The 72089-nt window shown below is 43.5% G+C and overlaps 1 protein-coding gene across 9 annotated transcripts; it reads right to left on the bottom strand.

Moving 5' to 3' along the window:
* Positions 1 to 16559: 16559 nt before the first annotated feature.
* Positions 16560 to 39811, bottom strand: KCNJ15 (potassium inwardly rectifying channel subfamily J member 15). 9 transcript variants are annotated; one of them, XM_039729504.1, is made up of 3 exons: positions 39522 to 39720; positions 19067 to 19120; positions 16560 to 18718 (listed from the first exon to the last, which is right to left on the bottom strand). In XM_039729504.1, the coding sequence occupies exon 3, from the start codon at positions 18700 to 18702 to the stop codon at positions 17572 to 17574; it is 1131 nt and encodes a 376-aa protein (XP_039585438.1). In that variant the 5' UTR covers positions 18703 to 18718; positions 19067 to 19120; positions 39522 to 39720; the 3' UTR covers positions 16560 to 17571. The 9 variants fall into 9 exon arrangements, with proteins under 9 accessions (XP_039585438.1, XP_039585439.1, XP_039585437.1 ...); XM_039729505.1 differs by lacking the exons at positions 19067 to 19120; positions 39522 to 39720 and adding an exon at positions 39738 to 39811; XM_039729503.1 differs by lacking the exon at positions 19067 to 19120.
* Positions 39812 to 72089: the final 32278 nt, after the last annotated feature.

The raw sequence follows: 72089 nt of genomic DNA on the forward strand, positions 1-72089 counted from the left end.
ACCCCAATTCTGGTCCTTTCCTAAGGCCTGACCCTTCCCTGATTCTGGGGAGGCCCATCCCATCCTCTTGGCAAAAGCAAGCCCATCTCTTGGCTGTGCTTGCCCATCCTCACCTCCCACCTGAAAGGAGTTTTGGTTCCATAATTTTTTGTTCCCAAACTCCACTGATATCTAACTTTCAAGGTATCGGAAGCAAGACCTCTGAACCCAACAGCACTGCTTATGATACAGCCTTAAATCACCTTATCCAGAAAACTGGAAGGTTACTTCCCTCTTTTTGTTTTCCCCAGAATAATTTAAATGAAAACATGCAATACCTATCCCTGGACCCAGATACAGTTTATACAGTTACTCCTAATAACCTTCATAAAGTCATTATGTACTTTACATAATAATATATAGTTGGGAGTCATAAAGTTTATTTACATTAGATAGTTTTCTAGGTATGTGGAAAGCAGCTCAGTTCTGATAATCAAATACCTTAAAATTCAGGAAGTTGATCAGCACACCAATTTTTATTTTATTTAATGAAGTGATAATCCTGCCAGATCTGGGATGTTTCTCTGTACTTTATTGACTTCCAAGAGCAGTGTACTTTGTTCCTTTGTTCCCTTCACACCACAGTAAGCAAAGCCCTTCACGTTTCCTTTCCTCTTGGGCCAAAAGGAGCCACCTGAGAGCTGGCCATGGTCTCAGAGGGAGCCCTCGGGAGGTTGGGGGTGACTGAGCTCACGTCACATCAGCACTGGTTGTGCTGTCCCATGAGGGTTAGCACAAGTCCTGAAGTCATCCTCAGCTCACAGGTGACGTGCCAGGGGCTGTGCTGCCCTTCAGCACCCAGGGAGACCCAAAAGGGACCTTGTCCTTGTCCTTGTCCTTGTCCTTGTCCCAGCAGGGATCCTGAGCACCCCTGCACTTGGGAAGGCTGAGCTAAAACAGCTCAGAGTTAAAGAATAAAGCAGGGATTTATTAAAAGGATCTCCTCCATGGATCTGCCTTGGGCAGCACCAGAGCCCAGCCAGGGCTGCACCCAAGATGAACCCAAATGGCCCCAAAATGCACGAGCGCTGCCGGGGTCTCTCCCTGGGCTCAGCTCTGCTCCATGTGCACATTGCAGTTCAGTGTCCAATCCCAGCTGCAGCCCCTGCAGTCCCATCCTGCTTGTTTTTCTCTCTGCAGCCCACGGGGTTTGTGCTCTGGGGCTGAGATTTGGATCATTTGTCCTCTGTACAGAGAGGTCACCATCCCCTCATATGAAGCTCAGACCCACACACTAAAGCAGCACAGAATGTGAAAAATAGAAAAGCTCAAACCTGAGGCATCAGGGGGGCAGAGCATGGCCTGACATGGCTCACGTGGTGCTGGGTCACCTCAGGTTGCTGATCTCATTTCTTAGGCTTTGGGTTGATAGGAAGGCTTTGCAAATAAGGCAAACCTGCCTGGAAATAGGCACCAGGGTTCTGAGCTCTGCCATGGACTTCCTGAGACAGCGTGGGAAAGCCACTCCATCTCCTCATGCTGGGATGGGGAGGGAGAGGGAATCTCTCATTTCTTCCTCCCTTTGTTTATCTCATCCTTTAAGACTTAATGGCTACCTCTCAGTGTAGGAGTATCCTGAGCTTGGCCACAGCCTGTAGGTTTTACTTTAAAGTAGACAATGAATAGTAATAAAAGTAGCCATGAAATTGCTATCACCAGATAGGAATCAAAAATAAATTAAATAAATGGCATGGAGCTGAATTTGCTAGTTCCCTAGGTTTTGTGGAGCTCTTATGGCAGGTAAGTGTGGCAGGTTCTTGTAATGGCACTAAAAGTCTCACTAATATTTGGGTTTTTTGGAAAACTTCATATCCCAGAGTCAGGTGGTTATAGCTGAGTCTCACTTCCCACTGAAAACCTAGTTTATTGGCTTTTAATGGTCCAGAAAAAAGCATTAGAATATATTTCTGTAGGAAGGGAGAAAGGTGGAGAATGAGAGGCAAAGAGGAGGAAGGCAGAGAAAGAAAAGAAAGAAAAGAAAGAAAGAAAGAAAGAAAGAAAGAAAGAAAGAAAGAAAGAAAGAAAGAAAGAAAGAAAGAAAGAAAGAAAGAATAGTTTTGTTTTGTTTAAGGTCTCATGATGTTTATGCCAGCCCTAAGAACTTCAGTGGGTTGATTCGTGGTTTCTGAATGGATATCTTTGGCAGCACAAGAATCTTACTTAAGACTCTAAACAATTATGTTCTGAGTCTCCAAATAAAATAGTTGTGCTTTAACAACAGTGGAAAAGTGAAAGGTTTGGCTTCTTTCCCTTTTGGATTAACAATGGCATGAATGGAAAACTGGTGCTGTGGGCTGCACTGATAAAAAAAGCAAACAGATTTGTTTCTTGCAGTTCTGGAGAACATCAGCCAGGAGGACCTGAGGCAGATTTCATCTCACCCTGCTGGCCTGGGGACAGGTTGTGTTGTTCTTGCCAAAAACTGTTTCTTCTTTAAGCTAAGAGATGCCACCCTCATTAGTTTTGAACACCTCCTCTTCTTTTAGAAGATGTAGCAGTGGAAAATCACAGTCCCCCAGCTAGACTGGGACAAATCCCAGCCCAGGGCATAGTTTAGGTATCACAAAGAGGCAAAAAGTCACAACAGCTGTTAAATATCCAGGGCTTTGCTCCCCACAAACAAACCACTCAGTGGATTCTGTTCAGCATAATTAGAAAATCAGAAGCCTCACACAGACTGTTTCTAGGGCTCAATGCAAGGTCTTCTGGTCATCCCATGGAAATCAGTAGGTGTTGAGGGGATACTCCATGTCCTGCTCTGCTTCCCATGTGCCCCAAATCCGCTGGGAGCAGCTCTGTCACTAAGATCCCCCATCAGGCAAATCCGTGAGTTTTCCACTCCTCAGTTATGACCATGAACTCTAGTCCCAGGTCAGCTTCGAGCCACAAACCAAATCTAAACTCAATCTGGATGCAGCCCCAGCCCCTTCCCCCGCTCGGAACACGCAGGAATTCCACAGGCAAATTTTGGAATTTTCCATGGTCTGTGAGAGCCTCTGTGGAGCAGCAGTGTGGGCAGAGCAGGCACGGAATGGGGGCTCTGGAGGGCCTGAGGAGTGGAAGCAATAGTTTGCTTTGTGGGTAATACCTTGGAAGTCCACGAGGCTGCTCTCCTGGGAAAAGATGGGAAATCAGTGGTGGAATCTGTGCCTGTAACATTCTGTAAGGGCAGGGTCCAGCAAATGAGGCAGAGCTAGAAGGGAGCACCAGAGGGGCTGTGCTGAGACCCTGAAGGTTCTGTTTCCTTCAGGTCTGAAACCTGAGGGAGGAAAAAGAAAAGGGAATATCAGCAATTTCTCCCTGATATTTCCATCTTTGGGATTTTCTGCCTCCTAGGGGCGTTTGTCCTGTGAGTATTTTAAGTGGAGAAAAGTATTCCAAGTGTGTGAAAACCCAGCCTTGCTCAGAGCTCACACAAAAGGCTTCGCCCAGCTACTGGAGCTCAGCAAATCTGTGGCTGAGCCCTTCCAGGTGGGCTGAGGGACCAGGAATGCCTCTTTTATCATGAATTCTCAGCTCTTTGTAACCTAAATGCCCCTTGAAGTGGTTTTTTTTTTTTCTGAACATATTTTGCAAAACTGTCAGACTTCAGACGTGCAAGCACATACAAAACCCAGTGCCGGGGTTGGTTTGGGAAGCCCTGGGTGACTTTGCCCAGACATATATTCCAATTAAACAGCACAAATGTTCGAATTCCTTGGCTGCTTTCTGGAGTCCCAGGTCTTTACCTGCCCTGAGATCTGGATCAGACCAGAACTGCTTGGGAGTGATCTTCCTTTATCAGCTCCTTTACAGGTAATTTACCAGCAGTCCAAGCTGCATATTTACTCTGAAGAGCAGAAACTCCATCTTTCAGATAAGATTACTCTCCTTCAAGTAAATATTGGGCAGAACACAAGGAAGGGATGAAAACTGCAGACAAAATGGAAAGGAAATGGCTGATCAGGCTGTTAGAGAGTTATTTCAGGTTGAAGTACCTTTGGAATTGGTCAGAAAGGAGATGAGAAGGGAAAGCAGTTCATGGCTTTGCAGGACCAAGGGCAATGCTCTGCACTGGCCTGTGATCCTTTCAAAGCATTCACCTGCCAAGATTGGTAGATTCAGACACCGAAAGTTAGTTTGGAAAGAGTCTGGACAGCTGATAGAAATACTCTTGAGCTAAATGGGCCTGCACACTGTGGCATCCAAAGCCACCCCAACTCCTGAACAGAAAAATCAAAGCTGTAAAACCCTGTACTCTGTGGAGGGGATGCTGCTCTGCAGTGAGGCAGACACCAGGCTTGCCCAGTGTTCCCACAGAGCAACTTTTGGAGAGGCAAACGTTGGTAACAAGCTCTTTGTTGTTAGAAGAGTGCAGAACCTGGGAGAGAGACAAAAGGATGACAAGCTGCATCAGCTGCAAACCTGGGTGCTGCTTTTCCATGTGGTGTCAGCTCCCATGGTGACAGACACGTTATAAATACCTCAAGACAGACCCATTTCAGAGGGGTGTCTGCAGCTGTGGGGAAGCTGCAGATTGGAAATTCCAACTGACTTGTCACAGGCATGAAAAATATTTCCCAAAGCCACTCTGTGCTTGGGGGGCTTTTCTTGAGCAGAAGCTTCCCTGGTCTCATCACTCTGCTGTTAGAAAGGCTTCTGAGGGCTGCATTCAGCCCAAAAACTAATTACTGCTGGAGTCAAAGCCAGGGTGATGTGATGCTTGCCCTTGGAGCAAAATAATCAGACTGGTGGAGAAGTGATCATGGTTAAAGAGGTGCTTGGTGCTATCATAGGGTTGTGAAATGGGGGGTCAGTAGCAAGAGCCCTCATTGAATCACAGAATGTCCTGAGCTGGAACAGAGCCCCAGGAATCACCCAGTGCCACCCCTGCCCTGCCCAGACCCCCAAAAACCCCACCCTGGGCATCCCTGGCAGCCTCAGGGCCATGGGGAGCCTGGGCAGTGCCAGCACCCTCTGGGGAAGAATCTTTCCCTAAAATCCAGCCTGAACCTCCCCAGACACAGCTCCAGCCTCTCCCTCAGGTCCTGTCACAGGTCACACAGAGGAGAGATCAGTGCCTCCCCTCTAGGGAAGTTGTGGGCTGTGATGAGGTACTGTCAATGCAGGACAACCCCAGCCAGGGGATATCTTGCTCTGACTCCATAATTTCAGAAGGCTGAGCAAGTGCTTTATGAAGCTATACTATATTACACTAATACTAAAGAGATACTAAAGAAAAACCCTTGACTGCCTGAGACAGTCAGGACACAGCTTTGACCCAAGTGGCCAATCAAGCCAAACAACCATCAGCAGAGTCCAATTAACAAATCACTTTGGGTAAACAATCTCCATAACACATTCCACATGAGCCAAACAACAGGCGCAGCAAGTGGAGATAAGCATTGCTTTTCTTTTCTTCTCTGAGGTTTCTCACAGCCTTTTCCTAGGAAAAATCCTTGGGAATGTTGTGCCTGCTGCTCTCTGTGAAGAGAGTGCAGCCACAAGGTACCTGAGCACTTCACCAAATGTGCTTGTGGGGCTTAAATCACCCATGTGACATCAGCCAGCAGAAGAGTGCAGGTAGACACTCCCTGGAAGTGTCCAAGCCAGCTTGGATGTTTCTCTGAGCAGTCTGGCCTATTGGAAGCTGTTCCTACCCGTGACAGGGAGCAGGAACTGTGCTGGTGTGGTTATTTCAGTCACAGAACTGCTGGGGTCCCTTCTTTGAGCTTCATTACATGGTTGAGATAATAGGAAGGTGGTAAAGCTCATGTCCAGCTAGTAGTAGATAAAGATTTTTTTTTGTTGTTACAGAGTACTTTAAAAACTTTCTGGCTGATAGTGTGTTGTTAAAGCTTACAGATGATTGTTTTAACTAAATACTAAAAACACACATACATTTGTTTCACACAATGCTTGCCTTTCTTTTTTCTATTAACAATACACAATACTTCATTTTTAAGCTTAAAACCTTCTACTATCTTACTAAGTATATTTTCTTGCAGTCTTAAAGGCTATCTTAGCTAAGCCTAAGCTCAAGTTATTGTTTAATGTCTTTGTTTACTATATCATTATAACTTTTTTTACTTTCAAACTTGATGGCTACAACTAGTTCTAAGTTTTCTGTTCTTTCTGAGGGCTGTTTTCTCAGCTTTCTAAAAATCTTCTTATTTTTACTATTTCCCAAAGGAGCTAGATTGTCTACAAGGCTCCTTCCAACCACAAGCATTCTGATATATGAAGATTATGTCAGTAATCCTGTCCAAGCCTAAAATCAGGGAGATTTCCACCTTCAATAACAAGACTTAAATTACACCCAGTACCATGTCTGAACCATCTCCGCACATTTTTTTCCCATGCTTTGTGCTCCTTAAGAAGTGACCATCCCACCAAACCTGTCTGTGGTTGTCCATGTAGGTCCCTACCTCGTGCATGACAGAAATGTGATTTTTATCCAGAACTGTGAATCTCCCCAGTCTAAAACCTTTCTGGGAAACACTGACATTACCACAAATGCAATTGTGAAGGCTCTTAAGGGCCTGGAAGCATTTTCATTTTGGAGAGAGAAGGATTTATCACCCTGGAGTTCCAGCAAGCTCAGTTCCAGGCAGTGCAATACCCAGGACACCCTCAGAGGCAGATTGTGCAAACAATGGGAAGAGAGGAAATGATGCTGGAGTTTGTGCCTTCCCCTCCAAGAAGACATGAATGAGAAATTTCAAGGCTGAATCATTTATTTCTGATAAGCCACTCTGTATTAATTAAACCTAATCACTCTAGCTTGGCTCCTGATGCAGCTGGTGAATTGTTACCAGTTTGCTTACGAAAAAGAAATCAGGCCACGTTTTTATTGGGGTTATCAGCTTGTTCCTTCCTCCACCACAGGTCCCTCATGTGCCAAGTGCCACATTAACTGTTTATGGGGTGGCTCTTGCCTGAAGGGGAAGAAATCTCAAAAAAATTTGTATTGCTAGGCATTTACCCTTAAGACAAAATTAGAAGTACTCTGCTTTAAAAATTGTGTTAGGACTTTTGAGGAAGATATCTTATTTACAGAATTTTAAAAAAAACTGTTTACAAAAGAAAAGAGGTTCAATAAGTATTTTTAACAGGGTTTTTCTTCCTAGTTGGGCACTGGTGGTATATAAAACAAGAATGAAATGGTGCAATATTCCTTTGCTTCCATTTTTCTGCACTACCACAGAATTCCTCCTGCCCAGACACACATTACCATAAGGTTTGCAAGTGCTCTTGGGGCCCTGATTACATTCACTGCCTGCTCTTGCCAAAATGTAAAGTAAATTATTTTCATATATATTTCATGTGTTCATAAAAAGCTATACTCTACTTGACATCTGTTATCTGGATTAAGGCTTTTTGTTCAGCTGGCCAAAAAAGAGATGGAAGTCCATGGAGCATTTGATCCACCACAATCCACAGATGATGGTCATTTGTCGGGATGCTAATATGAAAAAAAATCCAATAAAACAAGCAATCAGCCTTTGGACTTAAATGAAACAACAGAAAGGGGAAGAAATACCAGGCCCTCCTCCATAATGCTCTCCCATTTATTATTTTTGCCTGTGTGGTCTTATGATCATAAATGTTGCCATTACAGTCTCCATGACTTTCGTGCATCTATCACCAAAACCTTCTGGAAAAGGGAAAGCAAAATGCAGTTCTTTGGAGGTCCCCTCTGAATTCAGATGCCTGGACTGAAAATGAGCATTGAGCCAGGTCAGAATTGCTGCTGCATTTACTAGAACCAGTAATGTCCAGAGTTATTTCCACCCTGCTCTTTTACAAGTCACATGGTCCCATTTCTCTTCCACCAACACTCTGGATAAATGAAAACCAGACTCATAATCATACATTCAATTTTATTACCTTGCCACTGTGTGAACAAGGAAGGCTTCAGAGATTAAATGCCATTTGAGATAAGGAGAGTGAGCAAACCATAACGGCTTCAACAACAACAGCAAGAAAGAGCTGGGGTTTTTTAAGCATTTAAATAAATGACTGTGGGCAAGAACTATTTCACACAGTCAGAACATAATTGGGCCCACAACATGGCTGATACACTGATGGCCATGAAAATTTAATTACTTATGAGCCACTGAATGAATTATGCAGTCTCTGATCGCTGCAGAATAAAGTTTACAGACCAGATTCACTGCTGGCACAAGAAAATGGAGCTGCCTTGGCTTCCATGGAGCTGCCATCATTTGTTCCAGCAGTGAGCTTGGCTCACCATCACTCCAGCATGGATCCTGAGTCCCTTGAAGTCAATGGAAAGGACCTTTGACTTCAAGGGACTTTGGATTATGTCTGGGGCACTTTGTGTTTTGCCAACAGCTGAATTAGTCACAGATCCCCATGTGCACACACATGCATTGTGGTGACACGTAGTGACTGGGGGTGGGGCTGGAAATGCATCCCTAGCAGCAAACACTCTATTTCTGTAACCCAGACCCACATTTGGAGCTGCTCTCCTCACATTTAGAACATTTCCACTCAGTGCCAGCCCCCCTGTTTGTTTGTAGTTTAAACCCTTGGAGAATGCTGTTCCATCACCCCCTCAAACCTCTCAGTAGCTGCCTGAAAATTGAAACTATTTTGGATGAAGGTTCATCAGAAAAGATGCGGTTATAAATGAACATCTTCTTGCCCTGCACCAGCTGTCTGCTCCCTAGGCCTAACTGTGAACACAATATTCCCAAGAAAGCTCTCTGGCACATGTTAGGCAGGGGAAGGATGATGAAGGACACGATCCCACGTTTTTTATGGCTGGTTGGTAGAAAGAAGTTGCTGAGCTTGCTCTTCTCAAACTGGACATCAAATTTTATCCTCAGATGTTGTCCAGGCTTAGAGAGGATCCACCTGAGCAAGGCAGTGTTGTAATAGGACACAAAATAAAGCAATGCACTGGACTCTAAGGTAGGAAGAATAATAAGAATGAAAGATTATTTTCTGACATCTAATATTTATAGACTTTCAAAAGTGACAGTGGATTGGAGTGCCACCTCTCCAATGACACTGGACAAACCAACAGTCCACCAAATTTCTCCTCTTCCAGAAAAAAATGTAAAACAATAATTATTTATGTAAAAATGTGTGAAAAAGTTCATTACAAGAATGTAGACATCAGAAGGCTTAGAAGAATTTAGAAGAGCAGGACGACAGCGCAGTGGCTTCAGTCACCACTTAACTAAAAAAATTCAAAGGAAGTTCAATAAATTGATAGTGAGGTCCTGGCACAGGATGCCCAGAGCAGTTGTGGCTGCCCCTGGATCCCTGGCAGTGCCCAAGGCCAGGTTGGACACTGGGGCTTGGAGCAGCCTGGCACAGTGGAAGGTGTCCCTGCCCAGGGGGTTGGGAATTAAATGATCTGGAAGGCCCCTGGAAGAGATAAAATATCTCACCCACCACCTCTCAGGTAGCATCAAATGTATTAAAAATGCCTGATTTGACTCAACTGTGATCTCACCAAACTAAAACTCAGCTTTGACACCCCCAGCTTTGATCTGCTGGGTCACCCTTGGTGTTCTGCTCTCTGTGCCACAGCTTCCCAGCTATGAAGAGGAATGGCAGTAAATCACCTGGGCTGCCTTAATGAAGCACTAAAAACCTCCTGTTCCAAAGGGCAGCAAAAGCAAAACCAGGCAGAGCTGCTGTTATTTAGCAGCTGTGTTCAGGTATGAGATGACTCTTTGGTAATGGTGGTGTCACAATGCAGGTTTAAAAATAGACACTTTCAGAATATGAAAGTCTGCAGACAAACTTGTGAAATACTAATTCAGTCTCTAACCATGGATTAGCAGTGAAGTCTAAGTTCAAATTCCAGCTAAAAAGCCAAATTTAGGGCTGTAAAATGTAATGTTTAAACAAACCTGTGTCTGACACCAACTGAACATCACCAAACAGAATTAGAGCTGGCTGAAATTCTTCTGGGTTAGCATGAAACTACTGGAAGTTTAAAGCTTTTACAGTTTTTTGTTGGTTTGGGGGTTTTTTTTGGTTTTGTTTTTTAGGTTTTTTGTCACAATCTTGATAATGGTCTTATTATGGGAGTTGTAAAATTTCATTGCAGCTCATTCGTCTCTTGAACAAAATGAAGCTCATTTTTCCAGTGGAAACAGCCTGGTCTTGATGATCCTTCCCTCTGTGCCAGAGAAAAGGTTCAGCTGGCTTTTTGGATCAGTTTTATGGCCTCTCTGCAAAGCCAGGATGCTGCAGAGAAGGGGAACCGTGGAGCCAAGAATTTGGCCTCTGGATTTCAGTGACATTAACACCCAGAAAGAATTCCTGGGAAGGACCACTTCCATGAGGGAAGCTGGAGCTGTTCCTCACAGTCTGGGGCTTGTCTGCACATGCAAATAAACACATCTGGAATAAGAGGAGCCATAAATTCAGAGTGTGAGAGTGGTAAAATGGAAGGAGCCATGTGGCAATGTGATTATTTCTTTTTTATTTCTGCTGGGATTGCTCAGTGAAGCTGAGACAAGGAAAGACACCCACATTCCAGTCCCCCCAACATCCATAGGCACTGCCACTGTGCACTGAGTTCCTGGGAGCTGCTAAATGATTGTGCTGCAATAACTCCATGTGAATACAAGCTCTCCTTTTGCTCTAGAAGTGGGGAATGGAAGAAGTCTATCAGGGAATAAACTCAGCTTGGTTATTTCCTCTCACAGTGAAAGATTTGCCCGTGTTTGTGAGGTCTGTACAAATAAAATAGCCCAGGTAAAGCAATCAGTGTTTCATTAATGGGCATTTCACAGCTGAGTAAACTTTTTTCCAATGTATGAGAAGGCTCAACCATTTCTGGGTTTCCAAACATTGGTTTGGAGTGGCTGTTCTGGCTTTCAAACACTCTGGTTGCAGGATCAGCTGTCATATTCACCCAGGAATAAGATAGAAAAATAATTTTATTTAGGACAATTCTCTAGAAATGAAGCACAACATTCCCTATAGTTAGGTGCAGTTTATTGGAGTGCAATGCAAGTCTCAGTTCTGAAGTGCTCCACACTGAGGGAAGATATTTATTTCAGCCCCTCTTCCTTGTCTGTCTTTTGGAAAGCATTTTCCTTATTTTTTCAGCCATAAACTCTCATAGTATAAACTCAAATCTGCAGTTTTAGAAATGCTTCATGTTCATGCAGAGCTCATAGGGCTCTCATTTGCTCTTCCCTGATTTTTCAGGGCACTTGGGGTGCAGAACAGCTCTGAATCCATGGAAAAGAGCAGAGGGAGAGAAGAAGAAATTGGGAATCTCATTAGGAATTACACAGCCTCCACTCTGACCTTCTCCAGACACCTGGTGGTGCTGCACTGGAACCAGAGTGGTTCTGTCACACAAATATCAGCTGGACACACGTTGGGAAGCCAGAATTCCCTGAAACTTGCATTCCTTTCAGGACAGCAGCTGTTTGTCTGCAGCTTTCCACTGGAAAACCATCCAGACTCACAGCAAGCACCTTTCAGAGGCACTTATGGTGTACAGTGTTCTTCCTGAACCTTTTCTGCCATCAGGGTAGCATTTAGGAATTTTTTTTTCTGAAAATAACCATCTGGGGTTTTTTTCCAATAACTGTCGAGATCGGTCATTTAGCATGAATCACCTAATTCATCCCAGATTTTGGACTTTGATATTTATTTTGAGATATTTCTTATTTTGGAGCACAGCAAAGGGTACATTTCTCAGACCATTTTACCCATTTCATCCCGTAAAGAATGAATAACAATTACCTAACTTGAAGATTGTTGCTTAACCACAGTTGTTAAGTGAAATCATACTCTGCTCATGGTTCAAGTATACATCTTTGCAGCAAAGGAAAGATAAATAAATTATGATTCTAACCAACATTGGATAATTAGATGCTTAATATGGGCAGGAGAAGGGAAAAAACATTGAAATTGGTCTATAGGAGTGGACAGTTTGTACTGCAAAAGCCAGTAATGAGTCCTGGAGCCATCTGACCTCTGTTGAGTCCTTTTTAATGTATAAAAACTCCACATTTCAGTCTGAGGCTGGTGTGATCCCAAAAGAGTAGCTATCCAGGGAGGGTGGCCAAAGAAAGTTTCATATTGCTGCACCCATTGGACATTTTTTCTGCATGAAAACCATCAGAGCATCTCCACAGTGCAGGATCTCAGCACCAACAAACCTCCACGAGCTGGTTTGGGTTCCCTCAGAGCCTGTCAGACACTTGGATTTCAGCTGGAGTGCCAGGAATTGCTCCATTGTGCACTGCTCCTGAGGATGCTGATTTGGGCAGAGCAGAGCAGACAGGTAGAGCAGGGATGGGTTTTGTCCACAGGGAATAATTGATGGCAAGATGTCTTTTGTACTCACGTTTCCTTAAACACTTTCCTCCTCCCAGTGTAATTAGTGCCAGCCATAACTTCATGGTTTGTGTGGGTAAATGTTCCCAGGGAATGGTAGAGAAGGAATTAAATCATCAATTCTATGATCTGCTGAGGTGCACAGCCAGCACTGAGGAATTTAAAATTTCAGGGTCTAAAGAAGAGTGAAACCCCATTTTCCTGTGTGCACAAGAGCATGAATGTGTCTAAAAAGCAAAATGTTGGGAGGAGATGCAAAAAGCCCCTGCAAGCTGTGCTGCTGGTGGAATTCCCTTCCCTCTGTGCCACGTGCTGACACAGGACAAAGCAGCCTTGAATGGGAACGTGTGACACCCCCTTTCCATGGGAAATGCTCCTGTCAGGCCACAGAGGTACAGGATGTCCAAGCAGCACCTTTGGCACTGAAAGGGCTCTGTTCTGGTAATCTCATAATTTCAGAGAGTTTCTGCTGGAGGCTGAGCAGCCAAGGCAGGGGAAGATCCTATTATTCACATAATCCCAGCACCAGGAATATTCCCATTATTCACATAATTCCAGCACCAGCATTATTCATATTATTCACATAATCCCAGCACCAGGATTATTCACATAACCTCAGCACCAGGATTATTCACATTATTCACATAATCCCAGCACCAGGAATATTCCCATTATTCACATAATTCCAGCACCAGCATTATTCATATTATTCACATAATCCCAGCACCAGGATTATTCCCATTATGCACATAATCCCAGCACCAGGATTATTCACATTATCCACATAATTCCAGCACCAGGATTATTCACATAATCCCAGCACCAGGATTATTCCCATTACTCACATAATTCCAACACTAGGATTATTCACATTATTCACATAATCCTAGCACCAGGATTATTCACATTATTCACATAATCCCAGCACCAGGAGGGCGAGCAGGACACAGCCAAGCAGGACAAAAACAATGGATAAACAAGAGCTGGAGCACACACTGAGCTTTTTGAAACTCCTCCCGTGATGGATTTGTCAGAGCCATCACAGAGTCTTACCTGTTCCCTCAGGAGCTCAGGCTGTCATCAGGCTGACACTGAGCAAACACAGTCTCAAAGCATCAGGAACATTTGCTCAAATACAGTTATTGCATTCACTTTTCCCAGGGCTTTGAGTCATCTCAGCAAATCTGGGAAGTGATTTTTGTTGTTTGTTTTGTTTTGGTTATTTTATATTTTTTTTAACCTGGCATGCTATGGAAGTAGCAAATGTTCAGTCACACATGGATGTGTTTGGGGTTTTTTTCCTCTGTTTTTCCATCCCCTCCCCCAGTATATTTTACACCTAATGGCTATTTTCCCTCCTAATTCCAGTCAGAAAATTAAAGAACCATGTTTTACTGGAGACCACTCTGTTTCCCTGTCAGTCCTTGGCTTCCCACAGGCATTGTCATCCCTTTGGAAGATGAGGTGAAACATCAGTGAGGGATGGTGGATTTGACTCTGGCACACTCATCTTCTGCAAGGAAGCAACAGAAGTGAAACTATGCTCATTCAACCACCTACCTACAGAGAAAAAATAAATACATTAAAAAAATAAAAAAGGAACAATGAATTATTGAAGCCAAAGCCAAAGCAAATAATTCAGAGACAGTCCATGATCAGCAAATCTGGGAACTGATTTTTGTTGTTTGTTTTGTTTTGGTTATTTTATATTTTTTTTTAACCTGGCATGCTATGGAAGTAGCAAATGTTCAGTCACACATGGATGTGTTTGGGGTTTTTTTCCTCTGTTTTTCCATCCCCTCCCCCAGTATATTTTACACCTAATGGCTATTTTCCCTCCTAATTCCAGTCAGAAAATTAAAGAACCATGTTTTACTGGAGACCACTCTGTTTCCCTGTCAGTCCTTGGCTTCCCACAGGCATTGTCATCCCTTTGGAAGATGAGGTGAAACATCAGTGAGGGATGGTGGATTTGACTCTGGCACACTCATCTTCTGCAAGGAAGCAACAGAAGTGAAACTATGCTCATTCAATCATCTACCTACAGAGAAAAAATAAATACATTTAAAAAATAAAAAAGGAACAATGAATTATTGAAGCCAAAGCCAAAGCAAATAATTCAGAGACAGTCCATGAGGTGAAATAAGTTCTCATTCATTTGTGGGCTGTAAAGTCCAAACAATAAAGCTACTCTAAAAATGCTCTGCTCATTGATAGCTCATCAATAAAAGAAATGTAAGTATGTCATATTCCTCAGTAAATTTTTAAAAAGCAAATTACTGTATTTCTAAAAAGTCTGACTTTTAAATGTGTCTGGAATGGAGAATTTACTTTTTACACACATTCATACTCTTGTTCACACAGGGCAGTGGGATTCCACCACTTTCTTTAGGCCCTGAAATTTGAAATTCAGATTCAGAGTCCTTGCTTATGGGTGAGGCAGCTTTGGGATGCTCACCAAAGTTTAACATTTTGGCTCCCCACCTTGCTCCTCCTCAGGCAAGGCAAATCCCCAGAGCTGAGGGTGCCACAAGCAGTGAGAGGTGGTGATTTGCTGCTGGTTCCCTTCCCTTCCCTTCCCTTCCCTTCCCTTCCCTTCCCTTCCCTTCCCTTCCCTTCCCTTCCCTTCCCTCTCTCCTCTCTTCTCTTCTCCTTGTAGAACCAAAAGCCCAGAGAAATCCGTTTTTGTGGTTCTTTTTTTCTTTCTTTTCAAAGATTTTGCTTTAACATGCTTTAAGGATGCTTTTTCCTTCCAGGATAATCTGATGACTGGAACACAGTGACTGAACTTTGGGATTGGTGTACAAAGGGATCAGGTCACCATCAGATGTTTCTGAGAAGAACCAGCTCATTTGCTTTAGGTGAAGCTGTTTTATAGCCAATACCCAGCTGTGACAATTATTTTAGGAATTATCTGAGTCCTTATCTGTATAAAAAATAATAGAAGTCCTTGTTTGATTATCAAAACATGGGTATTAGGGCTTGGCAGATGAACAGTTAAGACACCTGTGCACTTTCATCCCAAAGCATCTTTGAGTTGTGGGACACAAACCTCAGATCGATGAAGTGACTGCAAAAATTCTTGGAGCACACACAATTTATGTGTGTGATGAAACAAGACATCAGGAAAAGTGCTGGAAAATTTGAAATTAATAATCCATCATTTAAACACCTAGATCCTCTACATGGGTCTGCAAACCTGTGTTATCACCCAGCATAAAAGAACCTGGAAATTCTTTCCACAAATGCCAGGCAGACCCTGCCCACAGGTTTGAGAGAACTTGTTCACTCTGTAGGGGTAGAGAAACTCTCTGGATTGAGGTTTATCTTTTCAAACAAGTACCTGGATGTTGCCCAGGCTGCCCACAGAAGCTGTGGCTGCCCCTGGATCCCTGGAAGAGTCCAAGGCCAGCTTGGATGAGGCTTGGAGCAACCTGGAACAGTGGAAGATGATCACTTCCAACCCAAACCATTCCATTATTCTGTGTACATTTTTCCCCACGGGAGAGCTAAAAATTTAGGTAAATGAGCAGTTGTAAGTGCCTCATGCCCCTCCTCACCACCACCATCCTGCCCCACCCACAAACACCCCACAGGCCCCTGCAGTGTGTGCTCCTCTCTTCCTGACATCCACTCCTGGTGCCACCTCTGTGCTCAGCCTGCTGGATTTATTTGCTTTATAGAACATTGTATGGCAGACTGCAGCACTGCATTCCACCAGGCCATGCTGTGCCAGGAAGCTCAGCACACTACTGGTAAAAAAAAAAATAGAGTGATATGGTGCCAAAAGTCACAGAAACACAGAAGGCTTGGGGTTGAAAAGGACCTTAAAGATCATCTGGCTCCAACCCCCCATCTTCTCATCATTGTCAGCCTTGGTGGCTCTCAGGCCAGACCCATTTAAAACAGCTTTTCCTTGCCAAAGCTTCAGAGGAGCAGAATCTCTAGAACTCAGAGAGCTGCCAAAGTGATATGAGTCAGAAATAATTTCAAATTCCCACTAAAAAAGCCTCTATAACAGAGATGCTACGTGGACACCACTGGTTTGTCACCTGTCCTCTGGCTACTGCAGTGACCTGCAGAATTCCCAGGGCTCTGTGCCAGAGCCAAATGCATCCTTCAAGCACTCAGCTCTTTCAACATCTCCAGGGTACTTCACCCTCTCCCCGTGCCACAAAGAGATCAGGAACTGCTCAAATTAAATTCATTTATTAATGGAATGGTTTTAGTAGACCAAAATTGATTTGGATGAAAGGAATGCTTGTCCTTTATGGCTGCCAGAAAAAGTAAATATTGTCTACAGACATTACAGAGCTTTCTTTTAACCAAAATTAAATACGGTCCAGAGCAAAGCAAGCAATCTGTAGAATTGTATTGTTATGCTGCTGTTACAAACTATTTACACTGGATAAAAACCAGGTGTCTCAAAGCCAGCTATAACACTAGGTGATTACTGTTGTGATCATGTGTGTGTCTTGCCCTCATCTCCCCTTTTTGCTATCAGATATAAATCAGGCGTTAGCAAGGTTAAAAAAAGGATTGTTTTAGGAGTGATCCTAAAACAATCACAGAACAAGCTCTGAGCAGCAGAGACAGAGAGCGAGTGTTCATCCCCACCACCCAGCACTGCTCTGTCACATTCCTTCAAGATTTCAGGAGTTTAACCCCTCCCTGGAGCTCTTCCCACATCCAACCATCTGTCTCTTCAATCAACTTACTTTCAGTGCCAGGAATCCCCACGCAGGTGATCCCTGGTAGGAGAATATACATTTTAAAGGTACATATTTCAAAGGAGCACGCTTTCCTCTAGCAGTGCTGTGTGCTGTCCCTGCATGTTCACAGTAAAACCACATCAAATAAATATTTGAGGGAATCAGCACACTGAGTCCAGTTTCACTTTCCAAACGGAAAGTGGCGTGTCTGCTTTCAGTGGTGGCATCAGGCAGAGGTTTAACACAAACCCAATTTTGCTAAGTCACGATCGGGAACAAAGAAATCCTGCCTAATTACAAAGTACTTGATTAACAACTCAGCCAAAGGGGTAGATTTACTGTACACCAAAGCTATTTGCTGAAATAGGACTGAAAAGGAAATAATCCTGAAAAGGGCTTCACTTCTGGTTTCACAGCAGACATACAGCACAGAAAATATGTGGTTTTTTCAGTTTGCAGAAAAAGGATTATTCAGAATAGTTTTTCCATCCAATCAAACATTACTCTGCTGTAACAACATTGTTCTCAATTCCCTCTCTCTTTGGTCCTCCTGCCTGTATTTCTCCTCCAGCTTTTGCTTTTCAGAGTCCATGCTGTAAAAAGTAGAATCTGTGCTTCTCCTGATCTTCTCAAACTGACTGAAATCCGCCACGTACTTTCCATTTGGAGAGAGGGAAACCACAGGCACGAACTCATAGCCCCAGTGGATCTCCTCGGGGACGTAGGAAGTCCTGCTCTGGCAGACAGCACTGGTGGACTCCACCGTGGCATTCAGGAGCACCACGAGCTCAAAGTCCTTCTCCTTGAGGTTTTGAGGTGTGAGGTCTCTCAGAGGGCTGCTTTCATCCAAAATGTGATAGAAGGTTAAAGGCAAAATGAGAAATGGACTCTCCGAAGAGGAGTCAACATTGAATTTGACACTGGCTTGGTTCAGCAGAATCCTCTCCCCTTCTTTGGTTTCGTAGGTCTGAAGAAGCTTCCCAGAGAGCTGACACTGTATCAGGAGGCTCTTCCTCATGTTTGCCACTCTGATGACCAGGCAAAGCTCCCCGTTGTGCTTGGTGATGACAGCACAGTGGCTGAATTTAATCGTCTCTGCCCTTTTCTTCGGCCTGGCGATCTTGGCCAGGAAGGTACCCGTGATGAAGATCTCAATCAGGGTGGTGATGACCAGCTGGGCCACGAGCAAGAAAATGGCATGGGGACACTCCTCGGTGATGAAACGAAATCCATAGCCAATGGTTGTCTGGGACTCCAGGGAGAAGAGGAACGCCCCAGTCAGGGAATCCACATTCTTCACGCACGGCTCCCGCTTCGGGGAGAACTTGTTCATCTCCAAGTCGCCATGAAGGAAGGCGATGGCGTAGTAGATCACCCCAAAGAGGAACCAGGTCATGACAAAGGTAGCAGCAAACAGGGTGAGTTTGTACCTCCACTTCATGTCTATGACTGTGGTCCACAGATCCTGCAGGTAGAGCAGGTAGATGCCGTCGACTTTGTCTATCCTGACGTTGCTGTGGCCGCTCTTGGACATCACGCGGGGTTTGTGCGCCTTGAGCATGGCGCTGTCGAGGCCGCCGCCGACCAGGGGCACGCGGGACATGTTGATCTTGGTGGGCTCCATCCTCACTGCTTCAGTCCTGGGGAGAGAAGGAAAGAAAGCTGCTGCTTAATGAAGCCAGAGACGACCCCGAGGAGTATTTGAAAATGTTGATGGAGAGAAGCACAAGCAGCATCTAAACACAGCAGCAGTGAATAAAAACAGCTGGAATATAAAGTTACCACCGTACAGTATCTGACATCACAAATAATTTGATAATTTTTTTTTTCCAGGAAAAAAAAAAAAATCATTCTTTGATTCTGGTTCCTGCCAAGTACGGAGAAGTAGGTTTCTTTTATGGTAGCCTGCAAAATAAATTTGTCAAAGCTGAAATTTGATATCAGTACTTTATTTCTGTAAAAGGCATTAAATATATTTTTTTCCTTACTTTTCTCTAGAGAAGAGGCTCTTTTTGATTAGTGAGCAGGTTTTCTTTAATGCCCTGAAGAGAGACATCTGATCAGAATTAAAGTCGCTGGGTTCAGAACGCGGATCCAGCTCACCACCTCTGTCCCTTCCTGCGACAGAGGCAGAATGAGCCAGACAAGCTTTCACTGGGAACAATTAACTTCCACAAGTGATTTACTCAGTCGGATCTGGCTCTTTGTGACGGACCTACAACCAACCTAGAGGGAAACAAAGCAGACCTGAGCACATCAAAGGCGAGGTCTGGAATATTTACACCTGGGTGCAACACTCTGAAGCTGCCTGCACTGGACAGCACTCCCACATTTTAAGCTGAGGGAAGGAAAAAAAATATATATAAAAAAAGAAAGTAATTCACAAAGTCAGCATTCTAAATGTGGGCCCTGACCTGCACAACCCCAGCAATCACTGGAGCACCCGACTCCTGGGTTTGTTTACTGGGCATCAGTCAGGATGGAGAGGGAGAGTGCGGGCACCAGGGCTGGGCAGAGCCCCCGGGGTGAGGCAGAGCCCTGCCCGTGCCAGCTGGAGGAGGCACAGAGCAGGACCCGGCTCACAGCACCAGACAGAGATTACGTAGAGCAAGGACAGTGCATGTTATAGTCGTTCCCAACAACAAAACTTCCTGCTGACAAAAGCAACAAAGAAAAAAAACATCCCATGCATCCTTTGTGCTTTGGCAGGTCTCACAAAAAGGCATTGTTTTGTCCCATTGTTTTCCTCAAAAAGAGCCTCCAAGTCAGTGATTAGTTTTCGCCAACTGCTGGAAAAAAAAATGAAAAGAAAAAAAAATAATGTCTTCCTTATAGCTACTTAAAAGAAGTTTGCAGGAAGTACAAGATATATTTGTGGGACACACATGTGCCAGCCCAGGACATCAGCATAATTGCTCACTGAAGTACTTTTCCTGTTATGTCAATTAAGGAGAATTTTTGTTTGTGACTGTACTCATCACACTGTTGCAGGTTTTCTGGGAAAGGGTAATTAAACTTAGCCCTCATTAACAACTGTAGCTCATTACAGCTTTGGTTTAATCACCAACATTTCTCTTCCACAGCCCTGAACCATTGCCACAGATATGTATTTATGTAAGAAAGGAGTGCATCCATGATCCCAGTAGGAGATTCCTTATGTGACAGTCAAATCAACACACAGAGCGCAGCATGTCCGGATAATAAACAGGAAAAAACCTTCAAGTGATCTGAAAAAGAACAACGGGAGGAAATGTGGGGGCTGGGAGGGGTAGGGCTGGGAAGGACTGTACATGCAACTGCTCTTCAGGCCAGCCCAAACCCAGCACTGCTGTCAGGGGAGGTAAATGTGAGCAGCCTCCAAAGGGAAACCCTTCAGCAAGTGCATGCTCCTTAGGGAAGAGGCTCCATTCCCCACACCAAGCCTCTCCCTGGATAAGACATGGATTTAAAACATGGCCAAAGTCTGTTCTGAAATCAGTACACCTCTCCCTCTCAAGCACACCTCCCCTTAGATTTCACCTGCACGCTGTCAGAATGAGTTTCCCTGCCACAAATTGCTGTGCCAGAGGTATTTGGGATCTCTGCTCCAGAGTTGGAGACACGTCCCCATCCCACCCCCTGCTCAGCTTACCTGGACAGCTCCTCCTGCTCCTGGGAGCAATTCCCAGGGCTGACAGCTCCTCCTCCCCTGGAGGTCACAAGGATGGGGACAGCCAGGGCTCCACCATCCCTCCTTGGAGCTCCAGCGGGTGGGTTTGGGCTGGAGGAGCAGGGCCAGGACTTCCAGGGTGTCTGAAGGTCAGAGTTACCTGTCCAAGGGCAGAAATGGCCCAAGGCACTCAGCTCTCCACACTCACCATGGCTCTGCCATGCCCAGGAGACCCCAGATCCTGCACAGGGGCTGGTTTATGTGTGGGATGCAGTGGGAATAACAACTGTGACAGAATCATGGAATGGTTTGGGTTGGAATGGAACTTAAAACCATCCAGTGTCACCCCTACCATGGCAGGGACACCTTCCACTGTGCCAGGCTGCTCCAAGCCCCAGTGTCCAACCTGGCCTTGGACACTTTCAGGGATCCAGGGCACTGCCAGGGATCCTGGAAAACCTTTACCAGGGCCTGCCCACCCTCCCAGGGAAGGCAAAGATTCATCCCTCACAAGGGCCTGGAAGGCAAAGATTCATCCCTCACAAGGGCCTGGTAATATTCCTTGTCCTCTCTCTGCTGTGCCCTGGAATAGGTTGTTCCCTGTCCAAGAGCCCCAAATTAAAAGAATCCTGAAACTGCAGCAGCCTCCCACATTTCCAGACCTGCTAAAGGACAGCTCCACAGACACAACACCAAAATGCCACAGCAGAAGAGTTCCCCCGAAAGAGATGGGAGGTAGGAAGGAAATTTCAAGGCACAGTCTCTTCCCTGGGCTGCACCAACAGACCGAAAATTTGCCAGTTCAGGTTTTAAGCTGAGAAGTGAAGTTTTGGTGCAGCCCTGGACAAGTCAGGAACACTCCAGGCTGCTCCAAGGCTGTTCCTCACTGCCCATCTTCCCTGTCCCATGTGTAACATTGATCCCACATGTGGCAGAGAGGGAAATTTTGGAGCCTGCCATAGGTGAATGAGGCTTTTCAGAGCTCCCTCATCATCTTTTGTGTCCTCCCTTGATTTGTGACAAAGTTACTCAGCTTTACAGCCACTTCCTGAAATGGATCCCAGCCAAATCCTGGTGCTTTTTTTGGTGGCAGGGTATTTTTTGTGTTGATTTGCTTCCTATTTTCTTTTTTTTTTCTCTCACATCACTCTTTCCTGCATGATCCTGAATTCCTCTAGTGCTCTTTTCCTCCCCAGGGAAATTCCTCTTGGTTTCCTTTCCCTGCAGAAATACTTCCCTTCTCTGCCACAGTGACATGGAAAGAGAGGATCTGTCACGCTGCCTCCCTTATCACTGGCAGCAGCCAGCAGCAATCACTTGGGGGAAGAAACTCTGATGAAACCATCAGTAGAAAAAAGAAAAAAAGGACTTCAGATGAGGATTCTCTCCTGCCCCCACTTGCCCACTGCTTCCTGAGTGAAGTGACCACTATAATATCCCAAAATAAATTATTTATGGGTGTCTGTATGTGTAAAAAAACCACATTATAGCACCTGCATTGCTATTTCCCATCTTACAGAGGTACCTCACACTCTCTGCCCTGAGAATCAACCCCAGCCAAAACACTTTGGCTTGCTTGGTTTATGCTCACTCTAAATCACAAAGCACATCTACCACAGTAAGTTAATATGAGCAAACAAGCTTAAATAATAAGAGTAATAAACATTTTTAAATTAAAAGAACAACTTCTGTCTGTTCCCTAACTGATTTTACACTGATAAATTACTTTTTATTGCTATAAATCAAAGTGGAGCTGCAAATAAAACTGAGCTGAAGCAGAGTTAAGGAAACACACTTCAAGAGGGAAGAAAATGAAATTGTCTCAGGCTTGTTTAGCATTCTAAAATCTTCTGAATTACCTCTTCTCCTCACAGCCCTTTTGGAGCAGCCAAAGGAGCCTCCAAGTTCAGCAGTTCAGCGCAGACAAAGTCAATAAAACACAGAGCTACATACCAAGCCACCAAGCATGAACACCTTGACCTTAAGGTAATTCCAGCAGCCAGGGGTCTAACCAGCACACTGCCACTGCTTCCAGGGAGCACATTATCAGGGAGCCAGCCTGCACACACGCAAAAATGTTCCTCTTGCATGGAGCCAGCTTTGCTTGTGCAAGATCTCTCTTGGCAGACACAAGTGATTAAAAGCCTACAGGAGCATGACTTGTTCGAAGGGCCTCAGCTGTTTTCCTTTTTTTTTTTCCCCCTCAATCAGATGTGGCTTTGCCACTGGAGCAAATCCTCACGCATGCTTCGCTGCCACTCCGATACGGGGGCAGAACTTGAGCTGTTTTTTCAAGCAGCACAAAAAAACCATTAGCAGGCTTGGCAAGGAAAAAAAATGACAAGCCAGGGGTGAGGAAAGAAAACATTGAGGAGGGCTGCATAATCTTCAGATCTTTCCTAGGTCTGATGTGGTTCAGTAGGTTACAAAAGTGCCTCCTGAATTCTCAGTGCTCTGCGTAGCATGAACATCCTCCTCCCTCTGGGCTGTGCACCAGGTTATGCTGTACAACTGTCAACCAGCAAAATCCTCCCCATGGCTCAGCTGTGGAATTCACAGGAGTGGAGGGAGGGGAGGAGAGGCTGGAAAAGGGTGCTTTGCCTCTGGCACAGCCACACAGCTGGACGCTGCTAGCCTGGGTTCCAAAAGGAGCCCTTCAGTGCTAGGACACACCAGGGAGTGGTGACAGGCAAGCTTGAAAAGCTGAACTTACATATTTTTGGCTTTTATCACAAAAAGACTGAGGCGAGAGAACCGTAAATGCACTCTCAAGTCAAAATCAGCTCCCAAAGTTTGCCTTCAGCTGCCACCATCAGCACAGGGCAGCCCTGGGAGTGGTCACTCTTCCCAGTTTGGGTACCAGGAGCAGCTGAAAGCAGGGACACGTCCTGGGCCAGCACAGGGAGGGCTCAGAGGTGCACTGCTAAAGCCAGAGATGGGTTTTACATCACTCACAGCAGGGCCAGGGCAACAACCATTCACAGAGCAGTGTAAGGAAGCAAAAACCCAAACCCATCTGTCTCTACCTGCTGGGCATGGAAGAGGGAGTAAAGCTGGAGAAGTCTCATGTGTGTTGTTTCTGAGGGAGATTTGTCCAGGAATGTTGTTGTTCCCCAGGACAGGGTGCAAGGCTTTGCAGTAATTGTGGATTAACACAGAGGAGCCTTTGGGACTACAATGATGCAAAGAAATAGGAAAACAACCAAGAAGGCAGAATGGAGGCAAAAGATTACTCAAAGCTTATTAAATTAATGGAGAAGCTCCCAGTGATTCCCAAGGCCTCCAAGGAGAGAAAAAGCACATCCTGCAAGGGTGTGAGCAGTTAATACACTGCAAGTGAGCATCCACCCTCCCAAAATCCTGCCCTCCAGCCTCTGCCCTGGGCTCTGGGGATGAGCAGGGTCTTGGCCATGCACATCATTCAAGTACACAAAAGTGTTCTTTCAGGAAGAAATTAATAAACTCCTCACATTACAAAACTCTCCTTTTTGTGCTCAATTGGAAAAAAAAAAACAACTCTATGGTTATGCACAGCTGGGAAAAAAAAAAGAAAAGAAAAAGTTCCCCAGAAACCTGTCCTGCTTTTCCTCTATGGTTATGCACATCAGGAAAAAAAAAAAAAAGAAAAGAAAAAGTTCCCCAGAAACCTGTCCTGCTTTTTAAATTCTTTTATGAATTGTTTTTCTTCAGCAGGGCAGTACAAAATACTTTAAAATGTCTCCCTGGCTGGCACATTGTTGCTCCAAAGTCTTTTCAAACACTGGGAGAGCACAGCTAGGCATTTAGAACCTGCCTGTGCTGTGATGCTCTTCCCACCCACAAACCCTTTCCTCATTCTTGCTGTGCAAACCATCCCTGGCTCTTTCTACACAGACAAGTCTGAACAGACTCCTGGGATCTTGCCCTCTCTGTTTCTGGGAAGTTGGGTGCCAGAGCTGCTCTGCAAGGCTGAAAGGGACATTTATTGTTGTATTTTGCTTATTGAGTTCATACCCTGCACTTCCACTTCCAGTTACATCTCGGGCTGCTGTGGGAACATCAAACATCTCAGCACAGAGAAGGAACTAATACAGATGTTATTCCCTATCCCAGTTGAGCTTAGCAGCCACTACAAAGCCAGGACTAAACTTTCAGAGAGTTTAATACCAACTGTTGTCCTGTTTTGCAGTCACTGCCACTATTTCTTCACTCTCCCCTTCCAGGATGACCTTGGGGACTTCCAACAGCTAAATCCTGCCATTCTTTCTCCCTGGAGGTATTTCTCTTTACCCCAAGGGTATCACTCACTATCCTGCTTTCCCTCATTTTGTTTTGTATCTCATTCTTCTCCCCACTCTATGTGAATCCAAAGATCCAAACCAGGAGTGCTTATCCCACCCCAAGAGAAGAGTGTAGCTGACTGCATAATGCTTTATTTTCAGCAAAAAGCTCCCTGTAGGTTCACACCACTTGTTCCTGACCTCTCCATCACATCAGAGAATCACAGAAGGGTTTGGGTTGGAAGGGACCTTAAAGTTCATCTCGTTCCAACCCCCTGCCACAGGCAGCAACATCTCTGTTTTCAGTGGTTTCAAACTTTGCAAAGCTTCATTTAGTGTCAGGTCTCCATTCCTCATCTTCCCAGCTCCTTATCAGTCAGAAATGTGGGAACAAAGCCTCACACTCAAGGAGGAGTCTCACTTCACCTCCAAGGATCAGATTTGGGAACACAAGTGGCAGCAGCCACAGGGTTTGAGGAGCAGGAGGGAGGTGCAGAAGGAGAGTAGGGGATGTGCTGGGAGAAGGTTGAAAACAAGCCAAAGAATGCCTCATTTTTTGGCTCTTCCTGCTTAGACACAAGATCAATTAATCCATGAGGTGTTTTGTGGCATGCCTGAACACAGAGCTCCTGGGCATCCAGCAGGGTGAGGGTCAGGGATGAAGACACCTGTACACATTCCAGCACCAAACAGGAGCTGGGCAGGGATTTTCTGCAGAATAGTTTTTCACTTAGTCAACTCAGGCCTACCTAAGTCCTTCCTAAGTACTTAATTCCTTTTTTTGGAACAGGCCCTTGGCCAGCTAGCTGCTCTGGCTGCTGGGAGAGTGTTTTCACACAGCTCCTGCTGCCTTCCCCATCCCAGAGTGGGGACAGGCCACCTCTCTGGAGCACAGCTCCCAGGGAAAAAGCACCCAGAGGCTGATGCTGCCTTTTTTTGGCTGATTCCAGAGCTGGGGGTCAACATGGGTGAGGTTTTTGCCCCACAGATGTTGTTTTCCCTTCATTTCTGCCTCTTTGGATACTGCCTGGTATAAATTACCTGGCTGAAATATGCCTGCAGGAGTTCATGTGCCAAGAGTTCCATGGCTTTGTACCCAAATCAGGGGTGTCTGTGTTTCCTTTCAGTATTCTGGTCACAGGGTGGCAGCTTCATTAGGCAACGAGATAGAAAATAATTAGTCTGAAGCCATTTACTGCTGAGGTTATGTTGGAAAAAGTTCAAGGGGAAGGGAATTCCCTCCCGGGTCAGCAGGAGAACAAAGGGATTGGACTGGACTGCTGCAAGGGAAACCCTATAGGAGCCTGCCAGTTCCTAAAGGGGGCTGGAGAGGGACTTTTCACAAGGACAGGGAGTGACAGGACAAGGGGGAATGGCCTTAAGCTGAAGGAGGGCAGGGGCAGATGTAAGGAAAGAGCTGCCCCTGGGAGGGTGGGGAGTGCCCAGAGCAGCTGTGGCTGCCCCTGGATCCCTGGCAGTGCCCAAGGCCAGGTTGGACACTGGGGCTGGAGCAGCCTGGCACAGTGGAAGGTGTCCCTGCCATGGCAGGGCTGGCACTGGGTGATTTTGAAGTCCCTTCCAACCCAAATTCCATGAACAGCCATGATTCCATGAACAGCTTGCTGGGACTGTCATTCCCTGCTCACCACAGGTTGGCTGGGTCTTTGCTTTCCTTCTTTCACAGCAGATGAAGGACAGCACCTTGTTTTTAACCTCCCCAGTACTCACCCATCACTTCATCACTTTGAATAATAGCAATAATAATAATAAAGTCAGAGCAACTGGTTTGCCAGTCTGCAGCTGGTTTGAAATTTGCTGCATCTGTTTCAGAGCTGAAGAGGGGTTAGTGGAACAGAAAAGTGCTCTGCTTTCTTTTCTTGTTTGCTTGCCTTTTTCCTCTAAATTCATTTCTTGGTCTAATAAAAATCTGGTTTTGTTTAAAAACAAGCAAGCAAACAAACCCCAAACCAGACACTTCCTCTGGATTTTTAATTTCAATTGTCAGCAGGTGGTTGAAAACGAAGAGGAGCGTGCCAAGTCATGGCAGGGAGAAAAGTTAGCGCTTTGCTGGTCGTTCAAAAATTTGGATAAAACAGCTGCAGGCTGCCTTCCCCAGGGCTGCTGCTTGTCCCTGACTGTCAGCCGAGACAGGAGAGACATTTATCAGGCAGCAGTGGGGCATTTCAGACCAGTTAGAGCAGAAAGTTTACAGTGGTTTGTGCCCTTCTTTATTTTTTTCATGCCAGATCCCCTGGAGCCCCAAACCCAACATCGGACACCAGGGTCCAGCACCCCCAGAGCATCATCTCCTACCTGTATCCCACCCCCACCAGGACAGGAACACATCCTGGGGCTCAGCAGCTCTCTTTTTAATGGCAATTTGTGGTGCCAGTTGGTTGCTCTGTGTCCCAGTCAAGCTGGGGTTTGTTTTTAATTAGTCACTGCACACCAGGGCTCTCTCAGAGCAGGGTGGAGGTGTGGCCACGGGGGTGAGGCTCCCTGCAGGGTGCTGGGGCAGAGCTTTTGCTCTGCTTTCTCCCCATAAATCACATTTCCAGTAAATCACAGCCCTCCTTTACCCCACGCCACGAGCTCATTAAGAATTTCTTTAATACCCCACAAGTACCCCACAAATATTAAGTACACATTCTCTGCAGAGATAAACCTGCTCATAATTTTACATCTCTGTACAGCCTAAGCTAAATCTCAACACTGAAATGTCAGGCTATGAGAAGGGTTTTCCACCAAAAAAATATTAAAATTCCTTTGCTTTTTAAATATCTAAAAACCTTAATAGTATTGAAAGTAATGGTAGGGTGCAAAAGGCCATGAAGCTTGTAAGGGGGAAAAAATTATTTAAAATATACTGTTAACCTTTTTTTAATTTGTTCCTAATGTGGACAAAATCAAATCTAACAGCACACCTTGACCCAGCAGGAAGGTGGATGCTGTTACTGGAGTAAAATTTTTCCTGTAAAAGAATTCCTGGATACTTTTAACCTGTTTGTTGTGTGCTGCCTTATGTAGGCAGAGCAATGATAAATATAGAGTAACACAATAAATAATCCAAATTTTTGTCATCTCTGCACGGCCAGGGCACAGCAGTGAATTTGGAGGGATGTTTGCCATCACACAAAGCACGTTGCCAAGAAAGAAGGATGGGTTTGTCAGGGGTTCATCTTAAAACTTGTTGCAAGCTGATTTTCTCAGGAAGTTATTTGGTTATGAAGAATTGCCCTGCCTGTGTGAACAAGTTCACACTGTGGAAAGTGTTTTCAAAAAGAGACTCTTCTCTCATGCTGACAAAATGCAGCCTGTGAGACAAAGTACCCACTTCTTTCACCCAAACCTAAATTATTTTTACACTGGGTGAGTTTCTTTCCTAGGCAAAGCACAGATGATGTTACTGGCACATATAACTGACTTATTTTTTGATAATTAATTGCTTTACAGTGAATTACAGCAATTGTGGACAATATTCTCTTTGAGGGGCACAACATCTTCAACAATGTTCATTCCTACTCCATTTTCTCTGCACTACAAAGATTTCAAATTGCATAAAGCACCTATTTCCCTTGATTGTCAAGGTCTGATAAATGGAGAGCAAGTTCTGCTTCATTTCAAACAAATGTTTGGAAGCTACTTCACCTAAACAAAACTTACAAATTTTTAAATTCTGGAAAGAAAATTCAATAGTATCCAATAGATTCAGGATGTGGTATTTCACAGGCAAATGCTTTTGTGCACTTACATGGACGTCACAGGTTTATTAAAATACTTTATTAAAATACTTTTATAAAAAAGTATTTATTAAATATTAGTAATTTTTATTTAAAAGTATTTATTAAAGTACTTTTTTATGAAAATATCATTCCATGGTGCGTGAGCTCAGCTGGTTGGAGTCTGGTGCTAAAAACACCAAGGATGGGGGTTCAATCCCTGCATGGGTCACTCCCTTAAAAATTGGGTTTGATGGTCCTTGTGGGACCCTTCCAACCCAGAAGATTTTGTGATTCTGTGATTCCCAGTTCTGTAAAGCACAAGCAGTTGCAAACCTAAAACATTGATGTGGGAGATTTTGCTCCATCTAAATTCAGTTGTGGATGCATCTTCTTTCACACACGTCCCCCTCTGGGCAATTATTACCCTGAATAAAGTCTCTAGATCTTGAAATAAAATAATTTCCTCAAATATCCAGTCCTGGACACTTCCACAAGGACCAGGAACCACCTCCTGGGGCTGTGCTCTCAGAGCAAAGCCCTTTGCTAAAACACCTCCCAAAGGTGTGCTGGGGTCACCCTGGGGCTCACACACCCTGTCCCCAACCCTGTCCCCACTCCTGTGCCACCCCTGCTGCTCCTCACCAGCTCCCAGAGGGGACAGAAGTGGTCATGGGGGTCCTCTAAACCATCAGAATTCTGGGCTGATTTACAAACCAGGGCCTTTCACCTGCTTCCCTGAGGTGGTCAGGCAAGAATTAAAGATATCAATGACACTTCCCCATTGGTGTAGGGTTGTTTATCCTCAAGCTGCCCAAAAGTTTTGTTTCAGGGCAGCTGTCTCTCTCTTTTTTTTTTTTAAATTTAATTTTGTTCCTGACCAATCCATGGATGTGGTTAATTTAAGGTTTAAAAGGCTTTTGCTCACACATACACACACACCCATATATGTTTTCCACTGAAGTCTGTGCTTTTTCCTAGACCCACCCAAATTCCAGTACATAGCTCACTCGTGTGCCAAGCTTCCCTACTCTCCTTGCAGTGAGAGGAAAAATGCCCTTTTTTCCACTCCTGCACATTTTAGGGAGGAACCATGCAGAAAAGAAGGAAGATTTCAGTTATACCTGTGTTTTCAAAGCAGAAATAGGAAAGAACCTCGGTGTTGTCCATGGGAATGTTTTCTTCCTATAGTTTATGAGGTTCTGAGCCCCAGTGCTTGCTTGGGACTCTGAGCTGGAGTTGTGGAGTGCCAAGGAGATTGAAAAGTTAATAAATGTGAAGCAAAAGTAGCTGCTGGTTGGTAAATCCCCATTCTGTTTATATGAAGTGCCTAACACTCCTGAATGTGCTGGTATTTTAGGTGAGGGCTGAGAGAAAATCAGAGATTAATGGTGAGAAACACTGGGGAGTTTCAAGTGGAAATGGCTTCAGCCATGTCCTTTAACAGGGTATTTTGGGCTGTCAGGAAATTCAGGGAATCCCAGAATTATTTGGAAGGGACCTTGAAGATCATCCATGCCATGGGCAGGGACACCTTCCACTACCCCAGGTTGCTCCAAACCCTGTCCAACTTGGGTTTGAATTTGGGGAAAGCTGGTGGAACAAGGGCTGTAACAACACACAAGCTCCATCCGAAGCCTTTCCCATTTCTCTGGCCTCCATGGGGATTCTCATGAGGTTAAGGTTGGTCCCCCTTGATTTCCTCCTCTCAGGAAAGGCATCAATAAATCCTCTCTGGCTTACAGAGCTCCCTGTTTTCCTGGAGCTTGTTGGAACATAATTTCTGAAGCCTCTGTTCACCTGCCAAGACAAGCTGAAATTAGCCCATGGATTTAAAGACGTGGGCTGGTTTGTATCCCTTCACTCTTAGGTGATGGAAATTAAAATAGGCCAGGTTAATTATTTATCCTTTCCATCAGCAACATGCTAACATTGTACAGGAGCTTGTTGTCACTCATATATCAGCAAAAATTGGAATAAAAATAGGTACCTTTTTAAGAAGAAGCTGTTTTTTGAGTTTCTTGACTGGGAGGTTACAGAGCCCTGCTCTGTTGTGTCTTCCAGATAAACTCCCAAGGAATCAGAGGGAAAAGAATCTTTGTTTTCCTCATTGCTTTCCCAAATTGCTTGATCCCTGCCAATTTCCATGACACAGACCCCTCAGTCTGCTGCAGAGACTGTGGCTTCGGAAAGGGAGGAAATAGCAAGAAAGTACTGGTGCACATCAATGGTTTTGGATTTTCTCGCCAAACCAGAAATATCAAAACAAAATTAAAAAAAAAAAAGAGGAAAAAAAAAAAGAAAAAAAACAAGTTTCAACTTTTCTGGCAAAATAAAAAAAATAACCAACAAAACAACAAAACAGAAAAAGGTCATTCTGGCTGTTTGTTCAAACCAAAACGAAGCCTTTCCTTTTAAATATGCCTCATTTAAATCAGGTGAGGAACAAAACATTCCTTGGAGTGACAGATTGTGACACCTTGCTTCCACAAAGCCAAAACCCAATTTTTTTACTGTTCAAAATCGTGGGGGTTTTGGTCTTTTTTTCCATCTAAACCTGCATTTTCAGCCCATAAGGCTTCTGGTTGAAAAGTCTCAGCCAACTGTAAGGACCACGTGGGTTGGTTTGGTGAAAAGTGACACTTGGAGGGACACAGCCTGTCCTGGCTGTTTGGATCTGGGAACACAACTACAATTCCCTCCTCCTTTTTCTTTTCCTCACAGTTTCTTAGGAACCTCCATAAAAGCAGTGATAATGTGCCCAAACAAGAGAAAAATCTCACGCTGCTTTTCAAAGCCCCTGCGTTTCCTTACCCTCAAAGGAGCCTGATTTCCTCATTTATTTACACATCCCTTATCTTTATGGCTGCTCCTTTATGATCCCATGTCATCTCCAAAGCTCCTGCAATCTTTTACAGTTGGGAAGGTCCAGCTTTGATCACTGGAGCCATCAGGCTGAATAGAACATTGTTCCTGCTCCGCCGAGAATTTTTTCCGACTGCGCTCAGGACACCGCAAACTTATTTTTACAACGCTCAGCAGCTCCTCTACCTTGTTTTTCTGTGAGTTTTACAGATGCCGTGGGTTTCAGGAGGCACTTTGATGTTTTCCAAGCTGCCTGATTTATGAGAACAAAAAATACCACCGTTCCCCAATTATTTTCTGTCGCCTTGTAATAAGGCTCGATGCATCAATGGAAATTTAGTTTAGGCACAAAGAATAACTGGGGAATGAGGAAATCAACTGCATGTCCCACAAGAGATCATTCTTCCAGTGGAAAAATCAACCTTTTTGATCTCTAAGCCTCTGTACTTTCCCTGTAATATTTAATAAAGCCTCCATTTTCACTGGAAAACACACTTGATGGGAAATGTGTAACTGGTAGACCTTTCTGTGTTATTTTAGTGCTGTTTATATTCTATTTTAGTGCTGTTTGAACAGAATTAATATTTTGTAGGTAAGTGCTGAAGATAGGTGGTTCCAAAAAGCAGTTGAGCAGGGCTGTGAACATCTCCAATTGCAGCAGATTTCAGAAGGGGTTAAGACCATGGCATTGCTGAAAGTCCAGGGACTGTCACTCCACCAGCCAGGTGGCAGCTCAGTGGCAGAGCAGAAAACTCCTCCATTCCCTATTCTGGTGACACCCTGTCAAAACCAGCCTTTCCCAAAGTAAAAACTCTTTCTGAAAAGCTGCTCCCTTGCTCCATTTGCTGCACAGCTCAGACTTCTGGTCTGCAGGCAGCTTAGTGCCACAGCATCTCCAAAATCCACCTTTTCTTCCAGAGTTTCAGTTCATTCATTAACATTTCCCAACACTCCTCCTGCTCACAGTCCTTCTCATCCGACCCACTCAAAAATTCTGGGATAAAAAAAATCTTATTTCTTTTCTCCTCTTTTGACCATTTTAATTTCTTCTTCATTCATTCAAACACATCTTTCACTTCTTTATACTCCTAAAGGTCACAGTGTAACCTTTCCAGCTGCTGCCCTGACCCCCATAGCTCTGCTTTCTTCTGCTCTTTGTTGGCATCTCATTCCTCTTTGTCCTCAAATCAATCCCTGGGATTTTTTTTTTTTTTTTGCTCCTTTCCTGGTTTAGACTTCTCCCATTCCACAATAGTTTCCCATGTGACATAAATAAAATTCCCACATCCTGAAAATCCACCTGTGTGAGATACAGCTTCCACAAGCTTCTCCCCATCATTGTGTTCACCAGCAAAGCTCCTCCTGTGTGTCCTTCACTGTTAGATCTGAAATAATTCACAGCAGATCCAAAGTTTTCCTCTTTGTTCATCTGACTGCAAAGTGTGTTGAGAACCTGCAGTGCTGTGAGAAATAATTTGCTCTGACTGTAGGCTATGTTCAGCATCCGCATGGATAATAAGTGATTTATTTCCTTGGAAGCAGGCATTTTTCCAGGATGGAAACCTGGGATTCCTTGAGGGATGGATGTACCCATCTCCCTGAAGTGCCTGATGACCTGAGACCAGATCTTGAACTTTCAGACAGCTGAAATTGTCTTTTCCTTGCCCCTCTACAGCAAGGCCAGAGTTTTGAAAGCTGCCAAGTTTATTTATTCCATGAAAATCCAGTGTTGCAGTGCATGTGAAGGTCCCCCCTCCTCCTGGAAGGATGAGAATCACATGTTAATTACCTGGTACAGGTGTGCATTTGAAATTGGAATATCTTAAATAAGTACAGGTCAGTCTGAGTTGTGCTGCTGAAGCCTTCTAGGTGAAATCCCATGGGAAGTGCTGAGCTGTGTGGGATCCCAGGTGAGGTCACACATCATGATGTGCCCTGTCCATCACACACACAGTTTAATTGTTGTAAAAAATGCAAATTATGCCCTGAAGATTATGAACAAGTTTCTAAAATAAAAGCAACCCATCTAGGAATTTAAATTAGGGTGGAGGATATGTCTGCTCTGTTTTAAAGGTTTTTGCCTGTGACATTCCCTGTCACAGGACAGCTTGGTTATCCCTGTCAACACGGAAACTGTCACAACCACCCTCACCAAAATATGGATTCATCAAGCCTGAAGGTTTAAAAGGCTCCCTCATCTGTGATCAGAGAATGCCAGAATTATCAAGGTGGGAAGAGCCCTCCAGGATCACCCGTTTTTATCTGTGCAATTCCAAAATCCTAAGGTGGGGCTGGGCTCTTTCTCCAGCAGCACTGACACAACCAGAGCACACAGCCTCCAGCTGCACCAATGGAATATAGGTTATATAGGATATATAGGATATCAGGAAATAGAGGATATCAGGAAAAAGTTTATTCCAGGAAGGGTGATAAAGTTCTGGAATGGCTGCCCGGGGAGGTGGTGCAGTCCCCATCCCTGGGGGTGTTTAACAAAACCTGGATGTGGCACTGGGGGCCAGGGTTTAGTTGAGGTGTTGGAGCTGGGTTGGACTCGATGGTCTTGGAGGTCTCTTCCAACCCAATGATTCTGGGATTCTGTAAAAATATGAACAACCCACATCCTACACCTCTGGCACTGCTGCTGCTTCTTTCAAAGCTTCCCCTTTTAATGGTGGGATTTCAAATCCTCCTCTCCTTTTCACCATGGTTCACCTGCCATTTATTAGCAAGATAGGAGATATCAGTTGATAAAGAGAAAAAAAAGCTAAACCAGAACTATTTGATGGCAAAATATATAATTATATAATAATATATTATATATAATAATCATATATATGTTATTATTGTACTGCCTCAAGCTGAGCAAAGATGAAGATCAGGAGCAATTTATGTTAATTTCTGTTAAGCAACTGGAGTTTTACGAACTCAAATAAGCAAATTCTTGTCCAGTGTTTCATTTTGAGGCTGGGGAATTAAGATCTAGTCATTCTTCCAGCTTTTTTTTTTTTTTGCAGATTTCACTGTAAAAATTTCAGCTTATTTAGAAAAGTGCTTAAAATCAGTTTATTGTGAGAACAGAAAGGTTGTTATTGATTTCTAAGGCATTTTCAGTCTTGTATTTCTCTGTATTTCTTGTGATTGTAAAGCAATCACAAAAGCTTTTCTTTGATGATATAATCATTATTTATAAAATCTAAACAAGCACTGGAGCATTGAAAGGCATGGTGTCCTCTCAAACATTTTTACTGTTTATCAACCAAAAGTACACCTGCAAAGCCAGAACCCTACACTAAGGTAGAGTAGGAGGATAAATCACTGGGGTTGCCCCACTGAAATGTGTCTTTTTGCATTTCTGCACAAAAAAAAACCCCAAAAAATTTTCTTAAAGTAAGATTTTATGTTCCCAGGCTGACACCTTAAAAAAGAGCTGGAGATTTATTACGAATAAGTATTATTTTGGGTCATGATCAAGTCACAGCTTTGGACATTTTATTCTGACAAGAAGTCAATGCTAAATTTTGTACATTTTTATTCAAAAATGTAGTGAACTTTTATCCATTTTTGTTTCAAAATTATATATTTAAGGTTCAGTGCCTTTTTTTTTTTGATGGTTTGGAGTTTCTTTGCATAATTTTTTAGGATTTTTTAGACTGCAACAACAGAACAGAGTAGGAAAGTACTTCAAGGACCAGGAACCCCAACAGACTCCCTTACAACAATTAATTTTCTGCCTATTAGGGAAAAAGGAGTTTTAATCAAAAGATATTAAGCTGGGAACAGTCTAGAGATCAACTACCAAGTGCCACTAATTGTGCCAGTCAACAAAACTCAGTGTGGGGGTAAAATAAAATGTTGCTTTGAAAGGTTTTCTGATTTTCATCCTATTTTTGTGAGAAAGTTTTGCCATTTGCATAAGGAAATGAATCAGGATTGCAATTCCAACACTTCCTCCCAGATGCTGATACACTTTTGGTCTTCTCTGAAAATCAAAGCCTGTTTGCCGGGGTGAGAGGGTTCAGGAAAAAACAGCTGGCATGGAAGTGTCCAGGGTGGGCAGCTTGGGGTGGATTATTGCTGGGCAGAAAACAAGGGGAAACTTTGGGAAAATGTCACAAACAAGGTCAGAAAAATCACAAAAACATTTGTCTAGTTGCTATTTTCCTTGGGAAATTAAAAATGTAATTAAAATCATTTAACTAGCAAAATTTATTCTCTGGTTAAAATGTAAACCTCGATTTTATCCTATTTATTCTGGTTGTTTTATTTTATTTTATCTGTATCTATTTTATTATATGTTTTTGTCAGGCTGTGTAATTCTAGAGAGGAAAAGGGGAAATTTTGAAATTTTTCTTCATCAGTTCATGCTAAGAATATATCCTTTAGAGTCATCTAAGTAGGTGCATTATTATATATATTCCTTCCCTACAGATTTATGATAATATATTGAACAGATAACCATTTTTATAATGTATTCTCTGTGCAAAAGTGCTAATTTTAGATAAGGAAAAGTTCATGATGTGAAACCAGATTGAATAAACAGTGAAGCCCCTCAGTTAAAACAATGGAGATTAAATTAATCTGATCAGGTTGTACTATTGTCCCAGTCAAAATTTATTTTATTTTATGATTTTTGAGTCATGACAAAGAGAAAATTACTCTCTGAGCACAGACCAATCCAGCTGAGAATCTCCATGAGAAAAATCAACCAGAAAGGAACTAAATATGATTTTAGATGGGACCAGCCCTTGTCCCAACACTTTTACCAGAGGCAGCAGGTTTGCAGAAGGCTCTGCTGGAAGATGAAATTTGCCAAACCCCTTTTCCCCCAGTGGGTTTAAAGAACTTCAGAGGTCCCAAAACTCTGCAGATTTATCCCAGAACTGCAGGATTACCCCAAAAATCCCTCTTCATGTCCAAGCAATATTGGTCCAGTGAAGGGTGACAACAAATAAAGCTTCACTGCTGTCACATCTCTTTCCCTTTCTGCCTGGCCACGACCTCTGCCTTGCTGTGAGCCCGAGGGTGTGCTGGCCACACAAAGACAATTCCCTGGTCATGCAGGACATTTTCCTGCTCTTGGGAGGAGGCAGAGATGCTCTGGTTAGTGATGGATCCATGTGCATTTCACAGCACGGGCAGGCAGAGTGAGCAGGAGTTTCAGTTCATGCACAGCCAGTCCTTGGGAGCTGCTTCTTCCCTGCTGACTCCAGGAACATGCACATGATTTTTGCCAAATTCTTTCTACATTTACACCAAACTCTTTACCCTATTAACACCAAGTTCTTTGCCATATTAACACCAAGCTCTTTGTCATATTAACACCGAACTCTTTACCATAATAACACCAAGCCCTTTACCACATTAACATCAAGTTATTTGCCATAATAACACCAAGCCCTTTACCACATTAACACCAAGTTCTTTACCATATTAACACCAAGTTCTTTGCCATATTAACTCCAAGCCCTTTGCCATATTAACATCAAGTTCCTTGCTGTAACACCAGACTTTTTGCCACATTAACACCAATCTCCTTGCCATATTAACACCAAGCTTTTTACCATATTACCACCAAGTTCTTTTCCATATTAACATCAAGTTCTTTACCATATTAACACCAAGCTCTTTGCCACATTAACTCCAAACTCTTTGTCATATTAACACCAAACTCTTTACCATATTAACTCCAAGTTCTTTGCATATTAACAGCAAAATCTTTACCCTATTAACTCCAAGGTCTTTGTCATATTAACACCAAACTCTTTACCATAATACCACCAAGCCCGTTGCCACATTAGCACCAAGTTGTTTTCCATTTTAACATTAAGTTCTTTACCACATTAACATCAAGTTCTGTACTATATTAACACCAAACTCTTTACCATATTAACACCAAGGTCTTTACCATATTAACACCAAGTTCTTTGCCATATTAAGACCAAGATCTTTGCCATATTAATATCAAGTTCCTTGCCATATTAACACCAAACTCTTTACCACAGTAACATCAAGTTCTTTACCATATTAACACCAAACTCTTTGCCATATTAACTCCAAGCCCTTTGCCGTGCTAACAAATACATCCAGACACACTGAATGCTGAAAAGATGCTCAAGCCTGTAATAACTCACTCAAGTCATTCATGATTTCTCTCATCCCAAGGGGTTAAGGTCAGCTCAGTTTTCAGATATTTAGCATTTAGAAAATTCCTTCCTAGTAAATTGACAAAGTTGACTGTAACTGTTTCATGCAATAATCAATTATTTTTATAATTTTCACATATAAGGTGCCTCTAAAGATAAAGGCTTTTCCCTCTGCCAAGCAAACAAACCAAAAAACCATCACCTCAAAACCTGCCTTGTTTTTCCTTGAGGAAAAGTGAATCAAAATCTATTTCAAAATGCTCTGAAGTTCAGCATGTAAAACAGTGACATTTCTGTTTTTCTTGGTCCTTCCCAGCACTGGTCTCCACCTGTTCCCAAAGAACACAGCCTGTCTCTGTGCACTGTGTGTCTGAGGAGAAGGAAACAGGACAGGAGGCAGAAATAATATTCCAGACAGCTTAAATGAAATCTGGATAAATCAATAAAAAATTCAGCTGCAATTAGCAGCATTAGCTGTGTGCTAATGGCTTGTTTGCTTCATTGCATGAGGAGCCAGGATAAAAAAGAACTATTTGCTTTCATTTGAAATTCTATAAAAAGTAACAGACTGAATTATTGTATGTATGTTGGAAGACTGAAGCCCAAGTCATCTGCTGCTGTTTTTGTCTCTAGGCCATGCCCCATTTACTGGGATGAAATTCCTGGGGAAGTTTTTGGTCTGGTCTACAACTCTGCTTTATAAAAGTGATGCCAGTTTGTTCTGTACAAGCAGCACCGTGTTACACTCCAGGCTTGCTTCCTCCCTCCTGTTAGCTGGTTATTAGGGAGGGCAGGGAGCATTGTGACATTTTACAACCAGGGAAATAAAGAAGACTTTTCTTTAGCAGCAAGTCTTCTCCTTCCTTCTCAATTAAAAAAAAATCACAAGAAAACACGGACTTGGTAGGGAACTGTACAGGCACTGTGATCAGAAAGACCCTGGAAATGCCTCTAGATACAATATGGGAGGGAACAAGGTGAGTTAAAAAGTGCTGTGGGTACTCCTGGTTCACAAAGGAAAGCCAGCTTTGTTCCTCTTCACAACCAGCACCTCATGGAGAAAAGGAGATTTTATCTGTAACTCTCACTGCAGCCCAATCCCAGTGTGAAAATAAAAAGGGAGGCAGAAGAAAAGCAGAGGGGGATTTGCACCAGGACTTTGATTGAGATTATGAGGAGAAGCCAGAGCTGTCGTAAACAAGTTGTGTGAAGACACAGGCAAAAGTTGGAAGACAATGCCTGAAGTTTTCCAACTCAGACATGTTTACATTCTTTACACCTTCCACAGAAAACTGACATTCTCTTTTCCTATACACAAAGGTAACAGGGACAGGAGAAAGTTCCAGGCAGGCTTTCCCACCATGCCAATGAAAACTGATTTCTGCACTGGAAAAAAGAGCAAGAGCTGGCTGAAAGTTCTGATTCCAACACTCTAAACAGCACTCTAGATTTCTACAGGGAAAAAATCCTGGCAGGCAAAATCCTGGCAGGCAAACAATGACATCTGTCCCCCTCCCCAACATATAAAAATCTCAGCCCCATGCATTACCAACCCCACATTCAGTGCTTTACATCAGTGGAAAGACCAAACCGTGACAGCTTTTGCTTAATTGCTGAGCTGCCTCTATGTCAAAATCCAGGAAAAGGCACAATTTTATAAACATTTTTTCTCTTACGTACAGTTTCTAAATCCTTAAACTACCAAACTATAGAAAAAATAGGAAAAGCACCTACTCCTTAGCTTCCAGCTCCACACAGCTCCCAAAGCACTGCTAAGCATGTATGGATTTTTGACAAATACCTCTTACCTGTAAAAGAGCAATGTTCAGATTCCTTACTAGATGTTATCGTCATGACAAGTCAAACAATCTTTTTTATAGAAGGTTGGGTTGCTTTTCAATAAAGCATGTGTGCATTAAAAAAAAAAAGCCAGAAAATATCCAGCACAAAACAAACCCTCAGAGAGTCTCCCTTCCCTCAGTGTCAGTCAAAAACAAGTTGAAATAAGCCTGAGTTGGAATTACCTGAATAAAGAAACTGGAGACAGGGAGGGAGGAGAGGGAGGGAGGGAGAAAGAGAGGAAAAAAAAAAAAGAAAAAAAAAGAAAAAGAGTCCGAGAGGAGACTCAGTGATGTCAGCAGTGTGTGTTAAGGAAATCTACAGCTGAGCCCAGCAAACTTTATAACTGCACAGCTCTCAACACCCAGCTACGTGGTAAGCAAATACCTGCTTCAGAGGAAACTAATTTACTTCTAAAGAAGTCAGTTAATCTTTGAAGAAACTTCAGCCAGGCTGATCAAAGTCCCTGAAAGGCCTTATTTCCTAAATAAATAAGGTTATGAGTGGTTGTATAAAGCTAAGAAAAGAGGAAGAAGGCTAAAAAGTCAACGTTATTGATTACCCCTTTCCTGCTGGCAAAAGGGACATTGAAACTCATCTGAAATCAATTCAGGTTATGGTTGTCACACACTGAGCTGCAGCAGCTGAAATCCCTGACCAGCAAATTTTCCAATGTGTTTATCCACAACACTCCTTTCCTTTGATGGCTTTTGCTGGGTTTGCCTGGGTGCTTTTGTCTCCCAGCTGCAGAGAGCACAGGCAGGAATGATTTGAGCAGGATGGAGTCAGGTACTGGAATTTGATGGGATTCCCTGGGAATGCAAACAGCAGCAGGGAGAGGGAAGATGCTGCAGCACTAGAAAGGCTCGTGTGATTCCCTTGGATCTGTAATTCTAATGCCCTTACACTGTAATTCCTGGGAATTCCAAATCCCAGCAAGCTACTCCAGGACAGGAGAGCTCAGCATCACCTGCAGGCACATCCCACAGTGCCTGGATAACTCCCTTCCCCTTCCCTTGGGAGAAGGAGCACATCAAACATCGGGATGAGTCCTTCACCAACCAAACCCATCCCACCGCAAATTCCCAGGGAACACACCAGCAGAGCCAAATCCCTGCTAAACAGGGATCTAAATGCCATTAACAGATATTAATAATGCCATGATATGAGACCAGAGGAAAGCAGGAGCTGGAATTCTGCTGTCAAGTGCAGCATTCAGGCAGTGCCAGTAGGCAGCAGCTGTTTTGCATTTAAAAGGGCAACACTTAGAGGTGATTTTTTTTTTTCCACTTTGCCAGAGACTAAAGAATTTCACACGACTTGGATTGTTCCCCGAATCCATGAACCTGTTGCACTGGTGTCTCTCTATATTTACCATGAGAGAGATGGCAACAGCTATAAATATATTTATATTTATATATAAAAATGTCTGTGAAGGTCTTTTCCTGCTTTCAGATGAGCTGTTCTGTTTGCAGAGCTTTGTCATGGTATGAAGCACCTACACCAGGATTTCTTTTTCACAATCCAGTTAAATTATATTTTGCTGGGATTATACATTATTAAAAATACCCAATTAAACTTTTCCCCTTCTTTCTTCTGGATAAAGTTCAACAAACTGCCCTCATCATAAATGAATAATGTGCTGTTCCCACAGATCCCCCAAATCAGGATTTTTGGAACATAGTGACCATTAAATCCACTGTGAGGGGCCTTTGGAAGATCATAAGATGAGGATATGCTCTGAAAGATGCACAACAGTTCAGATTTCAAGCTTTGTGTGTGTGATTTAAAAATGTAAATACCTTTCTTTGCAGAGTTTTCCACCTTAAACAAGTGTCACTTATGCCCACAAGCTCTGGGGCTGTACCCACACTGCTGCTGAGGTAGGCCAGAAGGAGAAGTTGATTTGTCAGTTTGAACCCTCCAAAATGCATAAATTATTTTTCTTTTTTTTTTTTTTTTTTTTTCAAACACCCTCCAAAATGCATAAATTCTCTTTTTTTTTTTTGTCTTCAGATTTACCAGGGCTAATAATTCCCTTTCCTTGCAGCAACCAAAGGTGAGTTCAAAAGTGTGGGCCAGAGATGTTGAAATACTGATCCAAACTTCAGCATTCAATAAATCTGAGCAGGAAAACCCATGGTGATAAGAGGCTTGCTCAGGGCATTTTCAGATTTTATGTTGGCTCTGGATGAAGTTAAGTAAGGAAAAGAAACAATAAAACTGGATCCCTGGCAGGAAAGTTAGCCCTACTCATCAAATCTGCACCTGCAACTTGATCTAAAAATCAGCTATTTTACTGAAAAAGTGCTTTGGGCTTCTCATGTGGAACATGGTCCAGCTCAGAAGGATATGTGCAGTGTGCATGGGGAAAAGCCACAGCCACTCTTCAAGCCTTATCTCTTTTTTTCCAGTTCCTGGGAATCCCCAAATTATGAGTTAAAAATCAGACACAGCATATAAAGAAACTGGCATTGTTGTAAAAACCAGAGAAAAGGTTCTTGCCCAACACAAGTTCAGGATGTCCTGAGCAGGCAGAGGTGTCATCTGAGAACTGCTAAACACCTATTTGTGCTTTTACGCAACTAAATCCATGTGTAAAGCTGAGCCTTGTCTTGGTAAACACAGATATTTGTGCTTTATGTACTCTGTGTTTTCTTCAATTATTTGAAGACGGCCCGCTAGTTTATGTATTTTTCCCATGTGCTTTAGAGTATTCATCTCTTCATCAAACCACTCACCTGATTCTTACTGATGAAGTTCTTGATAAAAACAGAATTGAAAGGGTTAAAATTCATTATGGAGATTCCCATGAAATAAAGGTAAAACATTAGACCTGGAGGAGCTGCAGGAAATGCAATTCAGGGAATTGTAGAATGGTTTGGGTTGGAAGGGACTTCAAAGTCATCCAGGCCTGTGGACACTAACGGGACAGGAATCTTCACACTCCAAAACACAAGACACCACACTCTCCCCTCTTACATGTGCTCTCAGCATGCTCAACACACATTTTTCCACCTTTTTTCGTCACAACTCTGTTGACATTGCAGCAGTGGCCACCCCGAGGAATTCCCAGCCCATTTTCCAGCCTGCTCCAGGTTAACACCATGGTTTGAGTCCGAGCCCTCCACAATATGCTCTTTTCATTATGAGAGGTTGTGGCTGACACTGCTGCTCCTGGGGGAGGTTTGTGCACATGGAAAGCACATAATTGGAAAAGGATTTTATTCTGCTTGATGAGCTTCACACAGAAGGATCTGGCTGAGGAGAGCCCAGCTCTGTTCTCAATGAAGCGAGTGGTGACCTCTGTGGAAACCCTGTTACCACAGCTTTCCAAAACTTCATCCCGAGTTTGGATGTGAGAAGGCTGCAGTTGCTGAGATGTATCTTATCTGCTCACATTAGATGGTTGTTCTTCATCCAGCTGGCTCAGGGTTTCAGACCCCCAGCTCCACTGCTGTCCGGTGAGGGATGGAAGGACTTTGACAGCTTCCAAATTTAAGTTTCTGCTCAGAATTTTTGCTTCTTGATGACAGAAATACTGACATGTTGCCACCCAAGATAGCAAAAGGATTTCCAGGTAGCAGAAAGCTCTGGAGGAAAAACAAGCTCCTGGGAAAAGTCACTCATTCCCAGGCACATTTGGCTGCCTTCTCCCTGGCTGTGGAAATGAGCATCTTCTTGGTTTGGTTCTTGCCCAGAGACAGGGAAGATTCACAAGCAGGAATTCAAATCCAAGCTGGCTTTCCACACCAGAGTGAAAATGACAGCGGGCTTCAGATCCAAGAGGGATTTTAATTTCCCCTCCCCTGCCAATCTGGTCAAAATGTCCAAAGCAGCAAAAATTCACCTCAGACTCCTGGAACTGGTCCTCATATCTTTGCTTTGTGATACTCTGTGGTGGGTGCATGCTTGGTTTGCCACACCATGAGCCAGCAGGATGCATGAACATCCCCAAGGGGAAGTTCTGCTCACATCACTGGGAGCTTCCCAGCAGACAAAGCTGCTTCCTGCAGCACTTCCAAGAGCAGACAAGTCTCCTGTTCCCGCAGGTCATAGTTGTAACATGAGGTTGGAGTTGTTGCCGTGGGATTGGATCCACGGTCACAGAAAACTCCGCTCTGCAAGACATAATCCTGAGTATTGTTCTCAGCTGCAAGCAGGATGTCTGGCCCAAGCAATGACCCAGGGTTATGCTCTAGAAGAGCTGCTCCAGGGGATGATGGAGAGGCAGGGCTGGAAGCAGCCAGCTGTCAGAGCCACTGACCACAAGAAACAGAGGCAGCTTTGCTTGGTCTGTCATTTTCCTCCCCTCGACCCATGGTGGTCTCTCTCTTGGGTGTTCTGTGGTTTCTCCTCAAGTGTGAATTTCCCTACTTAATAGCTGCCCTGATCACCAGGAATCCTTCTGGGAACTGCTGGAAAACCCCAGCTCCTCAACCACTGGATCCCTCCTGTTGATGTGACACAAGGAGCAATCCTCAGTCAAAGAGAAACTTTCATCTTCAATTTCATGTATCCTCAGAAGCACCCTTTGGAGGACAGCAGTGGGAAGGGAAATCTCTCCTAATCAGATTTCAGTTGTTTGGATCACTAAATCTGCAAAGTCCACTCTGCATTGTCCAACCATGGAGTCACAATTTCTAATTCTCTAATTCTCTAATTCCAAACCCATTTCTCAGCAGTGTCCAGCAAGTAGATCAGGTTTTTTCCTTACCTTTAAAACTTCAGGGATATTTTAATGGAGCTTTGCTTCAGGATAACTTGAGAAATAATGGTTTATTTTACTTGGAAACTTCTTTTCATGAGCACCAATAAAAGGCCTGCAAAAATACCTTTTTAGAACTTTCTTTACTGAATTTCTTTGAGCTGTGACTATTTGGGACAAAAATGTGGCATTATTGCTACTGGTTTCAGATAGCCAGACTAGATGGACTCTCAGGAAGCAGCAGTAAAAAAGCAGAGCAAATTAAATGAGTACCTTCGTGCATTTTTAAACATGTCTTCCTGGAAAAATAACTTCTGGCTTGAATGAAAGGAACTGCAGTGTGTACTTTTGCCAAACTTTATCCAAGAGGATTAAGAAGTGAGCCTACAGACAACTCCTGAGGTTGACAGAGCATGGAACACTACAGAAAGTGCACAAAAAGAGGGTGATAAAGGGAAGGGCAGAGTTTTCAGTACAAGGTGTGTGTACAAAGACTGTCCTGAAGTTTGCTATCACCAACAGAGATCATGGCACAAGAGATATGGAAAGTGATCTTCCAAACACCAAAGGCAAACATTTGTCCAGACAGGGCTGAAAAAGCTCAACTTCAAGATCAAATTTTTGTAGAAAGCAGAGTTTTCATCGTTGATGTGCAGAACTCAGCTTTGAGAGGAAGTAAAATCCAATCCATGATATGAGAGGGGAATCAAGTGATGGCTCCATGACAGAAAGGTGGACAGGGGTGCTGGCTGCACCCACTGTCACCAGGATTGCACCACAGTTTCCATCACAACCTCCTATTTTCATGTACCACGAGCATTGCAAAATGCTGACCTTTGGGGCTGCATTTTTCCATGCTTGCTCCCTGCCCCAAAGGTGAATTCTTTCAGAAATTCTAAGCAGAATCTTTTCAGGGACCATGGCTATTATTTTTGGCTGTTGCCAGGGCAGCTTGCCTGGGGCAGATCAAATAACAACTGGTTTGTTCCTCTGAGCTACAATAAATCCCACCATCCATCATGTGAAGGAGAAAATTAAAGGCATGAAAAACACATCAGAACTCTCCCGATTTTAATGTTTGCAAGGACTGTTTAGGCTTGCAAATGGCAGCAGGTGAAGAAAAGAGAGATTTAACTGGGAGATACTGCCTGACCAAGAGTCTCCTTTCATGATAATTAACTCCAAAGTGTTTATATCAGGAGCTGGTTTCAGGGACAACTATTGAAAAGTGGTGTTAAATACAATCTTCAAGATACCAGGAGAGGAGGCTGGGTCTGTTTTGTCCCTCTGAGTGCCTCTAACACGGGACACTTGCTTTTCTCAAGCAGTTAATTAAGAAGTGAAGGGTTGCACATTCCCATCCATTGCCACAGGCTGGGTCAGTCAGTGTCAAGGGCATTAAATATTCTCCATTTCTCAAAAGCAGAGCCTTAAAACATGGATATAGATGCTGAACTACAGGTACCCATGGCTGAAAAAGCTCTCTTGGGGCTTTACAGACCACAGCCAATGCATTAGGATTAAGATGCTGAGCAGAACTCAAAGCCACAAACAACACCAGAACAAAACCCCACGTCTGCTATTAGGAAATTGCACCCAGGTGGCCTCATATACCCCCACACATTCTCCTGATTTTATCATCCACAGAAAATATGTCTGAAAGTTACTGTACAGACAGGAAAAGCCAGTCTCCCTACAGGCCCCAATAAAGACTAGAGCTGTCCAAAGGTCTCTGGGAGTACAAATGTATTTGTTCCAGTATGTCTGGTCTGTGAGGCTGCACACCCTCCAGACTACAGCTTCATCTGGGGACATGTGCTGGAGCAGGGTCATCCCAGAGCACAGGGCACAGGGCTGTGTCCAGATGGCTCTGGAGTGCCCCCAGGGAGGAGCCCCCAGAGCCCCTCTGGGCTCTGCTCAGGGCTGGGCACTGCCCAGGGCAGAAGTTGTGCCTCCTGGGAGGGGAATTGCTGGGCTCAGGCCCTGCCCGTGGCTCTGGGGCCATTGCTGGGCCTGGAGCAGAGCCTGGGCCTGCTCTGACCTCTGCACCAGGGACAGACACAGGGACAGACACAGGGACAGACACAGGGATAGACAGGGACAGACACAGGGACAGACACAGGGACAGACACAGGGACAGACACAGGGACAGACACAGGGCCAGGCAGGGCTGAGGCCCCTCTCCCTGGGGCTCCTCTCCAGGCTGAGCAGCCCCAGCTCCCTCAGCCTTTCCTGGGCACGGAGCTGCTCCAGGCCCTTGCTCAGCTCCAGGAGCTCCTGTCCCTGCTGTGCTGAGGAGCCAGAGCTGGGCACAGCACCCAGAGGTGTCCCCAGGGCTGGGCACAGGGGCAGGATCAGCCCTGACCTGCTGGCAATGCCCATCCCGGTGCACCCCAGGCCTTCTGCGCTCTGCTGGCTCATGGACAGTTCATTGACCCTCAGGACCCCAGATCCTTCTCCTCAGAGTTCCTTTCCAGCATTTTCCTTTCCAAATTATTGTTATTTTACACCCAATATTGTTCCAACTTCAGCATTTAAGTGCCTAATTATCTACGTGTATTGACTATGTTGTTCAGTCCACCAAAACACTGTTCATGCTCTGTCCTAATACATTCATATTTGACATGAAAACAACACTTTAATGCCACACTTTTAACCTCAAGCACCACAAAATGCCTGGCTAACATGAAGCTTACAGGGTTCACATAACAATCTTCTTGTTTTATAACTTCCTTTTTCTAGCTGCACCTAATGCATCCCTATGCCAATTATTGCTAAATAATTCCTCCAGGTTTGTTTGCAACCTAAGAATGTCTGGCAGATCTGCAATTGCACCTGCATGTGAACTTTAACATCAGAGTTGCAGTGACTTTGCTCTGTAATACATCCAGCTTTTATAGAAACCAAAAGGATGATGGTGAAATCAGACTGGTTTGTCATTCACTAAATTTAGGCATTTTTGTATATGTGAAGCAATTGCTTAACCCCATAAATCCTCACGGCTCTGTGGTGTAAGAGTTCAAGCAGAACTTTCATCAGTGCTTTAAACAGCTTCAAACTGAAAGACAGTGGGTTTAGATGGGATCTTGGGAATGAGGAATTGTTCCCTGGCAGGGTGGGCAGGGGCTGGGATGGAATTGCCAGAGCAGCTGTGGCTGCCCCTGGATCCCTGGCAGTGCCCAAGGCCAGGCTGGACACTGGGGCTGGGAGCAGCCTGGGACAGGGGAAGGTGTCCCTGCCATGGCAGGGGTGGTACTGGATGATTTTGAAGTCCTTTCCAACCCAAACCATTCTACAGTTCCATGTTTTTCCCTGTGTTTCTTCTGCTTCCCACAGCATATCTCAACTGAATCACTGACAATGCACTCACAGGGAGTGCCTGCCCTCTCCACACTTTTCCATGTATTCCCTGGCTTCTGAAACCTTGGCCATTGCAACATTCCCTGATTTGAACCACTCTGTCTCTTCCCCCTGTTCTTGAGTGCAGCCTGTTGACAACTGATTTCATCAGGACAATGAATTATACCTCTGGATTGCTTGGAATGAAAGGAACTCTTTTCCTCAGGGTTCATTCCACTGTTTTCTTTACTCAGCTACCTCCAACCTCCACTTGCTCCAATACACCTTTTCAGATGTTTGTGTCCCTCAAAGGCCAGCTGTGCTATTTATCCCTTCTTGGAGGACCTCTCCTTTTAACTCCTTCTTGGAGCAGAGTTTTCTGCTGGAGGAACTGAGCCTGTCCACAGTGTTTGCATTGCAGGGAGGAACTGTAATCTCCTAAAGCTGGCTAAGGCAGGCTTCAAAATATTTCTTCCACATTTACTTCACCTTTGGGCTATGTGGTTCACCACTTCCCCCCCCCCCTCTAATTGTTGGTATTATTGGCCCAACTACATTTCCAGCGAAGTTAACCCTTAGGACAGTGCTCTGCACTTTGCTTTCCTGACCTTCTCTCAGATTTCTCCCTGCTTATCCAGTCTCAGAGTGATTTTCTCAGTGCTCTGCAAGATACTTTTACTTCTTTTGTTTCCCTTCAGCCCTGACTTGTTTACATTTTCCCCATATTGCCTTGTTTTATTGCTCATCTAGACCATCATTAACTATGTGTACTTTTCAATAACTTCCTTCACTTGGTTTTTTATCACTTCCTTGAATATTTCCCAGCAGATCAGCAGGGAGATTTCTTCATCCTTGCCAATCAGCAGCCTGAAAATCACCCAAAGCCACCTTAGAGGACTGGCAGGAGCTATCCCTCCAAGCTAAACCCTGCTTGGAGGTTTGAGGTGCTTTCACAGGTGAATAAAGCAGGAAAAACCTCTACTGTGACCAAAGCCAAAAGGTTTCCAGTGAATATCATGGATAAGATTCCACTGAGCCAGCTGAGGTGGGGGATGGCAACTCAGAGAGCCACACAGGTGAGTCTGTCTCAATAACACCCAAAATTCCCACCTGGATGGTGGAGATAAGCTGGTTTTGGACAGCAAGAGGGCAACACCTAGTCCTGGCCACACTGTGGGCCCTGATGTGACTGTTCCTCCCTGCTGCCCAAAAAGGCACCCCCAGTCCAGAAGAACTCACTGAGCCACACTGATTTTTTATTTTTTTTTCTGGAGCCTGGCCATCAGGCCCAGGCCATGGAAAGGGCTCTGGATTTCCAATAAGTTGAACCTCCAAGAATCTGGAGCTATCAAAACTGAACGAGACAATTTCGTTCCAGCTTTGGCAAGACAGTGTTTGGACACAGCACATTACAAGATGTCCTGCCAGTTCTGGGTCTGGGAGCAGACTCCAAAGCAGGTGAATCCTTCCTTAACTGGAGTTCCACAGCAAGGAAAACGTTTCACAGAACTCAACCAAAGATGAAACCAGCTGGCTGATGGAGAGGGCTAAGAGAAGTGCTCCTCTCTGAAGAGCTGCCAGCAGTTTCTGAAATGAAGGTCAATTAAATTAAAATAATTGCAGTTTATATCTGCATTGAGATGGGCACCTGTGTGTAAATACAACCTGAATTTGTACCCCCACACTGGTACTTGATGGCAAATGTGTGCACACAGAACAGAGGCACTTCTAGAAGGCAGCTTTTCACACATTCCTTGGCAGACTGGATCACTTTCACCTCCTGTGATCCCAGACATCCCAGTGGTGTTGGAGAAGGAAAAGGTCCTTCGCTTCTCTTGGGTTTCTGGAACAGCCTCACACAGATTCCCATTTTTGTATCTCTGTTCCTGACACATTTGCCAATCAAAGTACCTCTCTATCTCCCTCACTCTTCTTATCTCAAGAGCTTTGTTATAAAGTAAAGGAAGATGGGCTGGATGGTGTTGCCAAGCTTTGAAAAGCTTCTGTAAAACTCGACATTTTCCTATAGTGCTGCAAAGCCCATATTTACCTAATAGACTGTCCAGAGTCCAAAGGAGCTTCTACAAAATTTCTGGTAAAGAGTATTTGTTTTAAGAATTGATATGCATGCCAAAAACAATGTACTGCATTTATCAGCCTGGAACTGTTACAATCTTTTCAGCAAATAATATCCCCGTTTCTGAAAAAGCCTAAAAAGTGTAGCTAATCCAATTGTGTCACCTCTCATTTCCTTCAAAGAAGGGGGGAAAAGGCAAAGCTAAGCCTGAAATTCTGGTTTGAATTAACTGCCACTTTATCTCTAAGTGACCTCTTTGTGCAAAGCTATTACTGCAAACACAGTCTCTGAATCATTCAGTCCTCTCCAACGCCTCAAACACAGAGCTACAAGGTAGTTAATTCTATCAGCACTATCATCTTGCATTTGTGTAGGGCTTCTCATCCAAAATATTCCAGCTCTTGGCAGGCTGATCCTTTCCCTGGGTGGGCTCCTCATGTGGGTGTTGCATTCAGCATTGTAAAGGGGAAGGGGGCAGGAGGGGGATTTTACACTTTAATTCCAGTGCCACTGTTAAAGAAAATAACCTTCCATGAGGTGCAAACCAGCAACCAGAGCTCTGCAGTGCCACACAGCCATGGAGAGAAGAAAATGAAGAATATTCCAGGTATTATTCTCAAATCCACTCAGCTCTCTCTGGTAGTATGGAGGGACCTGTGTTAGAAATGTTCAGACCCTCTCAGAGAAAACAGACATTTCAAGAGAGAATCTTGGTTATTCAAGTTATGATGGAGCCCTGCTTCTAACCAGGACAATCTATTGTGGTAAAAGCTTTAATCGGAATGATTAAAAATCCAGTTAATTTTCTTCACTGAAATAAAGGCAATTTAAACTCATCACACTATTCCTTGTGGCCAGTCATGCCAGCCCTTCACTGTCTTCCCACTCTGCCATGCACCCACCCAAAATACCTTTGTTTTTCCATTTATTCCTGGTCCTTCCTCAGCAGCCAGGAGCTCCTCTTCCCGATGGCACCTCCTGAGGGTGTTGGCAGGCAGCTGCTGAGGGTTGGGAAGTTCATCTCACCCCTGTCCTGCCCTGCTGCTTCCTGGGGCTCTGTCCTTCCTTCCAGCCCTGCCTGCTCCTGCAGCTCCCTCACTCCCAGCTGCTGCAGCAGGTTGAGGTGGTGAGCCCAAGGGCTGGAGAGCAAAAGAAGAAAGAAGAGAATTTATACTTTGGTATTTTGGAAGCTGGAATCCAGGAAGAAGCTTAAGAACGTGACTTGAGGCCAAAATGTTTGGCTCTCCAGTTACAGAGCAGAGAGGGGCAGGTTTATTCCTATTGCAACACTGTGGCCCGTGTCCTGCAGGAATTTTCCAACATCATGGAAGTGTGGTGGGTTCAGAGCAACCTCTCCTTCACTCCTCTGCTTCCTGCAGCTCTGCGGGAGGAAAGTGATAACAGAGGAATCAGCAGCACTGCAAGAAACCTGTCTGAGATGGAGCTGGGTATGGAAGGCCTGGGAGTTATTCCTGGGACATCCCGAGCTTACAACTCCTCCTGCCACTGTTCTCCTCAATTGTCCTTCCATGCCCTCATTCCAGCAGAATCATTCCCTCCAACTGCTAATTTGGCTGCTATTTCATTTATTCCAGCTGCTGAGTTCGAGAAAGAAAATTTTTAAAAAGCAGCATCTCACTGAAAACAGATGCTGCCTCTGTACTGAGCAGATAAATTAAATACATAAAGCATGGCTCATTTACAGTGCTGATTCTTTGTAAAGTTTTACTGGTTTTATCCTTGATATTAAAATTCCAAGTATATTATATCACTTTATTTTTGATGTATCTGGATTAGGGAAATAACCCATTGGCATTTTCAGGAATACTGTAAATGAAATGGACTAAAAATTTACCACAGAAATGTCATCACACAGAAAAAAAAACAATAAACCTGAGCTCAGCTTTTACTCCTATAGAAAAAGCACAACTTTTCTGGCCTCCATTTCTCCACAGGTCACTTACAATTCTGTGTCATTTTTCTCTATATCCAACATGCACAAATTAAATATATTGGAGTAAATCACAGACTTCCAGCACAGATCTGCATGTGCACAACTGCAAGTAGAGATCACAGAATCCCAGAATCATCAAGGTGGGAAGAACCCTTCAGGATCATCCAGTGCCACCTCAGCAGCACCAGCATCGCCCCAAACCCTGTCCCCAAGGGCCCCATCCAGACTCCTCCTGAGCACTCGCACAGACAGTGATTCCAAACCTCCCTGGGCAGTGCATTTCAATGCCTGACTACTCTTGTAGAGATTTTTTTTTTTTCTCGTATCTAATCTGAACCTCCCCTGGTGCATTTTGAGGCCATTTCCTCTCATTCTTTCACTTGGGACAGGCAGAAGAGCCTGACCCCCCCCAGCTGTCCCCTCCTGCCAGGGACTTGTGCAGAGCCACAAGGGCCCCCTGAGCCTCCTTTGCTCCAGCCTCAGCCCCTTCCCAGCTCCCTCAGCCCCTGCTGGGGCTCCAGCCCCTTCCCAGCTCCGTTCCCTGCCCTGGACACGCTCCAGCCCCTCCAGGTCTCTCCTGCAGGAGCAGAACTGGGCACAGCCCTGGAGGGGCCTCTCAGAGCCAGCACAGAGGGACAATCCCTGCCCTGCTCCTGCTGGACACACAATTCCTCATCCAGCCCAGCTGCCAGTGGCCTCCTTGGCCACATGGACTAAAGCTGAGCCAGCTCTCTCTCTGTATCAGAGCTCACTGGCTCCAGAGATGTTTTTGCTCTTTGGTTGGAAGAATTCAAACAAACACATTTGTTTTAGTACAGTACAACAGGCAAATTTGAGCCCACATCCTCTGAGGTGAAAAGTGATCTTTTGTTGAAATCACCTTATCAGTGTTTATGGTTCACGGAAAATACAACAATGCACATAGTCCAATAACCTTGAAAACGCAAATGAGAAGTGCCTGTGATTTTCAGGTGTCAAAGTTAACCAAGGGATGGTCTTTTCAACTTCTTAGACATATTGAAGCAGTCTTCTCTTAAGAAAGACAGGCAGAGAGTTTGTGGTCTGCCAGGGCCAGCAGGATTTAGAATTTCTTAGAGTTTCTTTGTGCCTCAAATTATATTAAACAATAATTGTATATGGAGGAGTATCAATGTCTGTGTTGATGCATGCTGATTTTCAGCTCAGGAATATAAAAAAAAAGGATTTTGTGCCTCAAATTATATTAAACAATAGTTGTATATGGAGGAGTATCAATGTCTGTGTTGATGCATGCTGATTTTCAGCTCAGGAATATAAAAAAAATAATTACAGCAAAATGGTTTGGCAGCAAATCCATCTTCAAACATCTTTACGGAGATGTGATGAGGAAAGAGCTATGGTCAAAGTCATAGCATGACAACTGCAGAATTTCATGTTCTGTGTGTTTATAGAGATTTTCATCTCGTTCTCCAGATATCCTGGCAATCACTCCATCTGGGGGTCACTCCAGTTTGGGCTGGTGCTGGCGTTTGGGGATGGGGTGGTGGCAGATGCTCACAGCACAGCCCAGCCCCAACACTGCTCCTCATGGTCTGTTTTGTTTCTCTGCACAGCACTGAGATGGCTCAGTCATTTTGCCTGATTTCTGTGCAAACTGAGATGTGAAAAGGAAAGTCTCTCACTTTTCTCACCCCACAAGATGGGGCAAGATTTACCTTTGCAGTGTTCTCCTTGGAAAACTTGCAAAAGTGTTCCCCAAGCAGGACATTTGGCAGGTTTCAATTTAAATGTGGGCACCTGGTTTCCTGTGTGCTGCACAGCTCTGAGATCATGATTTCTACTGATGTTAAAGAATTCAGGAAAGCCCCCACAAACACACTCTTGCCTGTTCTTTGGTAATCTAGGGGTAAAGAAACAGGGAAAAGTAGAAAGCCCTGATCTTTTGGGTTCCTCTATGGCAAATCACCAAAAATCTGGAAGTAGATCTTTTACTGCAGCCTCACAAATTGCTGTGGCCTGATTGCAGATGTCAGGGCTTCCTACTCAGTCCTGTTGCTCTCCCCTGGTTTATGGACAACTTGCAAGGATGTGTTTGTGGGGGGCATCCAAAAATTATCCCTTGGGAGCACAGGAACTCAGGAGAATTCCTCAGCAGATTCCTTTCACCACATACTCTGTTTATGGGAACTAGGCCAGGCTTTTGCAGTGGTACCCATGGTTTATATCAGCTCTCAGCTGATTTATATTCTCCCCCAGAAAATGAGATCCTGAATGGTTGTCTCAGCCACAGAAGGATCTCTCGAGGAGTAACCCCAGCCCAGGCAGAAGCAGAGCTGTGAGGCTGAGCTGTTCCAAACTGATTGGAATTACAAGCCCAGCTGAGATTATGGATCACCAAACCAGTGTTTGTTTCACTTCAAAAATTACTTCTCTGCTTGATTCACACTGAGGAAGGGAAATGAATTGCCACAAAAATGATTTCCTGAAGTCTACTTTCAATGGTCTGACTTGTGAGTGGTTAATGCGTCTCGGCTGATCAATACAGATTTTCCTTGTGGAGAAATTAATTCTTTCCTATTTGTATTGGAACAACTGGCATTGCATTTCCCATAGATCACTTGGATATAAAATCAATTATTTAGTCCACTCCTGTAGGAAATAAAACTTTTTATTTGCTAGTGTTCTCCTTGTCAGTGTCACAGGACAATTGTTTTCAGCTAAAAGTGCACTTAATGAGGCTGTAGTGTAAAGACTCTGACAGATCCATTAACTGCAGGGATAGTTATAAAGTCCCTTTTTCTGCTTCTTGTGAAAGCCAAAACTCAGTCCCAGTGTGGCATCCCAGCAGGCAAACTCAAGAATCCAAAGAAGACTTCAGTAAAACAATGAAATCTTGTATTTTTACTGTTCAAACCACACCACGCGTTCCAAAGAGAAAAAATACTACTCTGATTTTCTATAAAACATCATGCCAGTGGTAAACCTTGTGACTGAAAGCACATGACAAAGCACTGCTGATATCACAAGGGTCAGGATTCAGCACTCATTTGTCAGCAAATCTTCAATCTTCAAGCACAAAGTTGTCTGTGATGTGAAGGGAACCACTTTGGAATTAAATCCTTGGTTCAAATACCTCATCTTCCACAATGTTTAACACCTCATTACAACTCTGATTATGTATGAACTGTATTCTAGCTACTTTTTAACCATTCCTGGTGAGAAAAAAATCTTGAAAATGTACACAGGGTCACTTGTTTTGTAATCACAGGGCAAATTCCTACCCTTGAGTAATTGCCCTCAGAGTTCCTGCATCCTCCTGCAGCAACTGGAATTCCAGAGGTTAACTGAGGGTCCAAGCAGCTCCTCAGAGTTGCAAGGGGACAATTCCTGCTTGGTGGCCCTGGCCCTTTCTCTCAGGATAAGCAAGCACCAGGCAAGGGAGGTTGGGGATTCCATTACCAGTTTTCTTGGTTTGAAAAGCCAGGTGTCTGCTGAGGAAGGCAGGAGACTCCCTTGAAATGGAAAATGTAAACCCCCTCCCTCCAAATTATTATAATTTTGAAATTAAGGGGCTCTCAGGCAAAGATATGGGAGCAGGAATAACAGTTCTTTACTAGGAAAATTTAAAACACCACTGTCAGAACATGCGCTGTCCCCCTGAGGGTCAGGGTGGTGGCACAGTCCCATCCCATGGGGGCTCAGCCCTCCTGCCCCATGAACAGCAGAGAACTGCCCCAGCTCTGACAGATGGAAATTGAACTCACACCCCCATTTCCAACCTGAGGCACTGACTTAAAATCATGGAATGATGGAATAGTTTGGGTTGGAAGGGACCTTAAAGCCCATTCACTGCCAGCCCCCTGCCATGGCAGGGACACCTTCCACTGTGCCAGGCTGCTCCAAGCCCCAATGTCCAACCTGGTCTTGGACACTTCCAGGGATCCAGGGGCAGCCCCAGCTGCTCTGGGCACCCTGTGCCAGGTCCTGCCCCCCTGCCACGGAACAATTCCTGCCCAATATCCCATCTAAACCTACTCTCTTGCCATTTTAAGCCATTCCTCCATGTTCTATCACTCCATCCCTTATCCCTAGTCCCTCTCCAGCTCTCTTGGAGCCCCTTCAGGCACTGGAGAAGTCTCCGTGGAGACTTCTCCAGGCTGAACAATCCCAGCTCTCCCAGCCTGGCTCCAGCACAGAGGTGTTCCAGCCCTCTGATCCTATTAGTGGCCCTCCTGTAACTGCAGTGATTATTTAATTTGACAGTTTTCAAACTGTACATCCTGTAACCTTTAGCAAAAAACCCCAAGACCTGTCTGTCATGCTGAGGTCCTGGAAATGTCTCTCAAATAACATCAGAAATAATTGGAAAGTGCAGAATTATAGTTTGCACAAAGAAAAAAAATAAAATTAGGGTATAGTGATCAGATTTTCTCAGTGTCAACATGAAGATCAAGGTCAGAAAACTGAGCCAAACATCCTCAGCTATCTTTTAATACAAGGGCCTTTTTTTTTGTAGTGCTGCCACAGCAAAACAGATGCTAGAAATTCTCACTCCAAAACTCTTTGCTTTTCATCCAGTTTTAAAGCTGTGGTGAGGTTCCAAGTTAAACTCACAAAGGAGAAAGAAATATGCTTGTGTTTGCATTGTAATATGAATTTTCCATTGAAGATGTGGTTGAATTAGCAGTTCATTTTTTAACTATTGCTTTAATTTGCTCCTTGTGGTTCAACTCTTTTTTTTTTCCACTCTATAAAAGTCATGCCTCAGTCCTGTGTGCCTTTTGAGACAACTCGATGTAAAATTTTTAAAGGGAAAGGAATTGTCTAATTAAACCTCTGTAAAGTGGCTGTTGAGCTTCAGTTGTGTGGAGTAAAAACAAATAGGAGAAAATGTGGAGAAATGTGCTGCTGATTGAAAGTGGACATGCCCACCTTGCTCTCACCCATGGGCAGGAATATTAAGGTGTTGGAAGTGACTCCAAGTCTAGACATCCATTACAGGTTTTATATTTTCATTACAGACATTTATAGGTTTTGTATTTTCAGCCCCTCTTTTAATTCATGTCTGGAGTGACTGCTGTAGGTTCACACACTGGGACATCGAAAGGAAAGCAGAAGGAAACATTTTTTGCTCCCTTTTTTCCTCCTTAGCACATGGAAAATAAAGAGAAATGTGTGTTTTTTCATTATAAACTTGCCTGTGTTTTAGTTACCTCCCAGGGGCTGTGTTTTGGGGCTTCTGCTGTGGGCTTTCAAATCCTGGGAAGCATGAACCCATTTGGACATTTTGAATTGTGGATCTTTTTCCGGGAGCTAATTCATAAGAAACTCAAGGCTGGTGAGTCTTTTTTAGCTGGACAATTACTGCTGAGTTTTAATCTTAATTCCAGTGCTGGCCACTTGGAATTTGTGAGAGGGACAAATGCAACCCATGATCTCTTTTTTTAGTGGAAAACAAGAGAGGTTTAAGCATCCTGGAAAGAGGGAAAGCTGGCAGGAGGAAACACAGAGAGGAGGTAGCAGGCTGAGACTCTTGAAGCTGAGCAGAAAAGATGGATTTAAGCAAGGCTGTGGATTTAGAAAAACTGGGAGCAAAGCTGGCTTTCCCTTCTGCTTGCAATAGTAGTTTTCTGCCTCTACAGAACAGGAGAGAAACTTCCAACCTGCCCATGAAAAGCTGCCATGGACATCCTGAGTGCCAAGGAAACTGCAGAAACCTCAGGTGCTCTGTGCAGACCCTGGGGAAATGAAATTTCAGCTGCATTTAGGGAGGATGAGGCTCTTTAGAAACAGAAGCAGGTGTTGGAGACTCAGTGAAAGCTTCAGCAAACCTTTAGAAATCCCAAAACATCCAGAGGATGCTTTCCCTGGCTGTGGGAATGGTGCTAGACAGGAACTCACCGAACAAGACTCTTTACTGATGCCTGGATAAAGTTGCCTGGGGGTTCTGTTTTTCTTGCCTCAGGCAGCACCAGAGGGAGCCCAGATGAAGTTGTCTGGGTGGTTTGACTGGGTGTTTTCACAGGTTTGGGTTCTTTTCAGCTCCACTTACAGTCTGCATTTCACAGATGTTTAAGTTTCCTGCAATCTGCAATGCTGCTTCTTCTGGGAGCTTTCTTCCCAAAGAAATAGCTGTGCACGCTCAGGAAGCTTTCCTTAACTCCATTGCACAGGAGATTTTAAAGGATTCTTGAATTCAGAATTTGCTTTATCCCCTTTCTCTGTGTGCAGTTTCCCAAAAGGAGTGTGAAGGAAGAGCCAGACTGACTGTATACCATGAGCACAGAAGTTAACAAACTTTTAACGCTCTTTAACTTGTTTTTAACAACACTTTTCCAGCCACTCCTGCCACAACATCTAACCTAGAAAGAAGCAAGACAATCCTTAAAAAATGCATGAAAGCAGAACACAGTGCAGCAACTTGTGAGGTGAAAAATATCATTGCCAGGTTAAAAGTAAGTTTTTCAAAAGAAACATCTGCTGCCTTTTCTATCATCTGTTCTAAGGGATGAAAGTTTCTGCATTTACAACTGTATAAACAGGTGAACATGGTCCTAACAAAATACAGCCTCTTTTGCTTTTAAAACTTAATCCATATTTCTGATACATGTGAATACTATCTAAATCCATTACATCTCAATTTAAATTGGGTCAATTATACTTCCCTAACCAAAATAAAAATTGGTATAAAAATGTCAAGTAACCTTGGCCCCTGAATGCCACTCAGAACCACCTCAGAAACCTCTGATTCTGCTTCCCCCTTTTAAGTGTCTGTCCATTCCTTCTCAAGAATAAGAAAGGAGATTTTCAAAAGCTTTTCCTGGTGGATATCCCTGATTTCTGGAACTGGAGAAGTGTTGAAGACTGGCCAATCTCCTGGCAGTGCCTCTTCAGCTGCACTTCCTATCCAGGAATCTTCCTCTGGCCTTTGCAGTCCATAGGTTCAGCTCCCAGACTTTCCATATTTCATTTTTTCCCCTTAAAAAGCTGAACTCGATTACGTTTTGTTCTAGTGCAACTCTGAACACGAATGATCACAAACTGTTCCTGCTTTCACCAGGAGCAAACTGTGCCTTCATGCCTGGTGATTTTGACATCATTGGATTGCAAATGAGCAGAGCTGCTCTCAGGAACTCCAGCCAAAGTGGAGAGAAAAGCTCAAGACAGAGCTGTAGATTTTCAACCAATTAAGCTCCTGATTCAGCATCCAGTCTGAGCGGGTATGTCGTGTGCACTTCATGCATCTCCTTGTTGAACAAGAGGAAAAGCTTGTGACCCTTTCCACTGAGGGTCCACTAAAAGTCACACAGATATCAATTTCAATTCAACCGCTATTTTCTTTTTTTCTGTAACTATTAGATCTGGACTAGTCATGATTATGTTCTTAAGATTTTAGTGAATCCATGGCTTTATTGCTACATGAGGTGCACTTTCCCTTTGCCATAAACAGGATTTTAAGAGAAACTTTGTCAGCTTTGCAGATCTCAGTCTTTTACAGCCAGCATTTACATCAAGAGAAATGAGAGCTGTGAATTTAAATTAGTATTTCAAGTTTAATGGAAACCAAATGGACCTAAATATATATAAATATATAAAAATACATGTTTGGGGATAAATATTACCCTTGAAACGTCAGGTTAGAGGTCCAATGGTGCATGAGGTGGGGCAGGGTTCATCTCCTGAATGGTTCTCTGTGCACTGAACCCACTCACAGGGACTTGTTTTGATCAGATTTTCCTCCCCACATCTTTTATGTAATTGAAAACTTGCTCTTTCTAAACTCAATCTTATTTTCCATGACACAAACACATAATTCACACCAATTCTTCCTCATTTTTATCTCCCTGATATTTTTAAGCGCTGTTTGACTGGTCCTATCCTTCCTGAAGGTGCAGTACCCCAAGTAGAAAGGAATAGGTTGGTTATTCCTGGTGGTCTTAGAGGAATTTTCCAGGTAATGACAAAATAAGGGCAAAATGAAACTTGGTACTAGAGTTTGAATTTTATATACATATATAATTAACATGTGACCTATTAATTAAATAAATAAATTAATATCCCAATTATGAATGAGAAAAGAAAGACATGCAGTCTCTGACAATGCAGTCAGTTAGTTTTATTCCAAACCATCATACCACTATCTCCCAGGGTAGTTGCTTTGCTGTTCCAACCCTTCCTGTTGAAAAGGCTGAATTTTGGTGATTCCTCCTCTGTTTAGAAATGGAGAGTCAGCAGTTTGATTTACAACAATAAATTACTTCAGAGGGTGAGCAGCATTCCACTTGCTGTGGAGTATGTGCAGCATTCTGGCAAGCAGTAAACACAAAATTTTTACGTTTTGCCAAAATTTAAAACACATCAAGAGTGGAGTGATTGGAAAGATGTTTGTGTTTTAAAACTCTGTGTCAAGTTACTGTTTTAATCTTACAGGCTGCTTGAGGAGGAGGAGGTGGTGTTTAAATTCCAGGGAGGTTAAAATTCCTATGTTTGAGGAGAAATCAGCATTAAAATTTTTGTATAGGTTGCTCACTGGTTAAATCTGACAAGAAATGGGAAACTTAAAACACAAGCCAAAAGAAGAGAAAATGGGAAATTTAAAACACGAGCCAAAAGAAGAGACTTATGAGACAAGGGACCTCTCAAAGTGCCACTTCAGACAGAGCAGCCGAGTCTCCACAAAGGCAGAAAGCCAAAATTAGGAGCTTTGTTAATGTTAATAAAACAATCAGTCTGATTTGTGATTAACTAACTGAGCGCTGAGGCCTCTGAGTTCAGCAAGGAGAGATGTGCTTACGAAACAGTTATCTTTTGGCACAGCTCTTTTTGATTTCACAAGGCTGGTGGAGAGGTGGGATAATGACGTGCCTCACAAAGTGCTGGCTAAGCTTCTGCAAGTTCACCCTGACAGCTCCAAGAGCCAGCACGGAGCAGGCAATTAATGCCTGGAAAATTGAACCTCGTTTGTGCCACAGTGAGACCACAGAGGGACATGGGACTGGGACCAGGAGCTCTCAGCTCCCTGCTTGTGCCAAAGGGAACTGGAACAAATTTCCGAGAGCAGCTGTTGCTGCCCCTGGATCCCTGGCAGTGCCCAAGGCCAGGAAGTGTCCATTGGGGCTTGGAGTAGCCTGAGACAGTGGCAGGTGTCCCTACCCATGGAATTGGATGATTTTGCATGTCCTTTTGTCTTGGGTTGCAAATGAAAGATGTAATTGAGGATGTGTGTTCTATTTCCACCTGTCAGAGCTGGGGCAGTTCTCTGCTGTTCATGGGACAGTTTTTCCTTTCTCTCTCCCACTGCCAATCCTCCCTCCAGGAGATCTCTGCTGTCCATGGCCACTGAGTGTCCCTGCAGGGCTGATCCAATTCCAGCATCCCATGGGGAGATGCTCCGCCCAGGGCAGGAGCCAAGCATTCCTACCTGGATCCAATCTGAGCCTGGAACAGCACAGCAGCCTTTGCCCCCTGCATTCCCAGAGGAGCAGCTTTCTCCTGCCCTGCATTCCCAGAGGGAGAGCAGGCCCATCTCCAGCAGCCCTGGAGCTGCAGAGGAAAACTGCAGCCTTGTGCAGGATCCCTGCTCCAGCAGAAGCACAGCTGGCACTGCAGGAGGGCTGAGCCCCCATGGGATGGGACTGTGCCACCACCCTGACCCTCAGGAGGACAGGGCATGCTCTGACTCTGGCCATGTTTTGTTGCATTACTGCATTGTTTAATTTTATTTTTATTTTCTTCCCTAATAAAGAACTGTTATTCCTGCTCCCATATCTTTGCCTGAGAGCCTTGTAAGTTCAAAATTATAATAACTTGGAGGGAGGGTGTTTACATTTCCATTCCACGGGAGTCTCCTGCCTTCCTTAGCAGACCCCTGGCTTTTCAAACAAGACATCCTTCCAGCCCAAATTATTCCATGGTTCCATGAGGGAGAACTGTTCCCCTCCCAAACAATCTCTGAAGACCAAAGTGAACACACAGCACTTGCTCTAAACCAGAAGGTTCCAAGGAAAGTTGTAGATAAGCCTGAGATTTTTATAAGGCCAGATACATTTACATGGAACAAACTATGGTTTTTCTGGAACACGGCCATTCATTTTTATTTCATAATTATATTTTTAAACAAACTAATTGGCATTTCTTTTTCTGCTAGCTCCAGGATAATAGATAGAAGATTCCTTTATACATAAGAATTCTGAACAAAGCAAGAATTTCAATATAATCTCAGAATTAGGATTTTTTTCCATAGCTCATGGTTAAATATCTCCAGCACTGCCAACTCCATACCCGTCAGACAAAGAAGGTGAAATTTATTTCCTCTTCCATGAAAAAAAAATGACATTTTTGTCTCCTTAATAGAAAAACATGTTCTACAGCCCTAATTATTACCAATTCTTTATCCTCACAATCTCACAATCCAGAACATGTTCAATAACAAAAATAGACAGATCCTATACTGAAAGCTTACATCTTCATGTAAATGGTGGATCAGGACAGTTGGATATTTGGCAGGGGAGTCTGGTATCCTACCCTGAAAATGGAACTGTGCTTTGTGGAAGACACTTCTATTGTCATTCTTTAAGATGATGTAGAAACCACCAAGCAGGAAATTGTATTTTAGAGCAATAGGTTTGCTACTGAAATAGGAGAAGACGCTGTCTGCTTTCTTCTTTTTTTCTTAATTCTTCACAGAAATTGTGGTTTTCACCTTAAACGAGACTGGCTCCTCTTCCACCAAAGAGTATATTTAATTATTTACTATAGAAAATGTCATAGGTCAATCAAAGATGGTGGTCTAAGTGTCTTTGACACTGTGTACCAGGAGATGTGGCCGGGAATTGTCTACTGACATCATATTTTATGGGGAAAGCTTAATTTGCCCAGCATTTTCTGATTTCTCAAATGACCATCCCAAATAAAATATTTCATTGTGGTTGACCATGAGCTATTGGCTACAATAATTTTTAAAGTAGTGTTTAAATCATTATATTTATGTTATTAACATTATATTATGTTAACATATTTATGTTATATTATATATATTTAGGTTTTCTATTATTTATATTGATATAATTTAAATTATTATATTTATATTATTTAATTAATAAAATAGTATTTTAATTATTTTTGTAGTAACAGAGACTACAAACACTAAAACCATACTTGTTCCGCCTCTTTGCCAATCCAAGGCAGATAATAGCATACTTATTAATATCAATTTAATAATACCCATTATTAACATCTAATAAAAACACTATTACAATAATCCACATTCATAACATATCAATAAAATCCAGAGAAATGGCCTTCCCTTTCCAAGACCATCAGTAGCTTTTCCCACTGTGTTTTCCTTACAGATATCCTAAATTTTGGTTCTTCCCCTCCATTCCTGCAGCCTCTCCCAGCCTCCTCACTGCCCCTGGTTTTTTGTAGGTTCCAGCCTCTCCAAGACGCTCCATCCCCTCTATGCCCCTGCCTGCAACTCTGCAAGTCCAGATCCTCACACTTTTCTTCAAAAATTTGTTACTCCATCCTTTTTGTCCATGTATTGATACTTCCTGGAGTAGCCCAATATAGATTTGTGACCCTTTTTCCTTTCCTTTTCTTCCTTTCCTTCCTTTCCTTTCCTTTCCTTTCCTTTCCTTTCCTTTCCTTTCCTTTCCTTTCCTTTCCTTTCCTTTCCTTTCCTTTCCTTTCCTTTCCTTTCCTTTTCCCCTCTTTCCCCACACCAGCCTTGCTGCATCTGTGCCATCTTCTGGATGTTCCGTGAATCTTTCTTACCCCCGAGCACGTTCTGAGTAATGTGCAAATCTCTTTAGCAAACGTTCCCATTTCCTGATTGCTGATACCGAGAGAGGGACAAGGTTTTGGGGCCAGGGTCACAGCTTCAGATGCGTTTCCTTTGTTTACTGCCTGCACACCAGGAAAAGGGTTTGCTCTCTTGCTCTGTGAACTGTCCATTCTCTGCTAAGAATAGTTATGGAATGTGGCAAAAAAAATCCCCTTCAACAGGGAAGTGACTTTCACTCGTTAAGAATTTTTTAAATGCACTTATTTTTATGCACTGAAGATCTGTTTACAATTTTTCCCCCCCTTTTTTTTCTTGTTGCAAAACATAGAAGTGATAATTTTCTTTCCAATATTTTCTCACTTTTTTGCCTGGGTTTCATGCCACTGTTTCATCAAGATCTACAAATAACTTTCTTTCAGCTGTTGCACAACAATTGTCGCTGAATGATGCACAGTCTATGATTTCTCTGGGTGATAAAGAAACATAGACATTTTTAGCCATTTTTCTACCATTATTTACACATAAATTCGAATTCAAATAATATATCAGGGTTTTTTGAGGAAAGCTAGAGTTCTTCAACAGTCCCCCTTGTATGGAACCCAAAATTAGTGAGGACTTCCATCACAAAATTAATGCTTTCTTGCATATTTAAATGTTAGCAAACATGCTTAAATGACTTGTGAAATCACAGTCTGGATAGCAAAGACTCAGGGAGATAATCTCAGCTTTAATCAGAGAGACAAGGGAGAATACTCATTACTGAATGTTTTCAGCTAATCTCCTCCATTGTCAAAAGAAGTGCAAATAATTCATTGGAAAAACAGAGAAACAGTAGGATGATTCATTATTTTAAATGCTGATTTAACCAGGTAATTCTGGACTAATCAGTGAGGCTGGGCTGCTGGGAAATAATTGCTTGATTTTAAAGGCAAACTCTAAACAATTTGTTCTTAGAAATCAGTATCACAATTACCACAAGGCAAGATTTCTTATGAAAGTCAGAGATCTCAGATATCCAAGAATAAACATATTAAGAATTCAAGCTTTCATTGCCTGAAAGCAATTACAGTAATTTACTGTTCAATGCTACTTCCACAGACTGATAGTTCATACAGTCAATTGAAAAATAATCATTTTTGCTCCATCATTGATTCAATTATGGCCAGGAATGAAAATGTTGAAATTCCTTACTGAGAGTTGTGCTTTCCCACAGATTGGTGAAAATGGGAAGCACTGAGATATTACATTTCCATCCCTCTTTTGTAGGTGAAGGATTGCAACCCTCAGAGAGCATAAACTTCTGAACAGCCAGAACAAACTCTCCCTGCAAGGAGCAGTGACCTCTCACACATTGTGCTAATTCCTTGTAATGAGGGCCTTGGCCAGGCTGAGAGAAATCAGGAGGGGAAAAATTCAGATATTCTGGCTGCTCTTTCCAACGTGCACAGCTCCAGCCACACCAAATCCCTCCCTGAGCAGCTCCTGATTGCATCTCGTGGTATTAGGAGCAGAAAAATGTGTTTTGCATGAGGTACATCACCTGTAAACAAGAGAGATTGCCAAGTCTGTTCCATGGCTTGACCACCTTTCCATGGGCAAATTCCTGCTGCTGGCCCAGCTGAGCCTGCCCTGGCCCAGCCTGGGACTGTTCCCTCTGCTCCTGTCCCTGTTCCCAGCTCCATTCCCTGCCCTGGACACGCTCCAGCCCCTCCAGGTCTCTCCTGCAGGAGCAGAACTGGGCACAGCCCTGGAGGGGCCTCTCAGAGCCAGCACAGAGGGACAATCCCTGCCCTGCTCCTGCTGCACACACAATTCCTCATCCAGCCCAGATCCAAAGAGATGTGAGAATGAGGATGAAAGTTCCTGGCTGTAGCAGACACATTCAGGATTTCAAACTCCCTGAAAATCCCCAATTTAACTGTCTGGAAACTGCAGATGGAGAGAACAGACAGAGGTTAAGGCCAACATTTCTGAAGCGTCTCCTGATCTTTTTTCGTTCTCATTATTCTTCGAGCTTGTGTTTGGGGTCACATGCAAGGGATGTAGACAGAAAAGTAGAATTCAGTCATTTTGAAAAGGGTTGAACCTCCAGCCTTCATTTACAGATCCCTGTTTCTGTCTCTGGAGATCAGACAGCTCCATGGCTATTTTGGAAAGGTGAAGCATGAGCCATCCTAGCAAAGTGCAAGGAAGGCAAGCTGGCAATTTCCCCTCACAGGCCATACCTGGATGGGATTTATCTTACCTAAAATATCCAATTAACTGCATAAATGAGTGACCTCTGCCTTCTGCAGAGAACTGCAAGGGACAATTAACTCCACCTAAATTAAGATGTGGACTCCAGTGGGCATTTACCAGCCTAGTCTAGAAACTTATTTGGTGTTTGGCAAAAATTGCATGGAATGAGGCCTCCCTTGTGCAAAGTTCTAGTGGTTTTCCTAGAAAATTCCTAGAGATTTTAATGGTTTGAAAGATTCAATTGAGAAAAGAAAAGGAAAAATGTCAGTGCAGAGAAGGAAATTTGTTGCACGTATATGGAGATCTGAAGATCTCAAAGAGAGTGAATTTCCCCCTTCTTCCCTGTGAGACAGAAATTGGAAAGGGGGCAGAAGATTCATAAAAACAAGCTTAGTGTAACTCTTAAAAAATGCTAATCCCTCTGCTTTTATAAATATAATTGTATATTATCTTTACCTAAAGTGAAACAGTCCTAATTAGCAATCCCCTATTAAGATTTGTGTTGCTCTAAGACTAAGAACGATCCACCTCACTCAAAAACAAGTCATAAACTTCCATAAATTTCCCCTTCAATATCCACCCCTCTGCACTCTTCTGTAAAGAACCATCTCTAATCTAATGATCTGGACCAGATATTTATGGTGCTGCTCCCAAATCCACTTTGTGTTGCTAACAGATTATTTCTGTCTAAGTAATGGGGCTGTCTCTTGTTTGCTGCTCACTCAATATTCTCCAGTAATTAATGTGAAACCCACAGGCTTCTGAGTGATAGATTTGCAGACAAGTGTTACAATCCCAATTCCCCTATTATTTTCAGTCTCCATTAAAAAGCTGTGCAACTATCTGAAGTATAACCCATGTTTTTAAGATCCATGCAGCAGGAATCAGTTTGATCAGAGCTGACTAAACACAGAAATTCTGGTGTCTTGCCCTGGTTCCCACACTGAGGGCTGGATCCTGTGAGGATTTAGGCATGTCCACACAGGCACTGCAGTCACATGAAGCAGCAGCTATGCTGAGGTAAAGGCTCAACCCAATTTAATCTTTCTCTTAGCCCAAAATGCCCAGAGCACTGGCAGAGAGGAGAAGTGAAATATGTGTGAGTGACGAGCAAAGATTCCCCTCATAGGAAGGTTTGGATTTGTCTCTGCTCAACCAAAGAGACCAAAGTTAAGCAGATGCTGTTCTGTAAAAACCAAAAACGCACAAAGAGGTTTCTTGACCCAGTGGCAAGGTTTGGGCATTGTGCAGGAAGACAGCTCCTGACTCTGTTCCTTGTTGCTCTGCTCCTCAGAGAATCATTTCTATTGAAGCATTCACTTTGTTTTACATCAAAATTACTCAAACTCCCAAGCCAGAGAAGCTGACACAACATTAAATTCAAAGCACTTTGATAACAAGCCAATTCTCATCTTCACAAATGGCAAGAACAGTTCTACACAGAGCAAGCTGGTCAAAAATTGCCAATTTCTGGGAGCAAAGATGTGATTTAAAGTTCACATTCATTCTGCCCTTTTCCCAGAAAGTGAACATATGTGTGTGCAAAGCACTTGGTACATCTGTGCTGATAAATTTCAAGTGCCCACAACTGTTTTTTGTCATCAGGGCCCAAAGGCAGAGACCAGTCACATTCATCCAAAGAACTCTCAATAAATATATTATTTATCAGGAACTAAGAGATTTTGGAGAGTCCTCTCTGCCTGAGACTGAAACCATATTAAGGATTGCTCTAAAAGTTGGACTGAATAGGAAAAAAAAAATTATGGCAGCTGAGAATGTTCCTTGACACCCTTTACTTTACTGGTAGCGACGTGGTCTCTAGAGAGAGACATGGTCAGTAATCTGAATAAAATACACCTCATAAATTTAATGTCACTGAAGGGTTTGCAAGAAGAGATAAATATATAGAAGGAGAAACAAACTGTGTTCAGAGAGATTGTTTTCTGCCTCTTTTTGAGGGTGTAATTTCCTCCCAGGGATGTTTCCTTCCCATGGAAGATGGGATTCTGGCTGGATTTCACATGCTGCAGCACACTGAAACTCCTTGACTCCTCAGCACTGATTTTAAAAAAGAGAAATTCACCTCACCTTAGCAATTTCTGGTGTATTTTCCACCAAGATTTGCAAACTTGGCCAGGCATTATGGAGTAACTAGATTGTGTTTTAAATGGCTGTCCCTCCTCATTATCCAGCATGGACAGAGTAATTAATTACCCAGGACTGCTGAACTCCAGGTGAATTGTTCCCAGCTTGAAGTTCCACTGGTTTACTGGGATTTGGAACAAAACACAAAAACCAGGAGTCTGCTGCTCCCCACACCAGGGGCAGACTTCAATCACAGCAAAACTCTGGCATATTTTATGGTGAAAATCTTAAAGTGCAGGAGGAAAGAACACATACACAGGTGAGGTTTTATTAGGACCTTCAACCACTGGGTAAGATCCAGAGAAATTCCTATTTAGCAGCTACAGGGCTAGGGCTACCAAGGACTTTTTGGCAAGGAATGGCTCTTAAAACACTGTTACTCCATTTTTTTGGGGATAAACAGAGCCATAAATTCCACAGTCTATGCAGAACAGGGGAAAGAAAGCAGCACCTGCACCTCCCAGTCCTGCTGCTTAGTTCTGTTGGCTCAGCAGAGCTTGGAGCGAGTCAGGTGAATGAATTATTCCTATTATTTTTGTTCTGAAAGCCACCTCATCTCTCCACAGCACGTATGAATGTCTGTGTAATCTTGTGGAGAGCAGAAAGAGCAATATTTTAGTAAAAATGGAGGTTTTTCCTCACTTTTTTAGTCAAATCATCTGGAGGCTGAAGAACCTGTTATTCCATGAACTCTCCCTCCTGCATTGACTTGTAGCCAAAGAATAAGATTATTTCCTACATGCATTCTCAAAAATTCATGGAAAAATCACGTGGGCATAATATCTACCTTTTCTGTACAAATACACCCTGCAGTGCTGGGAAAGAGCTCAAAAGCACCAACAGGAAAAATGCAAGGCTCAGAGCACTTATTTTTCACTGCAGCTTGGCTGAGGTCAGGATATGACCCTGCAGTGACCTCTGCATGAGGTATGAAAAGTTGTTGTACCCCAAATGAGTGACTTCTGTGGTAATCACAAATCCTCTGAACAGAGAGAGACATAGCTCTCCCAGGATTTTCCTGGGAAGCTTTGAGAAAGCTCAGAGAAAGAATTAAAACAATTATTATCCCAATCTCTGCACCTAGCAGGCAATCTCTGTTTGTCAAAGATGTTCACAAGAAGGAGTTGTCCCTTCTTGACCAACAGGTGAGAGAAGATTCCTAAAGGCAAATCAGGTCTTAGGTCCACCATTGTTTCTATAAAAACTGTGGATTTTTAATAATAAAGTGCCTTTTTCATGCCTTCTGATTATGGAGTCTCTGTATCACCTTTGTCTGTCCTCGATACCCCTTTGGTGACAGACTCCCACTGTTCTTTCCACCTGGAATTCCACCTGTGCAGCTCAGCAAGGATGGTGAGGGCTCTCCAGGGGCAGGTATTCAAAAGTCAGCAGACTCCATCACCAACACATCCATAACCAGGCAACTGTGTCCAGTTTAAAAGATTATTTTATTTCTCAGCTGTAGGAAACAGCACATGGTTTTGAAGGCAGTGGCATTTGGTGACAGCCCTCTGAGAGTGCTGATAACAAACCTGAAGCAGGCAAAGCAAAACTCTCCCTTGTTCTCAATAAAAAAGTCCCACATTTCCCTCACCCTCAGTTCCCCACTCTTTATAAACTGTTTTTCTACCTGACAAATAGAATCCATTTACCATGTTTTCTCCCCAGCTTATCTGTGCCCATGGAGCAGGCTGAGGGGGAAAATACGAAGCACAGCAGGCAGCTGCTGGTTTGTTTGCTGCTCCAGGGCTGGCAGGATGTGAGGTGCTGTGGTAATCACGGGCAGAGCTCTCATCAGAGGAAAGGTCCCCTCTATCAAAGCCAAATCCACAAGAAAAACCGCTGGAGTTCTGGATGCTGAGAAATTTAAACTTTCTGTACTAACAGACTCTGATTCCCAGGAGAACACTGCATTTAACCTGAAGCTATAGAGAAAGCTTCCAAAATTAATTGATAACACTGAGATTACGAGTGTGTAGTTTAATTAGAAGTGTGTAATATCACTAAGTAAAAAACTTAAAACTTCAAGTTTTAGAATATGATCATATATATTGGGCTAAGATAAAAGCTTTAGAACAGTAACTAGTCCTTCTTCTTCACCTTCTTCTGCATGAGTTTAAGTAGTATTTTATAATTAAACAGAAAAATCCACATTAGGAATTTTGAGTAATTAGTTATTAAGTTAAAAATAAAAGTAATTGAAGTGTCATTTCTTAATTAAATACCCTAACTTTAAAAAACCTTATATAAAAATAGTTAACAATTTTATAACTTATTAGTAAAATATTACAGAACTCACAACTTATAATACAAATAAGAAAAAATAGACATCTAAACCTAAACACAAAATACCACTGCTGCTGTATTTTTGCAGCAATATAACAACAACAACAATGTAAATTGCTCCCTTATAATTATGCCCAAAAGTTTTCAGAGAAAAAAAAATTGGATTTTTTTCCTCGTTATTTTTCTCCCTGCACAAAGTGCTATGATCAATTCCTAAATGAATGACCTGAAAAGCATCTTGGCCAGTTCCTGACCAGGCCAATCATTGATCTGCCTTCAGCAGGGAAGGAGGAAGAAAGACCAGAAGAAATAATCACAGAAAGAGTGAGGCAGAGCTGTATTATTTCAAAAGCAAATAAAGGAGGTTCAGGGAAGCAGTCCCTGCTGTCCAGGCAAAGAGTGAAGGATAAATAACACCTCTCCCACAGAAGGAGCCTCCTGCAGGGTGAACTGCAGCAGCAAAACAAAACTCTTAGCTGAGAACTGGAAAAACAACATACAGATCTGTCTGCTCTTGGCAAACAACCTGCTTCAGACAGGGAAATCAGCACCAGAAATCCCTTTCCCACACTTTCTTTCCCAGGCATTTTCTTCTCAGCTGCTGTTAACAGAGACTTGGTTGCTGATGGAAAGAGATGGGAATTGTTTTCACCTCTCTTGCAGGAAATTCTCCAAGCAGAACAGCACTTAAAGCCTTTAATATTCTTCAGTCTCTCGTAGGAACAATGCAGCATTCCTCCCGTACCAGCTCTGGGGAACCAGGGGATGAATCCATGCCAGGGCATGAGTTCTGCACTCCAAGGACTTGGGTGGCACCTGCATCATCAAAATACATCCAGCTGTAGATAATTAGGGGATCAATCAACTTAAGAACACAATGGCCAACTTCCACAAGGAACTTCACCCTCATGAAGACACAAAAATTGTTTAATTTCTGATTCCCACAGGTGGGATCTCTAACCCTGGGTTTGGGATTGATGCCTCAGGTTTGAGCTTTCCTGTTTTTCAGATTTTGTGCTGCTTTAGTGTCGAGGTGCACCTCTCCAGGGAGGCAGAGTCCCACTGGGTTGGGCAGTTCCCACTGAAATGGCCTCACAGAAGAATCCACACAGGATCCCCAGTCCCAGCATGAGCTGCCTGGAGCTCTCTCCTGGGTAAAAAAGGCAGAGCCAGGCCATTACCCCACATCCAGGTCTTTCTGCAGCTCAAGTCAGCACATTTGAGCTCTTGGCAGACAAAATGATCAGGCTTTGCTGATAACAAGAAGAGCTGCTCCAGCACTGCTTTGGGACCAGGAGCTATTTATAGATGAAGAGAAGAGCAGCAACAGGGAAGAGGAAGCAAAAAAGGGAACTGGCTGAATGTGTGAGCAAAATTTTTCATTTTTGAATTATACATCTGCGAAGTGATCTCAGGAGTTGCAGACTCACATTCTGTTCTCTGAGCATCAAGATGTTTTAAGGACATTATAATCCCTTCATTCACAAATGTGGATTGAGATAAAGACTAAATGTGTGGAAAATGCTCTGGATCTTCAAAGCCCTCAGAGAGTTTTGGTGCAGTGACCTTTTCTGATGTCTTTTGATACTGGAAATATTGGTCCTGTTTAATGTTCAGAAATCCCACGGGAAGGGTACAGCCACGAGACTCTCTCACCTTGGGTCTCCAGGAACTGTCAGGGTAAGGATTCAGAGCAAAGCCTCTGCTGCTCCAAAGTGAAGATGAAGCAGAGACTGACCTGGAGAGAGGAATGGTGAGAGAACAGATGAACTCCACGGTGCTTTGTCCCAGCTCTGGAGCCATCCTGCTGTCCCTCACCTCTCCCACATCCCTGCTGCCCACTGGGGCCCTGTGGCAAATTCCCTCTGAGCATAAGAAGGAGCTGCATGCCCAGCACTTGTCTTATAAATAGGTGAGAAAGCTGGGGACATTCAGCCTGGAGAAGAGACCTCACAGGCTCCAATACCTGAAAGGGCATCAGGGGAACAAGAGAGGGACAATTCTTCAGGGACTGGAGTGACAGGAC

Source organism: Passer montanus, unplaced genomic scaffold, assembly GCF_014805655.1.
Source record: "Passer montanus isolate IOZ18808 unplaced genomic scaffold, ASM1480565v1 scaffold69, whole genome shotgun sequence".
In the NCBI taxonomy this organism is placed as follows: domain Eukaryota; kingdom Metazoa; phylum Chordata; class Aves; order Passeriformes; family Passeridae; genus Passer; species Passer montanus.

Coding starts and splice junctions, on each gene's coding strand:
- KCNJ15 (XM_039729501.1), bottom strand. CDS start 22,817: ATGCAAGAGGAACATTTTTGCGTGTGTGCAGGCTGGCTCCCTGATAAT. Junction 18,719..22,680: donor TGTTCATGCTTGGTGGCTTG/GTATGTAGCTCT, acceptor TTCTCTCCCCAG/GACTGAAGCAGTGAGGATGG.